At 40.9% G+C, this 70522-nt stretch overlaps 5 protein-coding genes across 10 annotated transcripts; 2 read left to right on the forward strand and 3 right to left on the reverse strand.

Annotated features, from left to right (window-relative positions):
- Window positions 1-1243: 1243 nt before the first annotated feature.
- Window positions 1244-1948, reverse strand: LOC147302332 (general transcription factor II-I repeat domain-containing protein 2A-like). The gene has a single exon (XM_086283575.1). The coding sequence runs from the start codon at window positions 1946-1948 to the stop codon at window positions 1244-1246; it is 705 nt and encodes a 234-aa protein (XP_086139701.1).
- Window positions 1949-4842: 2894 nt separating this feature from the next.
- Window positions 4843-20463, forward strand: gckr (glucokinase (hexokinase 4) regulator). Of its 5 annotated transcripts, none has more exons than XM_086283228.1 (20): window positions 4843-5003; window positions 8429-8578; window positions 8663-8731; window positions 8823-8891; window positions 9121-9194; window positions 9309-9375; window positions 9449-9502; window positions 9673-9767; window positions 9867-9972; window positions 10083-10201; window positions 12539-12637; window positions 12946-13043; window positions 13205-13281; window positions 15237-15333; window positions 15406-15515; window positions 16741-16824; window positions 17140-17283; window positions 17569-17703; window positions 18505-18614; window positions 18920-20463. In XM_086283228.1, the coding sequence occupies exons 1-20, from the start codon at window positions 4953-4955 to the stop codon at window positions 18921-18923; spliced, it is 1812 nt and encodes a 603-aa protein (XP_086139354.1). In that variant the 5' UTR covers window positions 4843-4952; the 3' UTR covers window positions 18924-20463. The 5 variants fall into 5 exon arrangements, with proteins under 5 accessions (XP_086139354.1, XP_086139353.1, XP_086139357.1 ...); XM_086283227.1 differs by having other exon boundaries at window positions 18505-18626; window positions 18920-20462; XM_086283231.1 differs by lacking the exon at window positions 18920-20463 and having other exon boundaries at window positions 17572-17703; window positions 18505-18910.
- A 1299-nt stretch (window positions 20464-21762) lies between these two features.
- Window positions 21763-43203, reverse strand: rp1l1a (rp1 like 1a). The gene is made up of 8 exons (XM_086281710.1): window positions 43047-43203; window positions 35796-36048; window positions 34602-35000; window positions 34264-34507; window positions 29626-34154; window positions 26162-27130; window positions 25053-26066; window positions 21763-24308 (listed from the first exon to the last, which is right to left on the reverse strand). The coding sequence occupies exons 2-8, from the start codon at window positions 36027-36029 to the stop codon at window positions 23883-23885; spliced, it is 7815 nt and encodes a 2604-aa protein (XP_086137836.1). The 5' UTR covers window positions 36030-36048; window positions 43047-43203; the 3' UTR covers window positions 21763-23882.
- Window positions 43204-44465: 1262 nt separating this feature from the next.
- On the forward strand, window positions 44466-47094 carry lg23h8orf74 (linkage group 23 C8orf74 homolog). The gene is made up of 5 exons (XM_086282987.1): window positions 44466-44854; window positions 45224-45407; window positions 45733-45956; window positions 46103-46258; window positions 46483-47094. Exons 1-5 carry the CDS (start codon window positions 44774-44776, stop codon window positions 46744-46746), a joined length of 909 nt encoding a protein of 302 aa, XP_086139113.1. The 5' UTR covers window positions 44466-44773; the 3' UTR covers window positions 46747-47094.
- Window positions 47095-50313: 3219 nt separating this feature from the next.
- Window positions 50314-56681, reverse strand: LOC147302336 (L-threonine 3-dehydrogenase, mitochondrial-like). 2 transcript variants are annotated; one of them, XM_086283622.1, is made up of 10 exons: window positions 56544-56681; window positions 54167-54328; window positions 53574-53616; window positions 52376-52446; window positions 52034-52183; window positions 51788-51960; window positions 51558-51648; window positions 51141-51233; window positions 50875-51051; window positions 50314-50784 (listed from the first exon to the last, which is right to left on the reverse strand). In XM_086283622.1, exons 2-10 carry the CDS (start codon window positions 54318-54320, stop codon window positions 50645-50647), a joined length of 1092 nt encoding a protein of 363 aa, XP_086139748.1. In that variant the 5' UTR covers window positions 54321-54328; window positions 56544-56681; the 3' UTR covers window positions 50314-50644. The 2 variants fall into 2 exon arrangements, with proteins under 2 accessions (XP_086139748.1, XP_086139749.1); XM_086283623.1 differs by lacking the exon at window positions 56544-56681 and having other exon boundaries at window positions 52034-52226; window positions 54167-54261.
- Window positions 56682-70522: the final 13841 nt, after the last annotated feature.

Below are 70522 nucleotides of genomic sequence, written 5' to 3' on the forward strand. Positions count from 1 at the left end.
TAATTCATTTCATGTGGGAGAGAGAGAGAAAAGAGGCGACATGATTTATGAAGTGCGAGGAGAAATAACATTAGTCTTTTCTTTGTTGATGGAACATGATGTGAAAAATGTCCTCTCTGCAGTGTCGCTGACAGCAATTAGCCGGCAGCCACGAGAGACTGGTGGGAGTTTGGAGGAGTGATGAAATATATTAGACTCCACAATCTGCTGTGGTGTAAATATTTTCACTGCTGAGAATCAGTTGGGTCTTTTGGTACGTTGTAGGGTTGAAAAGCATGTTGGATAATGATGGAAGAAGAGGTTCTTATTTAAACTGCGCCAGCACTCTCGGAGCTGAGATCAAAGACTTTCTAATGCTGAGCTTTCAGTTTGATCTCCATGTTAACTGCTACTGTGGCAGCATGATTTAAAACCAGGGATCGGAAATGTTTGATCGTTGGTTCCGTTAAAGAGAGACGGCTACACTTTATTTTCAGGAATGACATTTGCCAGATAAACACACAGGTGCTCATAGTGGTGATTGTGTGTGTGTTTGTGTTTCCCTTTTCCCGGTCTCAAAGGTCAAGTAGGTGAACTTTGCTACTACAGACAGAGCGGTGCCCTTTGTGGTTTTTATTCTGAGATGCTGTAAACAAACAGACAGGCTGGAGCGTTTGTTAGGACTGTAGCTGCCTCCACGCACGAAGCGATTCGTTCCTCACGTATCGTTTTGAAGCTGACGGCGGACTTTCCAAGCTGCTGTTGCCTGGGTGACCCTCTATTACAGGGGTATTAAACTAAAATTTGAGGAGGTCCAGTTGGAGAAAATCTTCTCAAGCAGAGGTCCGGGACATCATAATGTCTAACTTACGTTATGATTGTGATAGAGAAGGAACCTTTTTTTTTTTTTTTTTTTTTTAATTTATATCTGAACGTATGAACAATAGACTGTCAAATCAATGAAAATACAAGTTAAAACATTTCAACAAAATTTATTGTTAACACTGAAACACACAGTAGGCCTACATTAGAAATAGGGCTGCTGTTTAAAATGAATTAGAGAAAATAAATAAAATGGCTAAATTGTGCATCTTAAAACAAAGTGCTTAATTTCAGAAAAAAAAGTTTCCCTTTTTCTTTACATTTTACATCTCGACTAAACAGTCTCAATACATTTTCAACAGATAACATCAAAACATTTTAACAATTTTACAGTTTCTCTTTCTTTCACCCCCTTATATTCCACGTCCCAACTTTCTGTTGTTCAGTGAGAGAACTGAGCTTTAGTTCGCTCTACTAGGATTTTAAATCTGGGCTGGAATGGTGTCAGGGCCATTCTCATACACATGTGTAGGTGCTCATTGGTGATCCTGGAACGATATTTAGTTTTTATTATGTTCATTGTGGAGAAAGCTGCCTCACAGCTGTATGTGGAGCCAAACATGGTCAAGATGTACAGGGCTACTTTCCTCAGATTTGGGAAAGCTGTCTCAGAGACCAATTGGGGCCAGAAAGTGGCAGGTTCAGTTCTTCCAAACTGCTCTTTCAGGGCCACATCTGCTTGGAGATCAATTAGTTGCATTTGAAGAGGCCCAGCATTTGCCCACTTGAAGTGCTGTGTGACTTCCTTTGAGAACCCTCTGACATCAGTGATGGCAAATGGGTTCTTTATGAACATGGTGAGCTGCTGTCCAAAGCTGAAGCTATCAAAACGTTTGCTGAAGTTTTCAATCAGCTTATCAACAAAGTCAACAAAAGAGGACACATCTCTCTGTCCCTGAACCTGTTCCTTCACTGTTGGGAAGTGTGCATAGTCTCCTTGCAGGTCTTCTTTGAACACTTCAAGTTTCCTCTGAAAGCAGCGGACAGCTGTCATCAGTTCACAAATTGAATTGTCCTTGCCCTGCAGCTTCAAATTCAGTTCATTCAGGTGTGAAGTGATATCAACCAAAAAGGCCACAATATCCATGTTTTTCCCATCATTTAAAAAGAGAGAAAAGTTTGTTGCTTTTTGACTTTCCAGCTCTTCCAAGAAAGCTGCTACTTCACTTCTGATGGACCAAAATCGCTCCAATGCCCTGCCTTTGCTAAGCCATCTCACATTGTTGTGAAGCAGAAGATCATCAGCGTGTGCATCAACTTCTCTGAGAAATTCCCTGAGCATGCGATGCTGACAAGAAGAAGATGCCCTGAGAAAATTTATCATTTTCATCATTGTTTTCATCACCTCAGCATACTCGTCTGACAGGGTGGAGCATAACACTGACTGATGAATAATGCAATGATAAGAGATTAGCTCGGGATTGTCCTCTTTCATTCTTGCTACAGCTCCTTTCTCTCTCCCCATCATAGCAGGGGCTCCATCTGTGGTTATTGAAACCACTTGGTTTGGCTCTATTCCTCGCTTTGTTAACATTTCCTTAATGGCCAGGTAAATATCCTCTCCTCTTGTAGTGCTGTGAAGGGAAGTTACACCTAGCAGGTCTTCACAGAACTCTTTCTTATCGTTGTTGAAGAACCTTACATAAACTAACAGCTGAGCATTGTCAGACACATCAGTGGACTCATCTACAGCCAAGCCTACACGTGGTGTCTTATGAATAGCTTCTTCCAGCTGGGATAGCACATCCTGAGCTAATAATTCACTTCTCTTTGTGGCTGTTGATGCTGACATAGGTATTTGCTTTATTTTGTCATGAAGCTCTTCTTTTTGTTTACCCTCAAGTAATGTTTCTGCTACTGCACTCATGCACTCTTTGACAACACCTGCAAAGGGCTTTTTGTGTTGACCTAAAATCCAAGCAACTCTGAGGGAACATTCATGAGCACGTTGTTGGGTGGTGAAAGAACTGGTTAAGATCCTTGTGGACTGATCATATTGGGCTCTGAGACTGCTAATTTTCTGGGACCTGAGTTCAGACTTGGGTGGGTATGATTGTTCAAAAGCTTTGTGCTTTGTCTCATAGTGGCGTTTGACATTGCCACTTTTAATCAGTGCCACGGTTTCTGAACATATGAGACACACTGGTTTGCTGCTTGCGGCCGGAAGAATGAACATATATGCGTCAGTCCATTCAGTCTTGAAAGTTCTATTTTCGGTGTCTACTTTTCTCTTTTTTGAAAGCGCCATAGTTGTTTTACCTCTTGTGACTCCCGCTCACGTCTTGTCTCACTGTATCGTTAATCGTCTCGCTTGTCATTCACCTCTCACCATGTCTTTCCTCTGTCTGTTAGTGATGGGTCGTTCGCGAACGAAATGGCTCTTAGAGCCGAATCTTTGACGTGAACGACGCGAGCCGACTCCTTATCGCGAGCCGTCACGTGGTTTTTTTTTTTTTTCTTTCTCTCAGCCTCTCTCTCGCACTTTTTTTCCGCTTCACTCTGCACGCGAGCCTTGTGCTTTACGCTGGGCAGAGGGGGGAGGGGCGGTAGTTACACTCAGTAGCACAGGAACAGAGCCAGAGAGAGAGAAAGAGAGGCAGGGACAACAACATTAGAAAGGTATAGTAATCATCCACAACTATTTTCGGTTGCAGATGATAAAGGATTGAGAAAGTTTATTCATGCAGGTCCATATGACAGAGAATATGCATGTTCTTTTAGTTTTCATATTATAATTTATATTTAATTGTGTTGTGGTTTGCAGTGTTTTGTGTTCTTTTCACTTTAAATTTGTGAAAGGAAAAAGCTGAAAATGTAAATAGTTAAAACTTGAAATGTGAATAGTTGATTTTTGTATTAGATGATTTATTTATTACATTTTATGTGGAGTGAATAAATAAAAGTATATTTACGGTGGCCCCTAGAGACAAAGCACATACAAACTTCAAATCACGTACGAACTCTGAAGCATGTACAAACTCCAAAACACGTAAAAACACGTACAAACTCCAAAACACGTAAAAACTCCAAAACACGTAAAAACACGTACAAACTCCGAAGCACGTAAAAACTCAGAGGCATATAAAAACTCAGAAGCACATAAAAACTCAAAACACGTACAAAAGAACAACAGAAGTGCTCCAGGATGCTGGGCGCAGTGTTGAGCCTTTGTTATCTTGTGGCTACACAAGCCAGCAAGTACCAATGACCGGATTTGGTGTGTGGTAATAACAGGTAAATGAACTTTTTTAAAAATTATTTGAATATATATATGAGTGCCTGTGTATAAATACACAAACAATACACACATGCTTTCAATTGTGTAATTTAAGTGATCTAGTAGCTCTGCTTTGGAAGTTCAGTTCATGCTAGAAATGTGTTTTGGAGTTTGTACGTGTTTTGTCTCTAGGGGCCACCGCATATATTTATATATAAACATATATAAATAAAACCACTTGTTTTTACGTTAGTAATTCCTTTTGTGCATAATTTTATATTATTGTTAATAATAAATTAATTAAAGCAACAAAACAACCTGAAGAGCCGGTTCGGAGCCGAAAGAGCCGGCTCTTTTTAGTGAGTCGAACCGAAAGAGTCGGATCTCTAAAAAGAGCCGGAAATCCCATCACTACTGTCTGTCTGTGTCTGCACTCAGAGTTGCGATCGCCTTGAATGCGCAGATGTGATTGGCTAAGTAGTGTCACGTGGGTGGCTTAACTCGCACACAATTGGTTTGTATGTTCCCTGGTCTAATACAATGTAAGGTTACCGCTTAAAATTGAATCGCCCCGTCAAAATTAAATATAATTTAATATTTTGTTAACTATAGGTCCGGGTCCATATAGGATGGCGACTGGGTCCGGACTCGGACCCCGGTCCGCCTGTTAGTGACCCCTGCTCTATTATATTTACTACCAGGTCATGTGTCAATCAACGGCATTCTTCATTCTCATTCGTTGTCACTTTTCAGTTGCCGACCTGGAAGTTGAGCAAAGTTAAATCGGGTCCCGCCCACTTCCCCCTTTCGCTCGCAGTTTCTGTTTTCTCTGCAAATCGTTACCAGTGACCATTTTTGCCAGATAAAGTGGACAATGGCAGGATTAGACTGGACTTATGGTGTTTCCACTTTACGTCAATGGGAAGTAAGTTTATAGAAATCGGCGGACTATTTAGGGAAGTGATTTCTTTTCCTGCAAAGAGTTAGATGAGAAGGTTAACACCGCTTTTGACAGTAAATATAGTGGTAAATATTTTGTATAGCTACAGACAGGATTTGGTTTGATACATTATTGTGAAAAAGTCTTGATTAGGGTTGCTAACTTTTAAACTATCAAATAATGGAGACTCTGGCGTGCACAGCCAGCTGGGCATAGTGTAAATATGCACTGTGTGTTCATATTCTTACAGTAAAAATACAGTAACACTTTGGCATTCGGTTAATCAATACCTCATCTAAATCAATAAAGAAAAATGCAGTAAATGATGACAGAAATCACAAACAAGCAAAAAATAAAAAAAATATTCAAATCAAATACTGCAAATACAGGCATCAATTAGCCAGGTTTCTATGCTACGGAGACCAAACGGAGTCGTAATTTTACGAATCACGCATTACTCCTCATACATGTTGTTCGTCAGGGACCGTCGCTAACTGGGCACAAACACTATAAAACACTCGCCTGATACAATTGCAGTCAAATCAGATTTAATATTCGTAAGGTCAATATATTATATTTTGCTCATTATACGGGATGTTCCGGCTAAAACGGGACAGTTGGCAACTATAATCGTGATCCACAAATCATTTCTTTATGCAGTGCTGTAAAAAAGTTTTTCTTTTTTGTCCATATTTGTTACACTTAGTTCAGATCATCAAACAAATTTCAATATCAGACAACAGGGTTGTGGCCAAGCAACTCACAGTTGTTCTAGATGAACATAACATTCTTGATAAATTTCAATCTGGCTTTCGTAAGGCTCACTCTACCGAAACTGCACTTCTTAGAGTGTCTAATGGTATTTTGATGAATTGTGATGCTGGAGAGTGCACTGTTTTGATGTTGCTGGATCTGACCTCTGCTTTTGACACTGTTTATCATCTTATTTTGTTAGATAGATTAAACCACTGGGTGGGTGTATCGGGTACCGCATTGGAATGGTTTAAATCCTATTTGTCAAATCGATCTTTCTCTGTGGCTACCTCTAAGTTCAGATCCTCCGTCAGCTCTCTTGCCTATGGGGTGCCTCAGGGCTCTGTCTTGGGACCGTTATTGTTTTTGTTGTATTTACTCCCTCTTCTGCAACTTCTTAGCTCTTTCTCTGATATTTCATATAATTGTTATGCAGATGATATTCAGCTATATATCTCTTTTAGGCCACCTGATGTTTCTAAGCTCCAAATCTTGCAGTCCTGCTTAGATTCCGTTAGAGAGTGGATGGCTGGTAATTACCTTCAACTAAATGCTGATAAAACGGAAGTCATTGTCTTTGCTCCTGAGAAATTTGTTCCCCACGTGGTTAATAATATAGGCCCTTTTGCTTTTTATATTAAATCCTCCATTAGGAACCTTGGTGTTACATTTGATCCAGCTCTGACGCTGGACACACACGTTAAATCTTTGGTTCGCTCTTGTTTTTACCATTTAAGAAATATCGCTAAGCTGAGTCCCATTGTGTCACGTTCCGAATTGGAAATGATTATTCATGTTTTTGTTTCATCTCGCTTAGACTATTGTAATTCCTTGTTTACTTGCTTAAGCAATGCCTCCCTGGAACGACTGCAGGGTGTTCAAAGTGCTGCTGCTAGGCTTCTGATAAAGCATCACAAATACTCCCATGCCACTCTCCTGCTGATTCAGCTGCATTGGCTCCCTGTCAAGTTCAGGGTCCATTTTAAGATCATAATCATGACCTATAGGGCCCTGCACGGTGTAGCTCCAACTTACATAAGTGATCTTCTTCTTCCTTATCACCCCAGCAGGTCCCTGAGGTCTTGTGACCAGGGGTTGCTTGTTGTCCAGCATACAAGGTTAAAAACAAAAGGTGACAGAGCGTTTGTATCAGCGGCTCCCAGACTCTGGAACTCGCTCCCTTTGAGTTTGAGATCTGTGGACTTAATGTCTGTTTTCTGCCTTTGTAAAGCACTTTGTGATTTTATCTTGAAAGGTGCTATATCAGGGGTAGTGCCATTTAAAATTTCCTCAGAGGTCAGTGTGCCATATGATTGCATTAGCAATAAATTTAATAACGCTCTATATGAACAGTTACACACTATCTATAGAACCACTTTATAGAATTATATTTGTTTGCAGATGTTGGCAGCTATCAGCAAATAGTTATCAGCTATTTTGAAACAAAAAAAGACTTTTTATCCATAACATCAAATGAACTGTACAACAGAAAATACAAATGCTATTTATGGCCTCCTCACAACAATGATAAGAAAAATAAACTAAGCCAATATGGCATGTTTGTTAATACAGAGACACACATGTTATGTGATCTCTGGTCTCCCACTCAGAGACCCAGGTCTCCGAGTGTCCAGCATTCAGACGGCTACCTGAGGACTCATGTGAGAGAAAATCTGCTCACACAGATATTTAGTAGAGCCAAATACTGTCAATAAGGCCTCTGCAGTGTTCTGAAGACAGTTAAACTTGTCAGGTGTAGTGATGTCCAGCAGGTGAAAATGCAAGCTCCATGAACACACACAGCTGTGGATTACAGCTGCTTCGATGTCACATTAACTGGCATTAACTCAGCCAGTTAATGCGAGACAAATCTAGCTGCTCATTAAAGATTTCTGGTTTGTTCAGAAAATAAAACATTGGTCCATACACCTGAAAGTCCCAAAAATGCATTGTGTCTCGAGCCTACGGATGTATCCGTGTATTTCCGTGGTGCTGACACTGTGCTGTACAGTATTTATTCTAGCTAAGGTAACCAACCTTACGTTTTCCCCATTTGGCTCATCCTTGCTTCATGTTAGCTACTTTATGCTAGCTAAAGTAGTTGACTGCTGGATCTTACTTGCTTCATTCATTTTATGCTAGCTCAGGTAAACGTAGTTTGCTTCATGCCATCTATTTATTCTAGGTACGTAATAAACCTTATAAAAGATGGACCTAACTACTTGGCCACCTTTTTTAAAGTTATAACAGTTATAAAAGTCCTGTTTTGAAGCTTAGTGCTGAGAACTTTTACCGCCGCCATCTTGCTGTTTGAAAACTGGATGTGACCAGCATGAGGCAGAAGTGATTGTGAAACTGCTAACAACTTATTAATCACAGGTCTTTAGTCAATGAGGATACCGTGACACTGAGACTGACCGGCATGTATAAAATGAACATGTTTTATACACCATGAGGTGAAATGATTGATTTGAACTCATAAACTCATCAGGAAGGTCAAGGCAGAGGGCCATTTTTCTCATTGTTATATAAGCCTGAGGTCAGTCACAGCGATCGGGCTTTGATGGTCCTTCAAAATGATGCAATTGTTTTCATGTTGGATTCACTTTTCAAAGATAGAAGTCAGTTAGTCGTCAGTCTAATTTGTTGTTTCTTAGTCCGCAGATTATGAGCCTTCACTTCCTGTTTCAGAGAAGTCTAACCCCCTGACATGTGACATCGACCGAGCTTCGGCCTATAGCATTGTGAAGATGTTACAAGTTTGTGATTCCCAGATGTTCCAGAAAGAGGCAGGAACGACCTACCAGGTATATCAGTACTAGCCTTCATGATGGGAAAATGTATTCTCAAAATTTCCTTTTGAGAATTTCTTTCTTTAAATCTCATTTCAGAGGCTTTTGAGTGACCAAGTGTTGAAAACCTTAATGGAGGTTGCTAAAAGGGTCGAGGTCATAATAAAGGTGCCTTTTTTTTCTCCTCCCTCAATATTTGGATCTGTATTTGCGTCGGTCAGTCGGGCATAGGCTATTGTGCCTTCTGTGTCTTTAACAGGATCCTCAGGAGAGCTGTGTTGTGATGAGCGGTTGTGGCACTTCTGGTCGGCTGGCTTTCCTGATCTCGGTAAAAGTTGTCCTGAAATACTCTCTGCGCTGTTCAGGCTTCTGGAAAGCGTATCAGTTACTTTCATAATGGAAAATCAAGTGCACAGTGAGCCAGAGCAGAACGAAACAGACCCTGCCAGTAATATGAGGAAAATGGCTCTTAATGAAATTATGTGATCAGATCTCTCTTGCTCATGGAAAAAAAATGCTTCCTGTATTGTGTGTTTATTGTCTGTTTGTGTTGTTAGTCAGGCTTCAACAAAGCACTGAGTCAGCTGAACCAAAGTGAAGTGTATTCATACATCATTGCAGGAGGAGACAGGTGAGTTGGGGTTGTGTAAACAGAATATAACCAGCAGCAATTTTTTTGCTTGATTAAAATCCTGTAATTAACCTGACATATGCACACATACATGTTCTGGTATCATGTCCTCAGAGCTCTGCTTTCCTCTCAAGAGGCTCCTGAAGACGACCCCAGACTGGGCGTGCTCAGTCTGAAGAAGGTCTGGGACATCCTGGAGTGTGTGTCTTGTGTTTTCTGAGAGCATTTTGACCACAGCATGTTGTTCTCTGCAGGTGTGTGAGGGAAAGAAGCGAGTCTTGTTCATTGGCATTTCCTGTGGACTGTCTGTAAGTCAGCCTCAGCTCTGAGGTCAGAGTTTGAATAGTGTATAGCAAATAAGGTTTACCTTGCTCATACCTGAGAAACAATTCAATCTGCAGGTAACTCGAGATCAACCTTTTGAGTTTTGGCGTTCACAACTCTTAACTTCTCGTGTGTGCGATTTCTGCCCCCATAGGCTCCATTTGTGGCAGGGCAGCTGGATTTCTGCTTGCAGCACCCTGAAGTCTACACACCTGTGCTGGTTGGCTTCAACCCTGCACATCAGGCCAGGTACAGGACTTTAAATATTTGCAATGAATGTATGATATGTGATAAGTTGTGAATAAATATCCATTTTGTCTTTGAAACAAACTGTCTTTATGTATGTAGAGATGAGCCCATACAAGACTGCACCTTCACGTTTCACAGTGTGGTACAAAGGATGCAAGAACTTGCAAAAAGCCAGAAGGCCTTCCTCATTAACCCAGCAGTTGGGGTACTTTTGAACTTGATGCCCTACACATTACGGTCGATGTGCATTTATATTCAAAAAAGTAAGTGAGCGGTGTGTTTATGATTGGCTGGTGACTGTGTGTGTCTGTTCAGCCCGAAGCCATCAGTGGGTCCTCCAGGATGAAGGGAGGCAGTGCAACTAAGATTCTCCTGGAAGTTGCCTTCTCTGCTGCTCATGCTGCCACTTCCTCCAACACACCTATCACACATAAGTAAGCTGGAAGACATATGTCATGTGTCATATGCCATGTAATGTCATGAACATGCTAACTCTTGGCATGTTGCTGTTGCAAGTGTGCCACAAGATTAGCTAAAGGGACAGAAAACTTACAAACATACAGTGCAGCACTTCAGAGTCACACTGCTAGTGACCAATGATTTATGTAAATTTGACAAGCTGAACACATTCTGTACTGCACTGGAAGCACGGCACGGAGGAGATTGATTGACAATGGTCTACAGCCAATCAGGACGCAGAACACAACGTGCTGTCAAAAAACCCCAAAAAGCAGCATGCAAAATTGCCCCCAAAAAATCTGCGAGACAGCGAGGCTGCGAAAAGTGAACCGCGTTACAGCGAGGGACCACTGTATACCTACTTCAAAGTGGCCTACAAGTAAGGATTTAGATGATGGTGCCACTGGTTCATATATTACCAGTTACATATTAAAGCCTTCCTTAGGCCTGGGGGATGAACTGCCGTGTTTCTCATCTGCTAGAAATTCCTCAGTCTGTGTCATTTGTTTGACAGTTTATGTTTATGGAAGTTTCCTGTGTTGCAAAGAAATTCTACTAAGTGAAACAATAGATTTCGATCAAATACACAGACCACATAAATAACCACATAAATAACACAAGCTTTAAGTGAGCATACATTTTGGACTAGGCCTAGTCCATCTAGTGCAGCGTTTCAGAACCGCACCACCAAACAAAAATGTCACAAAAAGCATATTGATAATTTTTCCCCTCACACCAGGCATAGCGGAATTGGCTCAGTTTCTCCCCAGTATACCTTTTTTGCTTTCTTCTGATCAGCACTCATGCTAGGGCCTTCATCTGGGTCGGAGTTTTCTCCAGGACCCAGGTCAGACTGGCTACTTTTTCTTTTCAAATATTTATCTATTGCTATTATGCGCTGCATTGTCTCACTATTATGTAATTTCTTCTTCATCTTCTTCTATTTTACTGGCAGTTGGCAACCCATTCAATTAGAGCAGGTAGTTGTACTGCCCTCTAGTAGAGGAGAATGTAATTGTTCTGCCCGTTATTCACGCCAGTCGCTTAGAGTAGCGGTCCCCAACCCCCAGGCAGAGACTGGTCCGTGAGTCGTTTGGTACCGGGCCGTCTGATACCAGGCTGTGAGAGTCGAGACTCGGGTGTGAAATTTATGGTTTTCAGGGTTTTTATAGGTTTTTATCATTTTTGATTGATTGATACTGATTGGAAGACTATACAAGAACAGCTGAACCAAAATAGTTTCATGTGTATTTAAGAAAATAATAAAAAGACAGAATGTACAGTTACTTCTGGGTCTCCATAATAACCCAACTTTACTCACAATAACTCACATTGTGTGCTTGTCAGTTGCATGTATCAATTTAGTATCTGCTCATGTTCTCATAACCCACAGAAAATTTACTGAAATGTCCTTGAAGCTGACATCACCAGCAAGTTGAGATTAAGCAGAAAAGTATGGGCTCAAAATGTGGTCATAAATATTTTGTACTTGTAAATCGGTTTTGTATGTGTAAAAAAAATTTGTGTGTGTGTATAAAAAAGATTTGTATGTGTAAAACTTGTGTGTAAAAAAGATTTGTATGTGTAAAACTTGTGTGTACGTAAAAAAGATTTGTGTGTGGACTTAGCTAAAAAACCCCCCTGCAAATTACAAGTACAAATTTTGACCCTATTTTTCTTCCTTTCATCTTATTGGTCAATGTCATGTCAATCACAAATGTAACAATCCAATCAGAGAACAGATGGGTTTGGCTGTCGGAGGGGCGCTTTTTTTGAAAAATCTTTTTTACGCGCGCACACATACAAATCCTGATTTACAAGTACAAAATATTTATGGCCTGTATTTTATATAGCACTTTTACTAGTCCCTAAGGACCCCAAAGCACTTTACATATCCAGTCATCCACCCATTCATTCACACACTGGTGATGGCAAGCTACATTGTAGCCACAGCCACCCTGGGGCGCACTGACAGAGGCGAGGCTGCCGGACACTGGCGCCACCGGGCCCTCTGACCACCACCAGTAGGCAACGGGTGAAGTGTCTTGCCCAAGGACACAACGACCGAGACTGTCCGAGCCCGGGCTCGAACCGGCAACCTTCCGATTACAAGGCGAACTCCCAACTCTTGAGCCACGATGACCACATTTTGAGCCTATAGAAAAGCTGTTATGTGTATTGGAGGACACCACAGCGTATTTTATTGGGTTTTGCTGACCTCTAGAGGTCATTACAGAAAAGAGAATCTGTTTGGCATGATGATAGACACAAAAATCTGCACTCTGTGCTTTGTTTTTGTGTCTGTTCAATAGTGGTGTTCTGCAGCACATGATGGAATATGAGAGAACTCTGGCTGTCACGTACTCTCAGCCTGATGGCATCACTACTCTGGTGGAGGCAGCAGGAGAAAGGTAGAACATCTCATCCGACATCTTTAACTGACGCCTCGAAACTCACTGAAAAAGAAAACGAAGTATGTTGATTTATAGCAGCACACTGGTTCTAGCAGTTAGTGCAGGTTACAACTGAATTAGTTAATGAATCAGCACAAAAAGCATAGAAGCAAAAATGACTACAGATACTTAACATGTTGCCATACTCACAGCTTCCTTTGGCAATCTGTTTGCTGTGAGTAGAGAAAGCTTCTGAACTTCCCCCCGTGACATTTTTCATGTCGGGTCGGCAGTTTCAGTCTGATGTGCGTCTGGCTGTGTTTCAGTTTGCGGTGCAGCAGGCACGTGTATTACCTGGGCTGGGGTTCGCTGGCTTTGCTGGGCCTCATTGATGCCAGTGAGTGTAGCCCCACATTTGGTGCAGGTAAGCGCAGTGCGATGTCCTCATTAGGAGCCAAACTACACTGCCATAAAGAAAATGTCTTTTCTTTTTGTTTCGCATCACAACTAGTGATGGAAACTCTGTGTGTGTGTGTGTGTGTGTGTGTGTGTGTGTGTGTGTGTGTGTGTGTGTGTGGGGCACAGACTATGAAGACGTTCGAGGCTTCATCAGAGGAGGATACAGAGAGCTGAATAACAATGACGGTCCCTTAGCTTCACTGGTGTGTGAAAGAAAACAATGTAATAACATCTATTTAGACAAAAGATAAACGATTAAGTAATTACTGCATCAAATCTTTCATTTCACACAATGCTCAATCAATTCACAGTGAAGTGCACAGATTCTTCTTCTACAGAAATCCTGCCACTACCAGCTGACTGCAAGCATGGAGATTTCTATTCTAACATGTCTGTGGGTTTGAAACAAGGCCACACAAAGTAATAACATGTCTGAAATCCTGTAAAATCCAATTAACATTAACATCCAGGTCTTGTTGTGTACCTTGCAATGACACATCTGTCTCTGCAGAGCAGAGACTAGAGCAGGATTAGAGTAAAATACACACTGCTGTATCTGCTCAATGTTCCTTAATCTTTTTTTTTAAATTATACCGCTTGTTGGTGTTAATTAGATTTTCATATCAGTGTCGGTAGGACTTACAGGGCACTCTATCAGTCATTTAGACATAAAATTACATGTTTGCTCCAGCATTCACCTGTTTCAGGGTAGGGATTATATGAATGGGCTAATATGAATGTTGAACAGAGAACCACATCTAGGTCCCCAGTTAGGAAACATAAAGAATTCATTCTACACAGATTAGCTGACTAAAATACAACCACTTCTTTGTGTCCCCCTCGGAATAATGTAAAAAAAAAATGAGCAAGATTAATGTAGAAAACAGAGAAAAATAACATATTTATAAAGCATTACAGCTAGCAAGTGCATGCTGAGGTGCCTGTTGCCACAAATTTAGCTAGCAGGTAGTACAAGGGGTTATTGTCTCTGACTAGTTCTGACTTACACTTGATTTCCTAGCATCCCAGCCTCAGTGGATCCCCAGGATCTTACAAGACCGAACTTATGGCTCCAGATGTTTTTCTACTAACATTTATGACCAGATCACCACCAAGTCATAAATGTGTATTAGCAAAATAATCTGAATGCAAGGAACAGAGCCAAACTTAGCCTGCATCATCTGACATCCTTCTACACATTCAACTGGAAAATGTGATATAGCCATACTGCTACAGTTTTGCAAACTGTGTGAATCATTAAGTCTTATTAAAGGACCCAAAATCCAAGATACAGGAGGCAAGGAGGCAGTCCAAGAGAACAAACGTTGAATTCAATTTATTTTATTTCAGTTTAAAGGGCCAAATCACAAAAACAGTCACCTCAAGGCGGTTTATATTGTAAGGTAAAGACGCTACACTAATACAGAGAAAAACCCAACAATCTGATGTCCCTCTTTGCACAAGCACTTGGTGACAGTGGGAAGGAAAAAGTCCCTTTTAAGAGGAAGAAACTTCCAGAAGAATCACAAGAATATCACAATGGAAAAAAAGGGGAAACATACTATTAGTAGACACCCCGTCAAAGAGAGGCGTGTCCTATTACACTAATTAGGGCAACAGGACACAGGGTGGAAACTATCAGGGAAGAGTGAAAGTTGGAAATGAGGGAAAAGGGAGGAAGTCGAACTGACTTAAATAGATAAAGATTAACCTTGAACAAATAAATACTAAGACATGACAGTGACAGACATGGATAACACACAGAGAACCAAAAACTAGAATACATACTAAAATAAAAAAGATTCAAAGCCTCTACAAACAAAACACCCCAAAGTTCTCTGAAGTGTAAAAACAGTAAAACTGAAACTCAAATATTGACTAAGAATACAACCCCCCCCCCCAAAACAGTTGAACCATGGCACGCCTCGGTGAACAGCTTTCCACAGCTGTTATTGCTGCACGCCACCTTCCAACCCACCTCCAGCTCAGCTCCACATCTTCTGTCATCGTTGCCGTTCTGTTCTGTGCTGAGGCCACGCTGCCCTTTGCTTTCATTATAAACATGTGACAGGGCAGAGAGATGCTAATACCAGTCTTCTTCTTCTTCAGTGGTCCTGGCTATACCATAGTTTTCTCTGAAACTATGTCTTTCCTGTAGGGCCCCAAGTTCTCCATAGCACATGAGGACTTCCTACATCTGATCCTGCCGTGTCTTACTGATAAGGACACTGTGCTGCTAATCTACACGCACTCCGGTGAGACGGCGCTTTGTTTGTAACTTGGATTTTTTCCAGAGCAGCAAGTGTTTTGACAGCCTCTCTCCACAGATGACGCCACTGAAGTGGGTAACATGGCCCGCAGAGTGAGAGAAAAGACGCCCAACCTCCATGCTGTTTATCACCAGGCTGATGGAGACACAGCAGCTTCTTTACAACAAGTAGATGTCTGAAGTTTTGGAGCTGCAATATTATTGTCTGATCTTTATGGAGTCACAATTAGAGACAGAGAGGATCTAGCTAAACTAATAACACACAAACTGCACTGTTATTCACATGTCCAGCCCAAACTAAGTGTCATTTTAAAAAATAAGCTGTATTTTTCATTTTGGCAGTGACTTGACAATCACTCAGCCTACAGCGAGGTCTGTGTTCACACGTTAATCTTGAATCGTGTTTCACGCACAGTGCTGACTGATGGATTTTACAAACATGCACACTGCTGTGCGCACTGCATGTATGAACACCTGTTCAAGGTTTAACTGCATTGCTTTGACATTAGCATGAGCCAAGATGTTGTAAGACCTTGGGGGTCTTAGCATAACAATCTCCATCAGCTACAAAACTATTTCAGTTCATCAGTATTTTGGCATTTAAAAATATGAATTTCATTTCATTAGCCATTTTGTTTCAGGTTATGTACTGCTGCACTCAAAGCCCTCTTTAAAATATGTTTATAGACTGTTAAATCAGTTGTTCCCTCAGTAATTACAGGTTTTCCATGCCCTGAGGTATCACAACAAATTCTTTCTCATCTGTCAACAGAACAACATCCCGAAGTGCTCTGTTGCAAACTTGGGATGTGCCAGTGACAGCTGTTGCTAGAGGCATTATGTGTTCAGGTTCTCTTTTCTTTCCATTTCCAATTTGGGAACATCTGAGGAACACCTGGATGAAATTTCAGTACATCTTTGATCTCAAACCTGTACTTTAACCTTGAATGTCTCAGGAGTTCCTTGAGGGAATGTTTTGGATGGACTACAACTGGTAGTTTCTCTTTCCCAGTGTAAAAAAGATTAGTTTAAAGTCAGGTCTGTGGTAGTAAATCTACCAATTTAAATGAACTCTATGAATTCTGCCAGGAAGACTGATCAAATATTAAGCCAGAAGCTGATGGTTACCAAAAGGGCCTGGTCGTGGTTCAGCTTACTGTGGGACATTAGTGGGTTTGTATTGTATACAAACGTCTGACTAAGTTCTTCCAGCCTGAACCATGAGTGATCATGAATGTGTCTGGGTATAGTGTAGTCAGATGGTGTCTGGCTACAATTGTGTCTTATATGAAAATCAGATAACATATTAGCATTAACTGATACAAAAATCAAGGTTCACAACCTTTTATAACAACTGTACTTGGGTATTAATGTGGGTATCTTTTCTTTGCAGGACGACATCAAAAAACTGTGTTTATCTACACTAAAGATAACTTGGCCTCAAGAAGCACTTGTTTCAGGGACCTTGCAGCATATGGTACAGTATACACACACACTTTGACACACATTAGCCCAACAACTCACTGAAGCATGAGAAATAATATAATATTAAATGCTCTGCCTCTGCCATTATATTTCTGCCACCTTCTTTCCTTAGAGACGTTTGCACCCATATAAAGAGATAAATACAGTGTAAGGAGGGAGTGTCAAAAAAAGTAGTCTTTATTGATTCTCAATTTTTCTTGCTTCTGTAGATCTTATTTTGGATGGCAGGTTATTTTCTTTAATGTTTCCTCTCAGTGTGGTTTTTATAAATGCAGGGGAAGGAAAATCAATAACTTTTCTGTGTGAGCAGCGGGAGCTGTCCACCAAGCTGGTGCTGAACGCTGTGAGCACTGGAGGTCATGTCTTAAAGGGGAAGATATACCAGAACCACATGATTGACCTGCAGGTCACCAACACTAAACTGTACCGCAGGGCCACGCGTTTACTCCAGGTACTGTGATGTAAAACGCTAACAAAGCTTAAACACTGCATTACAGGGTGTACTGTTTGTGCTCCGTCCTTTTCATGATTACTGACTACAATTTTCACACTATGCCCTTTTTTTTAGTAACCAATAAACAACATGATGGGAACCCACAGGGCAAAGTGTTTTTGTTTTTTTAAATAAGTCCATCTTCTTACTTTTCTTTCTGTTTACGTGCAGCACATTCAGCAAAGAAGACTATAACTTACTAGAACTTAGAGGTAAATTAAGGCTTAATCATTCTATTTTCAGAAGCTTTCTACATGTCCAGAGGAAAAATGTGAGGAAGCTCTTTTAAAGGCAATCTACCGAGTAGACATGCTGACACTGGAGATGACATCCTCTGACATCACCACACACACGTGCTTTGCCAGAAACAGCACCAAGGTAAAGAGGTGATGTGCATGTTGCTGACAGATCCATACCAGAAACCCGATTTTAAAAACGGTTTCTTCTTGTCATTACCTCTTTCAGTTATACGTAAGTGCTTTAAAAAGCTTTACAAACATATGTTGAAACACATTTTAGAATTTAAAAACAACCGCTTTTTAAAATAATATTATTTTGACACATTAGCCTATAGCTGTGAAAACTACTATATTGCTGTTCATTGGTTCTGTGTAAGAGGTTGGAGGTTTTTATCAAAGTTCTTATAATCAAGAGGGTCTCAGGCTGTGATAGTTTTCTCTTGGGATTACATCACATTCACTTTTACTCATTTTACTCCATTTCAGAGGGGAAGTGCCAACTGCTGTGGCACTCCTCATCTCTTTGCTTGATTTTGCTCGTCGTCAGATTGTCCATTGATCCAAAGATGCTTGTGACATAGAAAGAATCATGTTTAGAAGTTAACTTTGGTCTTCTTCCCCTCACCCCCAACCAGTCACAGCTGATTGCCGCCCTTTCCTGTGTCTGGTTCTGCTGGAAGCTTCTTCCTGTTAAAAGGGAGTTTTTCCTTCCCACTGTCGCTGAGCGCTTGCTAGTAGGGGTTTGTCTCACTGTTGTTGTTTTGTTGTGATTTTGCAGTATATAAATAAAAGTGAATTAAATTGAATAAATTACTTTATGTAGAATGACCCACATGGTTGAAGAAAAATCTGGTTTCTGGTACGGAAATCACATAAAGAGCTGAATAACTGAAGAGAGAGGAACTAAACGGCTGTATCATGTTGTCTCCCTCTTTTTAAGGTGGTCCCTCTGGCTTTGGTCATTTTACTTACCGGTTGGTCACTGGTGGAGGCGGAGTCACATTTGAAGCAGCAGCCAATTGTTAGGGAAGCCGTGGCTCAGTGGATGTGGTAACGGAGGCCGTTAAGTTAAAATCTTACATACAAAACACAAATTTGAGCACTTTTATCTCACTCTTAAATGAACATACTTCTGTTTTAATTTAATGTGATTGAAATAAAATAAGTAAATTAAAAAAAGTGTGTTTTCTAAGATAATGAAAGTTTTAGCCTTTTTGACTCAAATTCACTAAACTATGTTAGAAAGCCTGACACTCTATGTTCTGTAAGTGTTTTCTGGAATTTAAAGGCTCAGCAGGATCTGTCCGTGTGATGTAAGTCAATCTCAATCCCTCTTTTGCTCAACTTACTCACAGGTAGGGGATTAGCGTGGTTTATGTGTGAGTATCTTGAGAGAGAGGTTGAACAGCTTTGGAACTCCACTGGAGGAGAGCCAAACACAGCGGCGAAGCCGAGAGAGAAGGAGGTCCCAAGAAGATGAAGTGCACATCAGGTCTGGATCAGAAAGCGTTAGGACACAATTCTCAGCATTTCTGTTTGCCACCTATAAAATCACAGTGATTTTACTTCATAAACCATTTATTACTTACACTACTGGCTGTTTGATTTTGTAGCATGATGTTAACAAGTGCAGGAAAAAATGGAAGTAAAGGGCCTGAGATCATTGCACTTTATTATGTGTAAGACTAAAGCCGGGAAGTGATTAGCGTAGCTTAATAACCTGAAAGTAGAAGGACACATCTTGCTCTCTCTCATTTCTTGGGTTTCGATCTATACACAGAAACAAATTTGTTACACAATCAAAGTGTCTAATTGTCTCTAAACCGCTACTAGTGGAAGTTCCTTTCACCTGTAGCTTTTGAGTTTATAGGCGTTTAGCCATGCTAGCTGTTTCTTTCTGGTTAGATGCCATGCTAACCTAAGCTAATCACCATGTAACTAGACTTATTAATGTAAGTTTGCGTTTCAGTACTCTAAAGCTGGGCATTTTAACATGGTGGTCTGTGGGTATAACTCACTTTTGGAGCAACCTCAAGTGGCCATTAGAGGAACTGACATTTTTAGACATTTCACTGCATTTAACAATCATTTACAGATGAGGACAGAATTATTAAACAAATCAGGGCCTTGTGCTGGCCAGTCAGTCACATTCACTTAGGTCTTCTGGGGCAGTTTTTCACACACACCGCAAGATCTGATATCTCCGTGTTGGCGTTGTCCCAACATCATAATAACAATAGTCCCAGATCAACATCGCAACTAACCAATATGTCTGAGCATTCAATTATCTTTAGTCAAGAAGTTAACTAATGCTATTAAAAAGTATCATTAGCAAACCAACTTTAGTAACCTAAATTTGGCTAAGAGGAAACCAAACTTGATAATATATTCATTATATCAATAAAATTAATAAAGAAAACACTTCAAATTCTTACCATTTGTCTGACAAGAAAGTTTTATATAAAGAAGGGTATTTTTCTTCTTTTTTTATCCACATTGCGAAGCTATGACAACATGATTGCTTAGTTGCAATGTTGATCCTGGAACGAGGTTAACACACCAAAACAGGCATGTTAGATACACTGTTCTTCACCAGAAGCAACATATGTTTTGGGTTATGGTCATGTTGGAAAATAAAGTGATGACCCAAACACAGTTTTGCTGCTGACTGCTTGAGGTTTTCTTTAAAAATCTTCACATATCCTTTCTCCTTCATGATTCTTTCCACCTTGACAAGATTCCCAGTTCCAGACACACTGAAGGATCCCAACATCATAATACTCTCACCACCGTGTTTCACTGTGGGGATTGCGGTGTTATTGGGTTATACAGCACGAAACTAATAAGTGCCTGCCGGACACGTGGGGATTGGTTGATCAAATGAACGCTGGTATTTTCTGTTGAGAAGAGCGGAAACTTGTCAGTGTGGACATCGCACTCCTACACAGCAAAATCTCCAGTGTTAAATTAACACTGGAGAGTGTCTATATGGGTCCACACCTCTGAGTGTTAAATACAACACTGTTGAGTGTTAAATTAACACTTTTGACAGTGTTATATGCTTAAAAGTAACCTAGTCAGTTTTGAAGATTAACAAAGACTAACACTGAGCAGTGCTGATTTTCTAACACTGGAATATTTCTAACATTTTGAGTTATTTTCCAGTGTTAGAAAATTAAGCACTGCTCAGTGTTAGCCATTGTTAATCTTCAAAACTGACTAGGTTACTTTTAAACATATAACACTGTCAAAAGTGTTAATTTAACACTCAACAGTGTTGTATTTAACACTCAGAGGTGTGGACCCATATAGACACTCTCCAGTGTTAATTTAACACTGGAGATTTTGCTGTGTAGGCTCCACTCAACAAGAACTTACGAGAGGCAGCGAAGACCGGATTATGAATAAGCGCCAAGAAGACAGGTACTTCGTGTGGGTTATGCTTACATTTGAGTACCAGTCATGATCAGACAGCAACAAGTTGACGAAGTTGAGAATTTCTGCTACCTAGGTAGCATTATCTCAAACGACGATGTCTCCGATCGAGATGTCTGTTCCAGGATTGGCATGGTGTCTGGAGTTACAGCACATCTGGAACTCAACTTTACTGAACACGCCGATCAAGATTCATCTGTTCAACTCCATTGCTATCCCAATCACCCTCTACGTTAGCGAGACATGGCAATCAAGAAATGCAACAATCCGTCAGCTGAACGTGCTCCAACAACGTGGCCTCCGGCAAATTCTGGGACCGGATAATGAACAAAGAGGTGCTACAAAGAGCAGACATGCTTCCCCTAGCCGATATTGTTGCTCAACGTTGATTTCGGTTTGCAGCAAAATTCCTTTGCCTACTCCTTCACCGGCCAGCCAAAGTCGCCATGACATGGTTTCCACATAGAGGGAAACGCAAAAGAGGAGGTCCTAAGACCACCTGGTGCCGGACCATAATAGATGATCTGGAGCATGCCAGCATTAACTTGGATGAAGCCGAAGCAATAGCAGCTGATCAACAACAATGGACATCAATAGCTGGCCGATGCGCTGCATGGTGTAGGAGAAACTAAAGACTAAAGAAAAGACCACTCTCCAATCTTTCTTTAAACATAATCAATGTTTCTATGACCAAAGAGCTCTAGTTTCATTTCATCTGACTAATAGACGTACTTCCACGATACATGCTTGCATAACTGACTTGGAGTTTCAGCTCCATCAAACACTGCTGAGTTACAGAAATGTGTCCAGATTATTATAGAACATTTGGAGAATTACCATTCAGTGCATTTATTTTATTTCTGTCAGTATCATTACATTCATATAATCATTTGCTCTAAGTACATGATGTTCACTTTGTGATGCTTAAGATTAGTGGACGGACAGACAGACCAGTAACAGCATAGGCACACACACCTTCTTGGTGCCACAAAATAGGAGGCTTTTGTCAAACTAAGCAGTAAGAGATAAGCGCCTCATTCTCACTGTCCTGAGCACACACTGACCGTGTGCAGTGTCCCTGCTCTAATATACAGTTGAAGAGTAAGCCTGAAGCCTTTACCAGCAGCTTTGACTCATTCCAGCTTGTTTAACAGGCTTTGTGAGTCTAATGGAGAGCCACTAACTTAAGTGTGATCTCCTCCTCTGTTTGTGTCGATCATCCTCTATGTAACCATGGATACAATAAGGCATCAGTAACACGCTTCACGCTGTTGTTCCACATGGCTGGTGTGCAAACTCCGCCAGTATCTACAGCATGTAACACACACCTAAGGAGACTCCTTTACCAAAGCAGCAGAGAAAGGTTTACATCAACCTTAAAGTCAGGCTGCCGTCTCCTAAAATTTCCTGCAGCTACATGCTGCACACTGTTTCTCCTGGGACAAAAAGCATTTATGGTATGATCACAGTAATAGGATTACATAAATACAGTGAGGTACAGCACAGTTAAAACACATTCTAACTGTCAAGAATTCAAAGATAATACATTGTTATTAAAGTACAGTATGTATTATTTGAAGGTACCTGAAAATAGAATACTTTGACATTTTGAAAAATACAGCTGTTTACTTTCTTGCTAAGAATTGACTAAGAAAACATTTATATATGCAAGCTAAATGCTAAATGAATACAAAGTTGGGAGTTAATGAGCTTTGTTTAACTTAACACTGGAAGAAAAAGGAAACTGTGAGCTAGCTTTGTTTAGAGGACAATAAAAATGACATTAGTTTATTAGACACTCTAAAGGTCAGTAATTAGCTATGCTAAGCTAATTCTAGCTTTTAAGTGTGTACGCTTGATAGTGCTGATAAGTCTTCATACTAGCTCAGCAAGAAAGCAAACAAGCCTATTTTTCAAAAAAAAGATTCTAATGTAATCACATTACAGACTTGTATAGGTTTAAACAATTGATTTAACAGGTTAAAGATTTAAACAAGTAGTTAAATAATAGGTAAGCTAGGAAATAACCTTTTTTTAAATCTCCACGACAATGACATTTTATGACTTCCTTTGTACAATTAATGACAAGTTTTGACAACTAAATATATATATAATGAAGACATGGTTTGAAGAGCAGTAGAGTAGAATAGTTTGGGGTTTTTCCGTAGCTGCAGCGGCAGAGACCACCCTCACTAACTTCTGATGCACACCCAGTCACTTTGTTTTATAAGCAGGGTGAAATATGACAAAAAACCCACAAGTTATAAAAGACCTTCAAGGATTACTTCTAGTATGTTTTTCAGGGTAAAAAAATCAAAGCAAGCTGGGTGACCAAAACCCTGAGAATCCAGCACTGACTCAATGATACAGCTCCAAGAAATAATCGCAGAACTGAACCGATAACCCAAGTAAATACAACTGCCACGGCTGAGCAAACGTGTAGTAAATATAAAAAGCTATTCCATTCAATACAGCAATAAATCTGTCCACTGAGCACAAAACTGAGTTCTGATAAGTCACCCATAGATACCAAGTGTTAGTTTTTCAAAAATATATTCTCATATGCCTTCTTACATACAGTTAACTTCAAAAATATACACAGATCCATTATAAACACAATAAATGTACGATAGACTGGTTTCAAGTTTCATTTTGCTTTTGTAACATAAATCAGTTTTGTTCCTCCTAAACAAGATCTGGATTAATAAAGTGCTTCAAGTTTTTAAGTGAGTCTTTAAACCTATAAAAATGCCTATGTTGATCCAGTGTAGTCCCAGGAAGAGCAAATTATGTTTTTAAAACTATGTCACTAAGTTGGGGATTCACCTGGCGAATAGTCTTTGAAAGTGTCCTGAGGTGTATCCAAAAACTGTCCAGTTTGTCTTAACCCTCTTTCGGTTTGAGTTGCTTGACCTTGGCTGGTGACCGGCTCCTTCTCTGGCCATTGCTACCACCTGTGGATATGCTGTCAGCCGTTTTGGACACTTCAGTGGAGTCCACAGGATTTTGTGGGGACTCAGCGTCGATGTCCTCCAATGAGCCAGGCTGGGACTCCACTGAGGTTCTGGTGAACTGATGCAGAAGAGCACCATCCTCTCCTTTGCTTCCATTTGCCTTATCCTCTTCCTCTAGCTTGAACTCTTTAACAGCATCTTCCTCCTCATCTTTGTCTTCTCCACTCTCTTCCTTCTCCTCCGATCCCGATTTGTCAGCAGTGGTGTCGCTTGAACGTTTGCTATCTATGTCCGAGTCTTCCGCGTCTGCCTCCTCTCCCTCGGTCATGCAGGCAGCTGGAATCGCGTCCTGCCCCTGTAGGGTTAAATGAGATAACAATAAATGATTTCTGAGCAGTTTTAATTAGATGAATTGGGCATTAGAGTGCTGTAATTACATCTACAAGATGCTTACATAGTACCACCAAATTAATGTGTGAGATTAAAATGAGTTAATCAGTGCAGGGAGGTGCCAGTAAATAATATCACCAAACTGATCCTTAACTGGTTTCAGCTTCCGATGGAGGCAAAAATACACAGTTTAAAAGTATTTTTAACATGTTGAAGCTTTTTTGTAACTGGCAAAAGCAGCATACGTCCATCAGCGGAAGCTTCATGTTGGTGCCAAACAAAACAGATTTGTTCAGGCTCTCTAATTGGATGGCGAGATTATCTTTTCCCACAGGCTTAGAATTAGTGGTGAGGATGCAATAGGTCAGATTCCTCTTTAAGGAACAGCGCAGTTTGTTGTTCAGGGACTCAGTGGTGTTTTGTATTCACTTTGTATTCTGTATTCACTTGTATTGGATTGATACAATAATTTGCGGTACTGCACGGCACTAAAGGGGAGTCAAAATTAAGCTGGAGAGTCAGTCTGATCATGTTTGTTGGCCTATTTGACATCTTTAATCAATGCGGTTAAACTTCCATGAGTGCAGTGCTGTTTTACTAACATGAAAGTGACTGTCCTTTAAAAGAAAAAAAAGAAAACAATGCTATCCTTTGTGTTATACATAATAATTACTGAATAAACTTCAGTAAAAACATGGTTCACATTTACCTGTGGCGAGGTTCTTTCCTTTTCAGATGCCTCCCCTTCCTGTTCCTCACTCGATTCACCCTCTCCTGTGTTGTCTTCCTCGTCATCTTCACCCTCTGCTGACGCACTGTCCCTCTCTGCAACCTCCTTTGACAATGTCGACTTTTCATTTTCTGTCGTTTCTGCGGCACTATCCTCCCCCTCTTCCACACTTTCACCCTCGGTGGGTTTTTCTTTATCGTCTACTCTCTCATCACTCTCTTCATTTTCTGGGGTTTCTCCTTTGCCCACTGACGCCTCTTTTACTGTGTCTTGGTCGCTTGTCTCCTCTTCTTCGCCAGTTCCTGTGTCTCCCTCATTTTCCTCTGTTTCATCTTCTCCCATCTCTTCTTCATCCTCTCCTGTTTGCTCCTCTCCCTCCTCCTCTTGGTCACTCTCATCCTCGTTTCTGGTACACTTACACTGATGTTCTTCATCCTCCCCTCCAGTTTCTGATGTCTCATCTTCTCTCACTTCTTCACCACTTGTTCCTTCTTCTTCCTCCTCCTCTTTGCTTGCATCACTTTCCTCATTTTCCTCCTGTTCATCTTCTGTCTCCTCTTCTTCCCTTGCTTTACCGTCATCGTTTTCTTTTTCAGCCTCTTCATCTTCCTCTGCAATCGTCTCCTCTAAAACAACAACAGCTCTGATGTCCTCTTTGGTTTCCTCGTCTTCCTCTTCCTCCTGGACTACGTCTAAATTCCTCCCATCGTCGTCTACAGCCGCCTGGCTTTCGTCTTCCACTGCCGCAGGCTGCGGCACGGTTGCAGGGGCTGGGCTTTTCTTCAGCTGAAGTATCTTAAGTAGGTCAAAGTCCTTCATCACCGGTGCTTCAGCCGCTAGCGGGTTGATTTTGAAAGGCCGTGCAGCCATTTTCTTGCGAACACAAGCTTCGCATGGACAGTATTCGTCGTCACTTCGCTGGTCGCTGAACTCCCCCGTCATCTCTCCGTCGCTGAGGGACTCGCTGGTCTTCACCGACTGTTTCTTCATAATCTAAAAAGACAAACAAACAAACAAAAATTAAATCCAACAATTTATGTCATCCAAGCAGTATCCTCTGCTATGAAGACAGTTTGTGGTAGATTTACCTTCAACATCTGACGTCTCTTCTCTGTTGTAGTGGACTCTCTGGAGAGATGTGTTCCTTGTGGCGGCCGAGGTGACCTACCACCTCTCCCCGCTCGACCCTGAATCTTCCTCATTTCACGTTCAATACTGCCCTGGATGCGTCGGCTCACCTCATCCCTCAGCTCGCATATCATGGTGTCCAGGATGTGACTGTCATCTAGATCCCATCGAACTTTGAACTCTGCCACTGCATTAATGTAGTGGACCATAAACTGTTTTTCAAGCTTCTTCAGAAGGTGAAGTACCCACACTGGGTCAGGGTCTTGGGATGGTCTTTTGGCCAAAGATGCTCGAAGAACAGTTGGGGGTGTGCCTGTACTAGAGTCTTCCAATGTCTCGTGCTCATTATCGGTGGGAGATTTGGAACTGTCTTTGGCAGAGGTCTTGTCTGATGACTCTGAGGGTTTGGAGCTTTCGCTTTTTTGAGGAGCTTCTTCACTTTGCACTGGTTCCTCTGCTGTGTCTGCCTTAGCTTGGTCTGTGAATGTTTCCTTGTGTTCTGTCTCAATATCTGTATCTCCTGCCATTTCATTTCCCTCTTCCTCCTCTTCTACAATGTTCTCTGCTACCTCGTGTGCTTGTAGAGATTCTCTCTCTTTTGGAGGTGTCTCATCTCCTCCTTGATTGCCATTTTCCTTCCCTGAACCTGCAGAGCCACTGCTCATATCCACCCCAGATGAGGACCTTGGTGGTGTCACCTGCTCTGGGCTACTGTTCTTGTTCTCCTTTGTCTCCTTGGCTTGGATGTTCCCAGGCTCAGTGAGCCACAGGGAATGAAGGATAGCCATTATGTCTTCATACTGCTGGCTGCGACCCTTCTGTACATCACAGCCAGGGCCCAATGAAGGCTCAATGAGCTGGAGCTGGGCCAAACAGTCCAAAAGACCCCTGGCTGATGTGCTTAGTCGGCGTCCATAAACCGGAGACACCTAAGATCAAAAAGAAAACATTCAGAGAATGTAGAATATGTTCAATGCAGGAATTATAGTCAAATTCAAATAATTACAACTGGTTAAAAAGGAATTTCAAAATCCTGAAATTAACTGAGCAGAATTTTAGGATTTCTAGATTTAACATCTAAGATCTGCAGGGACACAGGTTGCCTGTTTAGGACTGAAGGTAGTTTATGTTAACATCCACCTCTTTTCATGTCATTTTCACATATTCGTCATCAGACGATCGTGGCTCAAGAGTTGGGAGCTCGCCTTGTAATCGGAAGGTTGCCGGTTCGAGCCCCGGCTTGGACAGTCTTGGTCGTTGTGTCCTTGGGCAAGACACTTCACCCGTTGCCTACTGGTGGCGCCAGTGTCCGGCAGCCTCGCCTCTGTCAGTGCGCCCCAGGGTGGCTGTGGCTACAATGTAGCTTGCCATCACCAGTGTGTGAATGTGTGTGTGAATGGGTGGATGACTGGATATGTAAAGCGCTTTGGGGTCCTTAGGGACTAGTAAAGCGCTATATAAATACAGGCCATTTACCATTTATTTGGCATATCTAACCCAAAACGTATAACTTCTAAATTTGAAAATTTGCATGTTAATTATGTAGGGTCAAATGGATCATGAACATGGTACATTTCCTAGCAAGTCAAGTACTTTTGGTTGCTCACTTGCTCACAAGTGATTGCCACAAACTTGGCAGTTTTATTCCAGATGCCTCTGGTGATGCAACTTTCAGAGGTGGGACCAAGTCATTGTTTTGCAAGTCTCAAGTAAGTCTCAAGTCTTTATCCTCAAGTCTCAAGTCAAGTCTCAAGTAATGTCAGGCAAGTCAGAGTCGAGTCTCAAGTCACTGGTGTAAAAGTCCGAGTCAAGTCACAAGTCTGAAACTTTGAATTTCAAGTCCTTTCGAGTCTTTAAAAAAAAAAAAAAACGAAAAAATAATGTTGCAGTTATATGCTAAATGTAAATATTAGACCATGTAATTTTAAATCTGTGTTTTTCTCAACACATGACAAAATAGTGAACTTAGAAAATATACACAAATTGTGAAATTGCACCTCTTTAAAATGCAGCTCAATTAAACTTAGCTCCAAGAATAATTTTCACCGACAGTTCTGAGATAAGCTGCATGTTATTCTTGGATGCGCTTGTAGGACCGGCTTTAAAATCGCATGACAAAAATATCATACACATTAAAAAAAAACTGTATCACCAACGTAGCCTGGACAACATTTGCTAGTTAGATGAAGTCAGCTATCTCATTGTAGCATATTTATATGCATATTTATAATCATACGGTTCTTGGAGTGAGTGCATACACTCATGAAGTTTAGTAACTTCAGGTCACTGCAACAAGCCCAGGTACAGTTTACCGCCAGATGGGTGCAGGACCTTGAAATGCACCGTGTAGAACGAAAGACCATCGTACGTATCATAAGTTTACCAGTCTCACAAATTGTCGTCATAAATACACATTCCTTAACCGTTTATTAATATAACCTTTGAGCTCAACGGTAATTAATTAGCAGTGGAAATAATTTCTGGTACCCATCACAGAAATGTAGCAGTGACAATAATACTGTATGCTGTAATCGTACTGGGCAATTAGTGATACAAAAAACCTGTTTTATCCTGTGAATAAAAGTATATGTTTTTGTCAATGTACCATAATAACAGAAGCGAAACGCAATATTGTGTCAGGACAATTCACTATTTATGCACAATAAATAAAGGAGCATAGCGCGACAATTTCTGTTCAGCGCCAGACTTGCTTGTAACCTATATCACTAATTATGTTATGAAAATGACGTATTAACTACTAAAAAACACTGACCTTCGTGTAAATGCTTGGAGCAGACTAACCTGTGAGCTGGAGTGTTCTGGGACGTTATATTTGGTCTTAGAATGGCTGCAATCCAGGCCATCCGTCGCCTCTTTGTTACTTTGGAAACATGGCTGAACAATTTCTCTTCAACGACGTAATCCGATAACAACCGATCTCTTTACCCGTCGGCTTCCCGTGGCTGTCATGCGACCGGCTATTGCAGTTAATGATACAACAGCTTCTTGCCATTTTTGTGTTTCTTTTTATCGCTGTGTAACTGATTTTAATTGAAAGCCTGCGTGCGCTAGTACCGCTTGCCACGAGTTCCCAGAATCCTTTGCGGTTCTACCCGTGAATGACGTCACATTTTCAATCTCTATATAATATGCATGTTAAATTTTATATTTGGGGTAAAATATCAAGTCTTTTCAAGTAAACCGGTTCAAGTCCAATTCAAGTCCCAAGTCATTGGTGTAAAAGTCCAAGTCAAGTCACAAGTCTTAGAACATTTTTTCAAGTCAAGTCTAAAGTCATAAAATTAATGACTCGAGTCTGACTCGAGTCCAAGTCATGTGACTCGAGTCCACACCTCTGGCAACTTTTTATCTATAGCTCTGTATAGCAGAATAATTTTCTGTCACAAAAAAGTAACTGGCTTACCTCGGGCATACTCCTACATCGACCCAGAGAAGAACTTAGAAGAACTTTCATCACAGCTGCAGAAGACTGCCAGCTTCTAGGCAGAGCCTCACTTTGTAATAGTAGAGCACTAGGGCGACCAGAAGTCCCCTCTGCATCTCCTGAAGTTGGATCTGAGCCCTTCTCCTCCTGTGCTATCTCACATTTAGCTTCATCTTCTTTCTCTTCATCCTCTTCAGGGTCACCTTTTTCCTCCAATTCTAACTTCTCACCTTCAGGACTCTCCTGTGCTAACTCTCCTCCAGGCATCTCTTCCATTTCCTTTGGCGTCAGCTCTTCCTCATTAAACTCATCGCCAAGTGCTAGCATGCTGCTGTTAGCAGGAATACTTCGCAGCCAGTCACTAACAACCTCACTGGGGGATGTGTTGGGCAAACAGGCAGGTGTCAGTTCCTCTCTTTTATCCATCTGATTGCTGCGTCTTTGACACATTCCACTTTTCTTGCTCTTGGACTTGTCACTGGACTTACTGGCTTTAGATTGTCGGCTGCATGGGCGTGCTGCAGCCATTGTTTCCTTTAGCAAGTCAGCAGCAGACAGAGATTGAGACAAAGTGCTTTCACTGCATGTCTCTACTTTGCTGTGTAAGGGACAGGGGCTTGAGGACTTGATAGGGGTTCCTTTCTTCAGAGAGCTGGCCATTTTGACACTACCACAATCGCTCCCTGTGCTAAATCTGGACTTACATTCGACCTGATCTTTTTCTTTACTCTGATCTGAAGCTAAATCTGCCGACTCAGCCCTGAGGCAACAGGGACTTTGGGAGGAGATTACTTTACTGTATGCAGTGTCTTCTTCCTGTTTGGCCTCACTAGCTGCTCTAGGGTTTCTTTGATTTTCCGTGCCATTATTTTCTGAGTTTCCAGGAACTGTTTTTGCTGTTGTGTTTGCAGAGGATTTTATCTGGACTTTCGCACCTGCTAATGACATTGCAGATGAGTTCCTGCTGTTGCTACCATTTGTCACCGGAGCAGACTTCACATTTTCTGTTTCACTGCCATTTCCAAGTTTGGTCGAGCTAGCATTAGCATGTTTTTCTTTAGACTTACAGTTGCAAGAAGACTTGTTAGACCTGCTGCTTCTGACTGAAATTGTACTTGCTGCTTTTTCTGTCTTTTGCAATCCATTTTCTTCACCTGATGGAGTTTCAATAGTTGGGATATCCACTGCTGAACCCCTCCTCCTGCCAGTACTGTTGGATTTTTGAGAAACGGTGGACCCCGTTATCTCCACATCCTCCTTCATGGTGGAAACCTCTGGGCTTTTTGGGAGACTGGGAGTTGAGGTCTTTTCCGTTTTTGCCTCATCAAATTCTGAAGTGGCTCCACAGCAGCATCTGGATTTGCCAGATTTAGCAGAGCCCGCGGAGTGAACTGACAAGACACTGGGCCCTCTTGTGTCTCCAGCATCAGAGCCATTCAACAACTGCTGCACAGGAGACTTACAACTTTTGGTGGATGCGGCTGAAGCATCAGGAGAGCGCATCCGCGGCGAACGTGTTCGCTTAGGTGAGAGAGTTTGGACATTAGATTTAATTTTTGGTGCACTCTCATTTGTTACCTTTTTGTCTCCATCCGCTGTTTCAATAATAGAAATATCAGTTTTTCCATTACAATTTGACTTTTGAGACACTGTAGATGAAACATTTGATCTTCCTGATGCAGCACTTGGTGCTCTCTCATTCGTCACATTTTCCTCGTCATCAACTGTAGGCGTTTTAATGGTGACAACATTTGCACTTGAATTAGATTTATGAGAAATGTTGGACCTTACTGAAGATTTTGACTTGGCAGACATGACACTTTCCACCCTCTCCTGATTCTCTTTAGCTTCACTTGGAACTGGAGATGCAGTTGTGTGATTTGACTTCTGGGACTTGGAGGACTTGGCACTAGGGGCTCTGTCCACCATGTCATCTCCCTCTATCTTTGTACTGTGAGACTTTGCAGAGGAAGCTGACTTATGGGATAAAATACTAGCAGTTCGCTTCTCAGCTTTTTCTGTTTTGTGTACTATTTCGGAGTCTGATTCTGTGTTTTGATTACTGTCAGATTCATGAGATTTGGAGGACTCTGCACTGGGTGTCCTCTCATTATTTACCAGTTTAAGATTGTTCTTTTTTTCTTCAGCTTCATCTGCTGTCTTTGAGCTTGAACATGTCACCATTTCATTGCCATCACATTTAGACCTGAACGACTTTGTAGACTTAGCAGACTTGTTCGATTTAACTGACGTGCCAGACATTTGACTTGGTGCCCTTTCTTCTCCCTCTCCCCCAGGCTCTGAGGCTTTAGTGGACTTATGGGATTTAATAGACTTTGCAGACAGGTTGGACTTTGATGACATTGCACTTGTTGGTCTTTCCTCTACCTCTGTTTCTGTTCCTTTTCCAGTTACCTTTATGGTAGCTTCAACTGCTGTCGCTTTTACACAGTTACTGCAAGTCGACCTCTGAGATATGCTGGACTTTACAGAAATATTTGAGTTTTTTGATCTAGCACTATCAGGTCTTTCAGCCTTTTCAGCCTTTGCAGACACATTTGACTTCACAGAGAGGCTACTGGGAGCTCTGTTGTTTGGGTCATGCTCTTCTACAGCTGGATTGTCACTTTGGGATGTGCCTTTAGCTCCTGACTGACAGGTGGAGTTACGAGACTTGACTGATGCATCAGTCTGAGCTGAAACACAAGATTTGGCTGACAAGGAGCTGACTGCTCTTTCTACAGTGTTCTCGCTGACTGCTGTCTCCCTTGAACTGATATCAGGAGCTTCACTTGTGTGTTCAGACTTGCTGGACTTTGCAGACTGATTTGACACTACGCTGAAGCTTCTCTTGTCCTCTTTTTTTGCACGAATATCAGTGCTGCCCTTACAGCCAGAGTTGTGTGATCTATTGGACCTGTGGCTTGTAGCTGAAGTAGCACTGGGAGCCCTTTCTTTCTCTTTTTGTGTTGCCTGAGGACTGGATGTTCTAGACATGGCACTGGATACTTTGCCCTCCAAGATATTTGGTGTGGCAGAGAGGCGTCCATTATTGGTGAGGTTGGTTTTGTTGGATTGGGTAGAAACATCTGAGGCAGCATCATCACTGTTAGGAAGGGGAGAGGCTTGGTTGGAACGATTGGTTCTCTGTGATTCCCTGCCACCGGAAACAGAATCGACCTTGCGTTTGCAGCCCCCGCAATTCGGACACACGCTGGAAGTCGCTGACTTTTGAGAGCTTGCTGAGAGTCCTGTGTGATTTGACAAGTCACTTACAGCCCTCTTTATCCCTTCATCATCATCACAGGCCCCTCCTTCCTCTGATTCTGACATCCTGGTTACGCTTATTTTAGATGTGTTGCAAGGGACTTGATCTACCTCATCTGGGCCAGCTGAGCAAGCGGCAGCTCCTCCACAGAGACAGGAAGAGGCTGCAGACACTGCCCTGCTTCCTAGCTCTTCCTGCTCCTTGTGTTTGGTAGAGTGGAAAGAATTGGCTGAGACGTCATTTATTGGCTTTTCGTGCAGTTGAGTTTCAGGGGTTGGGGACGGTTCATTGCTATGGTAACACCGTGAGATGCTTGGTGGCAGATCATCGTCCTCATCATCTTCATCTTCTTTCAACGACTGAAGGACATGTGAGGAGCTGCTGACTGCTGATGGCGGGCGATCTTCTTCGTCTTCAGCTGACTTTCTTCTGAGTGGTTGAAGGTTACTGTCCGCGACAACCACTTCACTTCGACTGCAACACCGGCTCACCTTGTGTACCTCAATATGGGTGTCCCCATCCTGCTCTACCTCTAATCTGTGCTCAACCTGCTCGGTTACACACATTTCCTCCTGGACCAGTTTGCTCTGCTCTGAACCTGAGCCACCCCCGCAGCTGGAGAGCCGTGCTCTGCAGCGCACCACCCTTCTTGAATTGCACGATGAGGAAGAGCTAGAAGAGTGCGTATGTCTCATCATACTGTGGGTGTGGCTGGGTGCATGTGGGGGTGGAACAGGAGCTGATTTATGGCTGTGTGCAGGGTTTTCCCATAAGTCGTAATGCTGTTCATGCCTCTGATGGCAACACGGGCAGTGGTTCCCTTCCAACTCGCACTGCAGCGGCTGGCTGGAATAGTCCACACCGTACTGATCAAAGGATGTTGAATCAGGGTCAGAACAACTTTCTGACTGGCCCTGCTGGAGATAATGAGGCTGAGCCTGACTTAGAGGGCAACATTCATTGCTCAGAGATGGAGATTTTTTAATTTGAGTGGACCACTGGAGGGTCTCGTCATTCTGGAGGTGAAAACGCACCCTCATCTCCACCGAGAGGCTGCCATCTTTATTTACCAGAACACGCTTTTCAATGTCATCATTCATAATGGCTGGCTTTCCCTGGGGGCATGCAGTGACACCATTGCCATATGACTTTTCAGAGGAAAAAGAGAAACGTGCCGAGCGGTTTGAGGAATCAGAACGAGGGTGAATGATGCTCTTTTTGGTTTCCAGACCAAAGTTAACTGAAGGAAAAGAGAAAAGTACAATATTTAACAAAATGTATTCCCTCTTTTTCTTGTACCTTTTAAAACTTGTCTGTTGTTAACTTGCCCAGTTGTCTAAAAAACTCACCATTTTTCTTGCTTTCATGTCCTTCGCTGTACTCACTGGCTCTGGATTGAGCTCCATGAGGTGGGGACCTTATTCCTTGAGTAGCAGGGGATCGTGCCCCATTTCCAGGAGTCCGGGGACCCAGACCAGGGAGTTTCTCTTCTGAAGTTTTCCTAATAAAGTTTATCAGCAAGGGGCTGAAGGCTTCCCGGCCAACACATACCAGAACACCTGGACAAGTCATCAGGCTTTGAACGCTGTCAATCTGGAAACAATTCACTAGAGTCAACAGTTTTCACTAAAATGAGCAACCTTTGCAAAGTTTTACTATGCAAATTCAAATAAATATAACTTTTTACCCTGCGTCCCTCTACAGTGTAGATCTTGCGGACATGAAACTGCATCACTTCGGACACCTCATCTAAAAAAGCTCTCAGGCTCCTGGCTGTCCTTCTGCTCAGGACCACGCTCCTCCTCATCCCCGGTTCGCTGTTCTTCACGAGCAAGATCCGTCGCTGTCTGTAAGGCATATGCAAATGGCCAGGTGGTGTTGCGGATGACGTTTCAGGCCTCTGGGGCCTCCGGTTGTGATGGTACCAGATGCCTGAGTGTTTGTTGACCAGCTCCATGTTTACTGGCTTCGCCTGGCGTCGGTCAGAGCAGAGGTAGCAGCCACCATCCTGGAGCTGCTCCAGGTGTTTGATGGTGTGAGTGCCACGAGGGGTGGTCACAGTCCGCACACCAAATGGCAGCGGCACCTGTGGACAAATTGTACATAAATATCAAATGTGACTGTTAATCTGTCTCTATCTCGTATCCATGTATTGCTCTCCCTACATTGTATAAAGCACTGCTGATCAGGACAAGCGCCGTTTTAGCCACTTAACATCCACCCTAGATGACCCATCTAGGGTTTGTTAAATATCCACCCCATTTTGTAGGATTTTCAGTTGTTTCGAACATGTAATGACAAAATAATTGGGATTTAATTTGAAATCAACAGTTCCTGAAAAATTGCTTATTTATCATGTGGCTAAAGCAAAACCCAACCATAACCTTTGATTAGCGTGGATGTTAAGAGGTGAAAAGACCTGCATCAGTAAAGTCAAAGCCACATACAGCATGCCGCACCTTATATCTTAGTGGGCCAGATGAGTGAAAGTATTTGATAAATGTATAAAATGAAAGAAAATGTTGTGGTAGTTCATTGCTCAGACTGTCCTGTAATTATAAAGCATAACATTTTTGTTAATTGACAGAAAATGTCTGTTCTTGTGTTTTTGTTTTGTTTTTTACACTTTGATATTACTTTTGTGTCATATGGATGGCCACGAGAGAGGTCTTTATCAGTAGGAAATGCTTAAATACAGTTAAAAGTCTAAAATTTATACATTTATATCCTACTTCACATTTTGCAAAGCTGTCCAAGGGTCATATTGGAGTCTTTTACTCTTCAGTTCTAGTCCCCAGGCCTAATGTTTGACACCCCTGACCTATATGCATGCATCTAAGCATTCAGCTTCAAAAGAAGTCTCTACTACAGTTCATCTAACCTTTTGAGAAAGGTCGTCCAGCAGGGCGTCAAAGCATTTGAAGCTGCGCTTGTGGATGGCCATCCTGACGCCCCCAAACTGGCTGTCACCACTTTTGTAGAATGTGATCCGTTTGGCTGGGGTGGTTGAGCTCACGTGAGCGGGGCGCGAGTTGGAAGGGGGCGGGGCAGGGATGGGGAAGACATGTTTAAATGGGGGCCGGGGGTTCCACAGCCCTGTCTGGACCGAATGCATGCTGTGGTCTCACATACACCTGGGAAACACACAAAGATAAGAACATGTTTATTTTTTTCTGCAGGTTTCTGTTTATTTTTCTGATCCCGTGCGTGCTAATCACACTCACAAGAAGAACAAGTCTTAATCAGGATGATTAATGGAGGATTTAGGACAGGACATCCGCTGAAAGGACTAGCTGACATTGGTGGGAAAAACCTTCTGTATCGTTTACAACTAAATTCTAATAATAAGCTGTCACTTTTCCAGCTGCTGAGGTGAATGTCTTGTTTCTGTAATGATTTTCTAGAAAAAGACATTTACCTGGATTCCCTCAAAATATTCTGTGCAGTCCCCCCCCCGATCATCGATGATCATTGATCAGTTTCAATTTGTTTTTTGAATAAGAACTGCTGCAAATCCTACAAAAGTTCAACAAAAACAAGCCACATACTTTACTGTGAATTAACAAGATAAACTGTAGACAAATGCTAGATTTACATGGATGTTAAAGGCGGAGCTTCGCACAGGGAGCTATTTTTATTAGTGTGGCCTAGGACACGTATAGAAATCCTGTTTGGAACAGACGTAAAAAGTTTCTGCCCTGCTTCTGGAAAGGCAGCATCAATCAGCTTACATAACATATGCTGAGTATTTCAAACATTTAGCTTTTTTCTCTAGTTTTACAACACATGGATGAACATAGATGAACACTGCAAATAACTACTTGTTAGTTTTGAGTTTTGATGGGTTTCAGGTCTGTATCGACACACATATTAGCTTATATAATAGTTATAAAAACCACAAGCTAATTTCACGTGTATGTTGAGAGATCTGCTGTGGTGACCCTTAAATCCTTCAGCATCAAGACAAATATCACTTTTTCTACTCAGTGCATGTGGTCACAATGTGCCTCTTGATTGTTTCCTGTTATGTCTTCTGATGGGCTTAGCAGGCTTTTAAGTCTCACGAGGCCAAATCAGTGTTGACACTGCTTCTTAATGCCTCTTTAGCTCAGTCTTTCCTAATAACATTACATCAAACATATCATTTAAAATTCTATGAAGGGCACAGTTAACCCAACATTTAGGGACATGTTAAACAGGTTTTCAGTGTAGAACAGCATAAATAAAACTGACTGTAACGTTTATTTTACACTTGAAACTAACTCAGTCGATCTCATATAACTTATTCTGGCTTTCTTCTGAAATGGACAACAAAGTTGCTTTTGATGTGCAACATGAAAAGCAACCACTGAAGCTGTGGGAAGGTGATTATGCTGTGGGACTAAAGGAAGGTCTCAGGCTTACAGCTATGCTGATGTCCATGTGCACTAAGCAAGTTTTTCCAGCAAAGAGGCAAGTTAATCCAAGCAAATGTTAGCTTAGAGCTTTCAGACACTTAAACACATTCAGTTAGTGTTTCATTATCACCCTCTGCTTCTTTCTCACTGACATTCAAGATTTAATGGAATCAATATATCAGATTTTAGAAGTGGAATAAAGGAATATTTTCACTTTCTGTTAATCTCATCTAGTTTCTTCAGTGCTATTTTTAGACTTAATGAATTACAAATACTTCTTAAAAACTATTTTTTTAGAAGCACACCAACAGTCCCAGTTTATATATGACAAACAAAGCTTAAAGTTCTCACATTTAAGCAGAATAAATGACTCATCTGTTAAATGAAAAGCTGTGGACGGACTGCTCGATGGACTGATCATTTCATATCTAACACACAGATTTTTCTTTCCAATACAAAACTCTGACTCACATATATTAGCCTTTAACACATTACACTGAAGCAAACCATTAACAGATAACAGCATTGTAGGTTTAAGCCTTTTCAACATGAAGCTCTATTATTTTCCCATGAAAGCATTATTATAGCAGATTTAATGTTTTTGCTCGTTTAGAATCTTTTTCAAATGATTTGAAGATGCTTACCGTTGTCGTAAAAGAACAGGAGAATGACTGCTGCCACTAATTAACAACCACTTTTTCCATGCCATATGTATTAGTTGCACTACTCACATATTCGGGAAGCATGGTCCGAAGAGGTATGGAAAAGCTGAAGAGAAATTTGTGGATATCTAGTCAGACCAGGAGACTGGTTTGCAGTAATTGTGCAAGTGTGTATGGTGGCGATCCCCGAGTGTACATATAAAGCAGAGTCCCTGATTCCACTCTCCAGCTCTCAGGGTAAAATGGCAGATGGACAACAGGAGGGAGGAAGGGAGTGGGGGTGGAGAGAGGAGAACTGAGGAGATAGGAGAAGACAGGAGGGGTGAGGCTAAGGATAGAATGAAAAGCCTGCTTAAGAACCTCTGTGTGTGTGTGGGAGAAGGAGGGGTTGCTATGGTGAGGCCAAGACGTTAATAAGGCAAGTGATGCTCTTATGCATGCCGCACCTGAGCAGCAGAAGACACATATGCTAATTTGTAGTTGTGAGGTTGAATTATTGAGATTGAATAGAAATATTAATAGGCAAGTGGCAAATACATCAAAGATGTTTAGATTGTTAGTGAAATTATAATTTGAATCATGTCAACGTGAAAGTTACAGGACGCCGAAGGACAAAGTTAGGTAGATAAAGTCTTAAAAAAAGTCTGACTTAGATAAAGTCAGATAAAGGCAGTCGGTTTTCACATTCTGGTTGCAGAGTTGGTGCAGAGGCCACAGGTTTTAGCACATATAACGCCCTCTATCTGTGTCTTCCTCACACACAGGGATCTAGTTGGAGGATTGTAATTACACACAGCCTGTCTAACAGCAGGGTTCCTCCTGTCTAGAAACCCCTGAAACCACCAACTGCTGCCCTGGCAAAAAACCCCTCTAATACTACAGACAGAGTAGCAGTAAATCTGTAATGAGCCAATCACGACCAGCTGATTGTCTCAGTCTGGCAAAGCACCATCTCACAAAGCCAGAAGGGGAAAGAGCAGCAGCAAGCCCTAGCACAAAACCAGCACCAGAGACAACAGTTGTGGCATTGATCAGGCTGGACACAGCATGAAAGGAGGAGCTGAAGGGCAAGGTGGGTTGCACAGCAGCTTGCAGAAAGAAAAAAAAAAGTATTTGTCTAGTAGGTATTCTAAATGATAAATATGAATGTTGTGTATTGCTTTCCCAGTGTGGGTAAGCGGATAGCATATTATTTATATCCACAGTTCTTATTCCATTATCTTTTCTTTTAGTGGGATTAACGGTCTATATCTGTACCTAAAGAACACGTCCAAACTTAACAAGCTCTTTAGCTGCTATTGGCTCCGATAATTTCAACAGCCTGTTGCCAGCTTTTTCATATTTTAAGTTTTTTATTATCTGGAAAAGAACTGCCCACTGTGGTCGGGAGATGGTACTGACACGAACGATAAGGGTGAACAAAACAGTGAGCGAAAAGAGGCTCACACAAACATGCATATAAAGCGTGTTAGAGACAGAGTGTTAATTATTTGCGGATTCATAAGTGACGCTGGCCACATTACAGGTCATTTTAGCTGCTGTTTGCATATGAATATGATTGGAGCACATTCAAATATCGCACTGGTGGAAAAGACTTTCACTAAAGACACTTGATGTTCCAGGTTATGGTTGCCTAGGTAATCCTCTAATGTATTTACTATTAGATCACCAAGCTTAATCACCCCCATAGAACCTTATAGCATTGGCATATGTATAAATGTATACACATATTGTTTTCTTCTTGTCATAGGTGGGTATTTGGGTGTTAAAATACTATATGTATACTTATGATGCCAGCATATAGCAGGACAAGGATTATAGTTATTACTTAAAGTATTGTTATAAATACTATTAGCATTTATTTTATCCCATCCTTTAGTTGATCAGTGAGGCAACATGGTTAAGCGTCCTCACACAGTGGGTCTTTGCACCAACACGTTCTCATCCCAAAGTGTAACATACCGACGCTATGTGACAAATCCTCAGTATGTTACGCTTTCAGTCACCACATCCGTTTGTACGTTACGCGTTCGGAAACGTGAGAACCTTTTGGAATGAATCAACACATGTACATTTATTTTACTTTCTCATCATTAATAGCTCTGGAAAACACTATCTAATATGATTAAGACTGTGTTTATCATTAGGATTAAGGTTAGGGTTAGGGCTGGAATACAAGGCTGGAATGTGTGTTACTGCCGGGAGTCTATTGGATTGCATCCACAATCCGGCGCGTATCACAGGGACTCGGAAAGTTACCTTTCGTGTTCCTATGGGACGCCTTGGGACGTGACAAATCGGCGGTATGTTGCACATTGGGAATGAGAATGGCCCCCTTTGCACACTGTTCCTACTAAACTCCTGTTCCGATGATTGTTTTTCTGTTAGTGTTGCTGTTGTAAGTCTGCGATTTCCTTGGTCTGGATATGTCCTATTTAGCTGCTGACCTGATTTGTTTATAATAATAATTTTAAGAAAATATACATGTGGTCAAGCTAACGTCATCAACAACAACCTCAATCTCTTATTCTTTTCAAAACACTCTTCCCCAGCTGACAGTGTGGAGCGTAAGATGTGTATACATGAGCCAACAGGTGCCATGTAAACCCCACGATACCCTTTGAATGGCAGCCACATCACGTTTATACACAAGCAGAAAAGAAATGAAGCAAGAGACAACCCCCCAAAACAAACAAACAAACAAACAAACAAACAAACAAACAAACAAACAAACAAACAAACAAACAAACAAACAAACGGGAAATACAAATGGAATGAATACATGTAAAAATTAATTAAATGGAAAAGTAAATAAATTAAGGAAATAAAAAAAAAACCATCTGAAAACATCAATTTAAATTTCTGTATACATTTTTTAAAATATATATTTTATGTTAAGTGCCATTACAGTTTTTTACAGACGCTAGGACACATTTCTCAATACTTAGGTCACGTTTGCAAAACTCCTCACACAGTGAGCACAACAGAAGTCTATGTGGGCTAAACTGAGGATCAGTTATCATTGTTTTGGCACAAAATGCATTCAATGACTACATCTCTCAAATTTCATGAATTATCTTCTCACTCAGACACAACAACTGCCAAAAATCTTTGTACGTACAGGACATTTTGCATGTGCTTACATACTGTTTTCAAAACTGTTAAACTTATGGCCAAAACAATAACACAATGCAAAACTTGAAAAGACAGCAAAATTCAACAACAATATTTTATTGAAACATATTTTAAATCTAAAAATGCAGTTTAACCAGCCACAGCTGATTCTCATTGTAGATGAACATCTACACAGGTGTTACTCCTTCAATTTTTCAACTCCTTCAATTCTGGCATGCCAGAAGATTCTTTCCTAGGTGTATTGCCCTAGATGACATGAGATGTGATGTGGATGAGAACCTGCGGCCAAATGGAGAAGACCGAGTAGATTAGCATTACTATTGTATGTGTATCAGTGGATGGTGTGTATACAAATTCTTGTATTTTGGGATTACTTAGTGCAAAAAAATAAAAATACATAAACAAATATTAACGAATTCTGCATGATGTCTGATTCATTCCAGTAACATATATTGAAATTATAAACAGAGATGTGTCCTTGTTTTACACAAGAAAACACTGTGTAATGCTACATGTTGTTAGTGTTTTTTAGGTCATTGTTTTGTGGGTGACAAAGTGTGTTTGTCGGCTGTCAACCTTTGCTGGTGTTCTGGAAGAATGAGTTTATTTGAGACCTGAATGAAGTGTTTTGGTAGTTGTAGTGCATTTTGAATGTGAAATGAACTGCTTTGCCAAGCTGACGGTCAGTTAGGAGGATTGTGTGAAGAGTTTTGCAAAAGTGACCTAAGTATTGAGAAATGTGTCCTAGCGTCTGTAAAAAACTGTAACGGTAAACTGTTTAAAATTAATCATCATTTATATCGTTTGGCTGTTCTGGGCCTCCATAGTTTTGAAAAATTCACCAGTATTGCTGCTTTTTGCTGAGGCTTAGCTGCAGATCTTGTAAATACATTGCAAGCAGAAAAAGCTTTTATTTTATTTTTTTTTCTATTTTATTTCATTTTTTAAGTTGACAAATTAAATTATTACTCAACAGGTTGGTTTGTTACAGATGTTTAATCAGAGCAGTGTTTGGTACCGCTGTTCAGGGGCATGCTGTTTTGTGGAGTTAAAAATAATCTCTAGTAAGAGCAGAAGAAGAAAAACAGAATCAAACACGTCTTTTTACACTTTTAAAAACACCAGGGACATTTATTATTTCCATCTACAGGCTCAAAATGTCCTTGAAATATGTCTTGGTTTTATAGAAGTGTCTTATTGCATAAGTAAAACTTATGTAACTCCTCATTTCATCAATCTGTATCTGCTTCACAGCCTTAATGAGAGACAGAGGAGAGGTAGGTGGCCCTCAGGGGGATTCTGGGTAGACAGGAAGTCAAGGATGAGTAGTTCCGGTGCTGACAGGAACCTGAGGCATCACAGTGAGGCGTCAGGATGCTGCTCTCTGAGAAAGTTTTGGTACTAATGTGTATTCCTAGAGGATAAATCAAGCAGTTCATCACCTGTGCGCTTTGCCTGATGATGTTACACATGGGTATAGGCTTCAGTCCTGCAGGAGTACTTTCCTTTGTGATATGAACACAGTGAATCACTGAATTTGAACATGTTCACCTTAAAACTGACTGAAAACGGAGAGAAGTTCTGCTCTTGCTCTTGTGTGATCACTTCAGTCAGCAGAAAAAATGAAAATGAAAACAGAGCAGAGATTATTCCGCATGCGGTGGCCTATTTTTGGAAGTGCGCTCACTCCTTTGCTCAATCCCTTTTGTCTCTTATCCTATAAGCAGGTATGTGATGACCTTATTCCCACAACTGGACCACATACACAAACACAAGCCTTCTGGATATATGAGCACTTGCTCATTGGGGTTTGTATTCTCACTAAAATAAATTAAATTAAATTGAAAACACACAAACACAGAACCTTACCACAGATGTTCAGCTTTGTCTAAGCAGGTGTTCGTAAAGCAACAGGTGAGAAAGAGAGGTTCATCTTACCTGTGAGGAAACATGCTGGAAGGAACCAGTGAAGATCAGTGTCCGAGTGTAGATCCCGATAAAGAAGCAGTTTGATAACAGAGTGATAATAAAGTCAGGTGTGGTCAGCGGCAGACAGCGCCGCGAGCTCGCTATCTGAGATTTGAGAAGTGAGCACAGGTTGCGGGCGCGCGCGTTCACGCACGCTGCAAGTCCGCGGCATGAAAACCCGGAAGTACAGCGATTAAGACTTTCAAAGTAATGACTTGAAAGCCTTTCAGTAAAAACGGTAGGATTGAACGTAAACACACAAACTGCACAGCTCGGAAAATCAAGTCCAATCAGTTTATTTATTGTGAAAGCAATAAAGTAACAAGACTCATTTAGATTGGCTTTTAACTAAATTTGTGTTGAATATTTGATTGTGCTATTTTATGTATATCAGTTTTATATTATTGTGAAGCACTTTGTGGTTCTTATCCTGTGAAGAGTGCTATATAAATAAATAAAGTAAAGTAAAGTAAGGACAATACAGGAAAAAAACATAAACTAAACTAAATAAAAGAAAAACACAAGGGAGGTACGATCTGTCTTCGAGTGAGCTTCAAAGATGTTGAGTACTGGTGAGGTCCTACTTTGAAGAGGAAGACTGTTCCAAATTTTAGGTGCAACTAAAGAAAAAGGCCCGATTTAAACAACCAGAACAACTAGAAGCATCTAGTCAGTTAACCTTAATGATCTAGGAGTGTGCATAGAGTTAAAAGTTCAAAAATGTAAGAAAGTGCTGATCTATTTTTTGCCTTAATAATAAACAAAAGGATCCTAAAATTCTGGAAGGCACTGGCATTACTTTCTCAAAATCAGCAGATGAGAGAATTGTCTTAATCTTTGCAAGGGCCCTCAGCTGGAAGAAACTGGCTTTAACAGCAGAATGTATTTGTTTGTTAAAAGTGGAGCTGCTAGGGTGACAGTTTAGCTTAGTAGACGAGCAGGCGTAGCTCTTGCTTGCACACAGTAATGCACAGTGATGAGTCTACACAATGTTGCCTTGGGTTTAATAACTGAAGGGTCCACCCTAAAACTATTGTAATATATTGAAATCTGTGAATACTGATTATGAATGGTTCTTAATCCTAATTAGGACGCTTATTTTGTATGTAGGTCTTTGCATTACAATATAAAGCACCTTGAGGTGACTGATAAAACTGAATTGAATTAAAGGCAAAATTGTAGTGTGTACGCAACTGAACTGAGCTCTGAAAATGTGAAAAGGGGTAACTACATTTGCACCAAACCCTAAAGGTTTGATGGTAAAAATCGCACCTGAAATAAAGCTTTTATTTTTAAAGACACAACCGGAAATTGGACACTACCGACTATTTTAACAGCCGTTACCTTGACATTATTTGATGGAGAACAGGAGGAGGAGGAGGAGAGGAAAGGCAGAAGAAGAGAGACGGAGAAAAGAAGGGAGAGGGCTGGGGTTGGTGCTAAAGAGGATTAGAGCTTTCCGCCATCTGTGGCCACAGACTGATAATAAGCCCAGTTACATTACCAGCCTGCTCTTTTCTTAACCCTGAAACAGCCCCATAAATGAAGACTGTGTGGTTTAATATCAGACAGTCGCTATTAAACCTACGAACAAACAAGCACTGAGTAATTACGTGTGATATTTACAAGTAACACTGAATTCGCTTCACACGTTCAATCAGCAGCTTTACGTCCCTACGTCATCGCGTCAGTCTCCAATGGCAACCGAGCTCCGCTTTGTGTTTATCAGGATGGATTCCCTAACAGAGAGTGAAATAGGTCAGATAGCGAGGCTACAGGTAGGCGGCCACTGAATTAACACCCAGACATTTAATTTAAGCGATATAAAGACGAAGTTGTGTCCCAGCATTTTTTTAAAAAATGGCGCTAAAATCTATAATTTGACCTAAATCTTAAAGTAAGCGACTGGTTAGAGAGTTAGCTTGAAGTCATGCACGCACATTATTTTATTATTGGTCACTGGTTTATTTAAATTTAATAATTTAAATAGTTTAGTTTTAGTTAATGTAATAACCTTGGAGCAGAACTGCAAAAATAAAGACATAACCACACCGTTTATGAATAAATAACTAAAACAACTTGTAAAATTGGTTCTACGTGTTGCTCAACATTTCTCACTTTTGTGTCTGTGTGATTGTGTTTGTCAGAGAGATGCTGGTGTGCAGAGGCTCAGCCGTTACTTCTCGTGGCCCGAGTTCAGTGACGAGCGACGATGCTTCCATCAAGAGTTTGTGTACGACGTGGTCGTGTTCGCTGCAGACTGTGGCTTCTCCTGGCCGAACGTTATCCGGGCAGCTGTGATCGCCAGAGACATCTTTCCACGGCTGGACGGTCAGAGTCAAACAGCAGTGTACTATAAAGTGGCCTGTTAGAGGACACACTGCTTAACCGAGAGGTCGTGGCCCTTTACATGGCCAGCAGAGAATTACTATCAGATGTAAAGCTCTCATTTCGCATAAAGCAATACAGACACCCTAGCATACCACACTGAGTGATTCATTGACTCTGAGTCATTCCCTGTGTGCCCTATTAAAACATTACTCATGCAGTGTTAGTAATGCAGGCCCACCTGTTCACAGTGTGCAGGATCATGTGCTGCTGGGGTTTGGTTCAGTAAACCTCGTTTAAAACTTCTGGACTGTTTTCTATCCATCAGATCCTGATGTACTCAACTTGCTGTCACTACTGAGAGAGGTGCTGTGTGAGGGATTACCGAACCTCACCCCCGTCCATCGACATGACTTCACCAGGTATCTCACAGACACCTGCATCACACGGCGGAAGCTTTTCCAGGCGGTGGTCGATGGAGCTGCTAACGTGTCTGTCACTCAGCTACACTTGGAGGTGCAACTGCCACCCACACCCCCTCCCTTAGCACAGGTAAGGAGGCCTCTTTAAGTGGCGGCTAGTGAACGTGCACTGCATAACCATCATGCAGATTCAGGGCTGCTATCTGATGGTACTGGAATCCATTTAATATGTTCCAATTTGTTTCAAACTTAGAAAATGACTCCTTTTTACTGCAGGGCGTCGATCTGCAAGAGTGGGAAAGTCAGCAGCATGAAGCAAGTCTCACTTCAACCTTGGAGCAGAAGGAAAATGAGCTGAGGTGTTTGAGACAGGGGTCACGGGTCACTGTGGAGGACATAACTCTTCTAGAGGATAAGCATCTGGATAAACAGGTTCATGTTCCCTAACCCTAATATCTAATCATGCAGTGTGCTACGAGAATATGTGGTTTTTGTGTTTTAAATGTTTTTCTCCTTGACGAAAAATATTTTTTTCTAAACCAGCCCTTTTTTTTAATACTCTCCAAAACATTATTATGGTTACTCCATCTGAGGTACTTCCCTTAGTGAAATTATTTGGACTGACTGACTGTCACTGTTTTTGGCTCCCCAAGTAGGGCATTGTGGAGTTGGTTCGTGCAGCAGTGAGGGCTACCGAGAGCCAGATAGTGGCAAGCCTAGTCCAAGAGGTCGATCTGCTCAGTGAGATCCTGCAGCTGAAACTGCAGCAGGAGGCTCTGGCCACTGGGAGGCACAACAATACTTCTCCTACCAATACAGAGACAAATGCAAAGGTACAAACTGCCAAAACTAAAACAGGATGGACGGCGTCTGGAAAAGCAGAGGGCAGGAAGTCAATGAATAAACCTGTTCAGAAGTAAGAATGTTGAACCATTTAGTAACAGTCACAGTTTCGGCTAACTGTGTTACTTTTGGATGCTCAAGCTTGTATTATCATTATTATTATTATTATTTTATTGCACATCTTATATTTATAATTTGAAGATTTCTGTATTTGAAATGTATCCCGTAACACTTGTTATGTCATATTTGATACATGAATTTTTGTGAGTTTTTAAACTTCTACATGATCGGTGTAATCCCACTCTCCTCGAAAAAACTGAATAAACTGCACATTTTTTAGCAACAAATTGCAAAAAAGAAACCTGGATGTAATGAATACACATTAAACAAATTAAAACTCATATGTGCAAATATATGAGCCCATATATATGTGGAGTTTTTTTGTTCTTCCCATGTACTGTGGCTTCCTCCCACAGTTTAGAGATGTGCAATTAGTGGGGTTATTTGGTGATTTTAATTTGCCAATAGGTGGAAATGTTAGTGTGAATAATTGTCTGTCTCTAAGCAGAAGAGAATGGATGGATATGCAAATTAATATTTCATTGTAGAAATGACCAGAAGGTTCAATAAAGACCTTCTGGTTATAAAATTTCAAAGAAATTACAATTTTCTACTAATTATCTCATGATTTAGGCTTTAAAGGGTAAAAAGCAAGTTTCACAGCCACAGCAACATGGTTACCATGAACTGTATATAAAAAATGGACATAGCCAATGTGACGCCACTGGTTGGTTTCTAGACTCCACATTTTGAAGCCAGGGATAGCTTTTTTGCTGCTGCAAGGTTGCTTTTCTCCAGACAGACATGACCATAACTGGGTGGAATGCTAAGATGTCAGCTAGCATTAGCAAGCTTAGTTAGCAACACAGACACCTAATGCTAACACCTAAAAAAACTTTTAACTTGGTAACTTTTACTCTCAATTTCTAGTTGTTGTTTTAAGAGTTACATTTGGTTATTTTTCCTTTTATGTTGTGATGCTCATTTTTTCTGAATGTGATTTTTTTAATAATTTAAAATCTGCTGAACTTAGCTTACCTTCAGTGAATGGCATTAGTGGAGGTGAGGCCTAGAACAAAGCTTTCAAGAAAGCTAAAATTCACCCTCTGTAGCTGTAATGGCTCATCAGCATTGGGTCAGTTTTCAGTACTGCGTAGTTACAAAGAAAATTCAGAAAAACTTGTTGTTTTTAAAAAAAAAGGATTTATTAAAAAACAGCAATAATTCTGAAATAATAGCTTTATAAAAAACAAACATTAACAGAACATCCAGTCCTTTCTTTTTGTACCTCCACACAGAAGAGCCCTGCTTATCTAATGCTGACATGTTAATCCATTCAGTCAATCCCAAAACATATAAATAAATAAATAAATAAAATGCCCAAAACACACCAGTGCAAAGATCAAGCAGCATCTATAAGCTAATTTCCTTTGCTGCACATAATTTAAGGCCTCAAGCACTGCTAGGTTTCCTTTTCTGTTTACCCATCTTGTGCAGTCCCTGCAGCAGTACTGTGTAGGGTCACTATTTCCACAGTTATCTGCACCACTGTTTCAGGACACAGTTCACACTAGTAAACAGTGGGAGTGAAGCTCTTACTAAAAGCCAGGTTGTTTTCAAGTGTGGCAGACGTGCCCCTTAAGACTAGGGCTGAACGATTATGGAAAATAATCTAATTGCGATTTTTTGCCCCAATATTGCGATTGCGATGCGATTATTTTTTAAGGTCTTTGTCTTCTGTATTATTAAACAAAGACAAGCAATACATCATATAGTATGGCCAATACTATATTACATTAATTTTAAACTGTTCTTTCCTGGAAGACAGACCTCTGTTATGATGACATGAGGTGATGCATGAATTGATGACTGACATTTTTATTTAACTTCTTCAATCACAACAGTATATTTGAACATACACAATAGTTTATTTTTAGCTTACAAACATCTGAGCATAAAGTGCTGACAAGGAACCCTGGTGTAAACATTAAAATGAAAGTCAGTACAATGTGCAGATTGCAGAAATATACATAAACAAAATCAGTGGCTTTACCACACTCAGTTTTTCGACATCTGTGAACTACTAGACAGTCATTCAATTAAAAAATAATATTAAATAAATAAAACTAATAAATAAAAAATACACACATCTTACTGATCTCTGCAGTCAGTAACATTACACATAAAGTGCAAACATAATAGCAATTGTATAAACACACACACAAACACGCCTTTAAAGTTTAAAGGCGTGAAATTGGACGGTCTAGCCAATCAGAAGGCTAGTTCTGATTAGCGTCACCGCTGTCTCGGTGGAGTTTAATAAACTCGGCCGTCTGCTTCTTGCTATCTAAAATATAACCAGACACTGGTGTAAATTCTCGACTGTCTCATACTTCTGTTTAATAAGTTTTCTGTTTGACGTTTAGTCAGCTGTGTGAAAACCAAGGAGGAACCCACCCGGGGGATTAATAAAGTTTTATTTTATCTAATCTAATAACTTTAATCTCAGCCAAACCGATTTACTCATGAACAAACAAAACACTGAAAAAAGCCCAACGATAACATTTTTAGGTTGTCTAAGTGACTTATATATTACGTTTAACCCGAGCAGCGAAACTCCGCGGTGATCTGAAAATGATGTGCCGGGAGTTGTGCCGTTCTCGGCCGCATCAGTAACCCTCGAGCTCCCGGCTAGCTGTCGAGCTGGTGGGTAGCAGACGCCTCTGAAAACGTCGAAGCACTTTTGCAAATATGGGATATCTTGATAAACCGAGCAGATATTTGATGTTTACACAACTACTTTCTCGCCTGAAAATATGTTAAAAGTTTATTTTGTGACCCAGAAAGATTAGTATGAGTAATTTTAAAACTTAGTAGCGGCCGCCATTGCTGGAAACTGGAGTTTGGCTGGGCCGCGCTATGAATTCTGGGATATGGTAGTAATTTGGACAGCCTTATAATCGCAGTATAATCGCAGCCTTTGCGGTTAGAAAATTGCACTTGATCATGTCGCGATATTATCGCAAATGCGATATATCGTTCAGCCCTACTTAAGACACACCGCAACAGACTGGTAGCACACTTAGAGACAGCACATACATACTGTGTACACTCAGAAAGAGACCATAACTCTTAAAAGTTCAGCATCTTGCTTTGGTGAAAACATCCAGCGCTCTCTAGCAGCAAACTAATCACAAATTCTGGACGGATTCACAGAGAGGAAAAGAAAGGCATCAGGTTGATGGTTCAGTAGGAAAGCCTTTTGTTTTGCTTCTTAACAAACATATTGTGTAAATCTCAATTTCAGTCTCCTTTTTAGACTTTCTGCCTATCATCTTCAAAGTCTTTGTTGGGTCTGTGGCCTGTTCTCTGTACACTGCTAGAAAGATCCAAGGTCATCTGGGAGGGGAATTTGAAAAAAGAAATCATCCTCACAAGAGTTTCTGCAGGGAAGAGTCACAAGTACCCATGACATGTTGAACTTCTCTTTTGAGATAACATGACATTCAAAATGGATGAAACGCTAGTAAAACGTGTACCTGTGAATCCTCCTGTGAGGAAATATCAGATCATTTGTTGATTTCATTCATAATTCTTTACAGCCAATTGCAGGAAATCCCACATAATATTACTTATTACCGGTGCTAACAATGCGCTCCCTTCTAACTGAAGCAATGATCAGGGCACCCATCCTGTTGAGGGTTGAATTTGTGGCTATTGGTAACTTATCAAGGGCTAAAAGATGTGGGAGGATGCTAAAGTGCCAGGGATTTCTCCCAACTAAAACATCAACCCACATACGAACAGCAGGCTCTAGATTATTAAAAAAGAAAAAAAAAAACAGTTTTAAGATTTTGCCACTGAAGACTGTCACATTCAGTTTTTAAATAAAGCTACAAAAATGCTGCAAATGTTTCAGAAGGCGCTCGCTAGCTTGTTTCCCAGAGTAATGTGAGTCAGCATGGTCTGCACCAGCTCCGGCAGGTTGTACTCGTGCCTCCAGCCCCAGTCCTGTCTCGCTGCGCTGTCCTCCAGTGCTTTTGGCCAGCCGTCGGCTGAAAAGATGTAGCAGAGAAGAAGATTATAGTAGCCAGTGAACACTCTGAAAGGATAAAACTATGACACTGGTATCCCAGCAGTCTCACCGATCGCCTGCCTGACAGGATCCACATTATAGGTAACCTTGAAGTCAGACAGGACTTTCTGGATCTCTTGGGTGAGGTCCTGTGGCGTGAAGCTCATGGCATTGATGTTGTAGGTGCGGCTGACGAGCGCGTCTTCTGGAGCCTCCAGGAATTCCATAGTGGCCCTGATACAGTCATCTGGGTAGGAGAGGTGGACGGAGGAAGAGATGAGCGAAACGGGAGTGCTTCAGTGCCGCCAAAACAAAACGCATCAAAGTTTGCTTTACCGATGTACATCATAGGCAGCCGTGTGTCGCTGCGCAGGTTGCACTCAAACTGACCGCTCTTCACAGCAGCATGAAAGATCTGGACAGCGTAGTCTAGAAAACAGTGAAAAGAGACCATCAGAATCAGACTGCATCAAAGACATGGAGCAAAAAAAACAAACATTTCCAAACGGTGCGCCATCTTCCTTACATTGTCAGTTAGCCTGCACCTTTAGTATTTCCAGAGACATTATACAAGATAAGTGGTGGAGGTGATGATGGTGATATTATCACCATCAAAATTATTGTTGAGCCTCTATACCCGTTCATTTAAAAAGGAAGTGAACCACAACTTTAACCATATTGCAAATGTGATTGTTGAGGGCCAACACTTATTCCTGAAAGGTCTTTGGGTATATGTATCTCAGGTCTACTCACCTGTGGTTCCTCCTCCAGGATGGGAGTCAGCCGAGATGATGCCTGGATACCTGAGACAGCGGAAATCCAGCCCATACCTTTGGTGGTAGTACTGATAATGGGAGGAAAAGACTCAAAAACACCAGAAATAAGATGAATAGAGGTCAGAATGAGGACTGGAGCTACAACAGCTGTAAGTGCGGAGAAGAAATACGGGTATGCGTTTTTAAAGTCTCTACAGAGTGTCTCACCTCACCCATCAGCTCCGCATGGACCTTGGATACACCGTAAATAGTGCGTGGCCTCTGCACACACAGATCAGGAGTGGGGTCTTTAGGGGAGGATGGACCCAAGGCACTGATTGTGCTGGGGACAAACACACGCAGACCATGTTCGGTGGCTATATCTAATATGTTATGGAAACCTAGAGAGAAAGAGAGGCTGTGCATAAGTCTGCTATGTTAATGCTATGGTACACGCGTTACAGAGGTGTCTACCTGTGATGTTGACCTCTTTAGCCAGGGCCACGTTGTGCTCCCCCACAGCGGACAGCACAGCTGAGTAGTGAACCAGCCAGCTGATGTTATTGTTGACCACAATCTGCCTGAGGTTCTTATAGTCCAGAATGTCAGAGAAGATGAATGGACCTGTGCAGGACACACAATAGACTGTGTGTGTCGACCCACTCATCTTTGGAAAGTGGAGTGCAGTTTTATGGACATGTGGTTTGCATTTACACTGAGCAAGAATGGAGCTCCTAAACAGAAAGACCGCATGGCCTTTGTAGGGTTTTTACTAACTTGTAGAATATGTGGAGAAGGTAAAAACAATGCACACACCGTTTTTGTAGACATGGTTGGGGGGTTTCCGGATGTCAGACAGGATCACATTGAATTTTCCAAATCTCCTCCTGAAAAAGAAACATTAGTTTTGGTAACTCTACTAAAAAAGCTGGTCTGCGGTACAAATGACATGATCGCATGACGTCTTTAAGCTTTCTTTCATTATATATCATTTTAACAGTTGTTTCAACAGCTCACACATTACACCCCATATAGGTTTGGCTCACAGGTATCACCTTTTGGAAGTTTTTCTAATTTTTCTTGTAAATAAAATTGCTGGATTTAGGACTGGCATCACCACAGTTCACCACAGCAGTTTAAAAGAGGTCTGCAACGATTCATTGAGTAATTTGAATAACTCGACTATAAAAAAAACTATTTCCTTGCTTTGATGCTTTGTCTAATGCGTGACCCTGTGGTGCTCACCCACATTTGTGATCAAAAATAGACCTGCAATAGGAGAGCGCGTGTGAATTAAAAGTATGACAACATTAAGCTCACACAGCCTCCAGTGTTTCAACAAAAAGACTGATAACACAACAGCAGCAGTAAAGAGGATGGTTTAATGTCATAGTTTAATGTTGAGCCGGGGTCTGTCTAAACGCGGAGTCATTACTGAGACGGTGTGCTCAGGTGGAGCGAAAGAAAAAAATTTTTAGCGTCCAAAACAGCAGCTCTGTGCCCGTAAATCACCATTATAACCTTTACTGGGATAAAGCTAGCGGGAATCCTTCGTCACACAACCTGATGCATCCATCGCTGTTTGTTTTACACATCAAAAAAATCTACAGTATAGCTACAGAAGTTAGGTGACCCCTTACAAGCAAGCACTTGGCAAAAGTAGGAAGGAAAAACTTTTAACTTTTAACAGGAAGAATCCTCCAGCAGAACCAGGCTCAGGGAGGGGAAGCCATCTGCCACGACCAAGCTTCAACCACCTGGTATACCCAGGCGGTCTCCCAGACAAATACTGACCAAGCACAACCCTGTTTAGTTTCTGGGATCAGATTGGAGCAGGAATGTACAAAATGGTGTGGCCACAACTAATACAGTGACTGGTATGTTTATATTGACAGATTTTTTTACTGGTATCAGTCTGAAAACCCAGTATCAGTATCACGTATACGCAAAGAAAACTACTCTACATATGGAAATAGCTAAACAACGGAAATCAGAGGTTATTTAAACTTCTTACCTTAATGACTTAGCAAGCCCCACCCCCAGCTGTCCAAGTCCTCCTACAAGGATAAATTAGAGAAAAAGAAGCAAATTACCAAGCAGTTTAAGCACTTTTAAGAACTGTCGTGGAATTTTTGTAAATAAAGTCTGCAACACAGAAAGAGCTGTGGTCACACTATTTATTACTACGCGCAGGAGAATGGAAACATACATCAAAACATCACAGGTTCATAGTAATAAGCTTATGACATCGTCAAACTCTGTGTATCTTTCAGTTACAACAGTCTTTTGTCCACCCTGGGCTGTTGCTGAACAGAGAAGACTCCTACTATCTTTTCCCAGGCCAGCACCTGGCGCTGGCCCTGACCTTCATCCTTCTGAGCCAAACACTTAGCAGATAACATAGTGAAACATTGTAAGGCCTAGCTAAGCAGTTTTTTTATTTCACGAGGTCATACTGACACATACACATACTTCATCTACGCATGCAAAGGTTACACAAAAATCATACAGTGAAGTTCTAACCACCTATATCTAAATGTGAGGGTTAACTAGAAACTTCCCATTACAGAGCTTAAGTAACACAAGAGGTATGAGACAAAAACTAACCAGTAATGAGGACTTTGGGTTTGTCACTATCAGTGCAGGATGAAGCATGTGTTCTGACGCCATGTGCTGCAGAGGTCGTCTGCACAACACAGCGTGGGGGCCTGTTCCCAGCATGCCTCGATGCAGCTCTCAGCAACTGAACCACCGGCATCATAACACCTCCTATTAACAAAAGCACATATTAACATAAAACACTGAGTGCATCCACAGCCTTAGTATAACCAAGTGGGGTTACATTATTATTACTGTGGACACACATATTATCAGGCTTAACACCATCATCCTGTGATAATGTTGGCTTAGTTAAACTGACCTTAAATCAGCTCATCTGAAAAACCATCCAACACTTAGCTCGACAAAGCTACTTCCTCAGAGCCATCTAATGGCTCAGTCACATGAGTAAAAATAGGACAGCAGGCTCCTTAAATAAAAAAAAAAGTAAAAATTGGTGATGCCTCGTAATTGTAATTTCACATCTGTTTTGAACTTGTAGTCACTAAATGGTTGGCCAGAATTTGAGGGTGTTTCCCACTTGACCATTTTTGATGGCAAGCTTGCACAGGTTAGCTGACAAGAGGCGACTTTCCTGCAAATAGTTAAACTACAGGTCTCAGAGACATAAATACCTGAATGACCTCTAGTATCAGAATGATGCTGAAAAAGTAGACCATCATTCATACCTTACTGCTTCTTCTGCATCTAGGCTGGACAACTGTAATTCAATATTATCAGGACATCCTAAAAACTCCTTGAAAAGCCTTCAGCTGATCCAAAATGCAAGAGTACTGACAGGGAAATTGAAAATCCTTCTCCTCACATTCAGCGTCTTGACTAATAAGGTCCTATTTTATCCTGAAGACCTCATAGAACCATATCACCCCAATAGAGAACTTCACTCTCAGGCTGCTGGATTACTTGTGGTTCCTAAAGTTTCTAAAAGTAAAATGGGAGGCAGTGCCTTTAGCTTCCAGGGCCCTCTTCTGTGGAACTGGCTCCCAGTTTGGATTTGGGAGAAAGACATCCTCTCTACTTATAAGATTAGACCTAAAACTCCTTTTTATAATGTATATAGTTGGGGTGACCCAAATCCTTCCTTATTTAGACTGCAATAGGAATAGGGCTGCTAAGGGTGGGTTTCCCATGATGCACTGATTGTTTCCTCTTCACTCACCTCTTTTCACTCTCTGCATGTTTATAACAACACTCTGCATTCAATCATTAGTTATTATTTAACATCGGCTCTCTTCCACAGCGAGTATTTTGCCACGTCTCCCTCCGATCACCCCCAAACGCTTGCAGCAAATGGCTACACCGCCATCCTGGAGGTTTCTTTTCTTCCTGTTTAAAGACAGTTTTTCTTTCCCACTGTCGCTGAGTACTTGCTTATACAGGTTTATATGATTGTTGGTGTTTTCTCTATTATTGTAGGGTCTTTACCTTACAATATAAAGCACTTTGAAGTGAGTGCTGTTTTGATTTTGCACTTTATAATTAAAACTGAACTGAATTGAGGACAGTTGCAGTCTGATTTGAACTGACTGCAACCACTGGAAAGTGGCAAATTACTGCAGTCTAATTTCTAAATGTAGACATTTTGTGGCATGTTATGCTTTTCTACCTGCTCTACTTTAAGAAAGATGAGTTTATAAGGGGCATTTTGTGCATATATCAACTTGAAACTGTCAAAATAAACCTAACATGTGAAAGCCTTGCCCGACCCCCAACACCCATCTCAGATTAGCTTCTTAACAGCCTCCTGCTGACTTGGTCTAAATATAGACCTCTTTATCTATATTCCAGACCACCATTAAGCTTATGGGGGAGCACAGGTTAATGTGGACAAACCCTTTCAGAGCAATGGAGTCTAGCAGCCTTGCAGTAAATACTTTGTGTGTTAAACTATATAAATAAACGTATTTATTTATTCGAGGTAAAACAACTAGTAACGGCACAACTGAATCAGTGCTTTTCAAAAAAACGAGAAAAACAAGTTTAAAGACATTTTTTTCTTTTGTTAGTACCACTGGACACAATAAAAGTGCATAAAGGGAAATTTCGTATCAATTCCCAAAGCTGCCCAATTATTTCGGTCTTATCTGGGGTATAAGTTATATACTTTGTTTAACGGATGTGTTTCTTTAAATCAAGATAGTGTCCCCTCAAGCAGGATCCTAACCACCGAGGATAACTAGCTTTACCTAGATAATGGTTACATATGTTGAGATTCAGACCATCTTATTCAGTTAACTTAAAAAGTGAAACGTGCAGTAAAAATAACGTAATGTAATGCGAGCTTTTACAGATGACATGAAATGTAGCCAACTGAAGCTCCTGTGCAGGGAGCATAGAAAACAAGCTAAACTCATGTTCTCCTTACTTTAATGCGACCTGGAGAAGCAGGTTCAGAAAACGACTCCGAAGCCCTCCGCTGTTTGCGATCAAAACGTGGAAATAGTCGCGCGTATATACGGCAAAGCTTATTCTGCTCTGTGATTGGCTTACAGTACGGGAGGCTCGCGACAGAACCAGTCTTAGGAAAATCTAAACTTCCGGCTGTAACTTTCAAAATAAAATCTCATAAGCCTGCTGGCGACAACAACAACAACAACAACAACAACAACAACAATAATAATAATAATAATAATAATAATAATACATATCTCTCATATCTAATACATATATCTCGTGGTTGGCCTGGGAAGGGGCGTTCCCCTTGGCGAGCTGGGCCCTGTTTCAGGAAGCCGGTTTGGAAAACTCAGAGTGAAAAACGACACTCACGGTTGAGTAACCCCGAACTGTCCAACTCGGAATATTCCGTTTCAGAAAGGCTGATAACAATTAGTTCAATCAAGGCGGAGTTGCTTTAACCCCAAGTGAAGCGCGCGGACGAGGATACATAAAGCCCTGATAAGCGGAGCACAGATTAAGCGAGTCACCATGGAGACGGAGGGAAAGAAGGCGCGGTCAATGTATTTCACAGCGCTTGAGGCCGAAATGCTGATGGCAGCATATGCCGATAACATGCAAATTCCGCGGAAAAAAGTAACACAGCGACAGCTGCAAAAGAAAGTGAGCATGCACGGCAAAACATAGCCGACAGAGTCAATGCGTGAGTGTTAATTTAAACATTGATCTAGGGATTTCCACCCATTTAACACGTTATTTTATCATATGTTATTTTATTTGTTATTTTATACATTTTATTTTGTGACGTGATGTGAGCGCAGGTGCAACCCAACAGGCCCCAAACGTGCCTGGCAGCAAGTAAAAATGAAATATAAAAATATAGTCCAAACAGGTAAGGTGTAATTGTATTATGAGCCATAGTGCTTGGTCTGTTTGTCCCATGTAAATCAATTGCAGTTAGAGGTTACATTAATTTTCTGTCTGTAAGCACTTATTGAAATTATCTGAGCACATTACAAGTACATATTTGCTTACTCTGTATGCTCAAATGTGACCCGTTATAGCCAACAGAAAAAAAGCGGAGGCCCGAAAAACAGGTGGGGGTCCTCCTCCACCACCACTCACAGAGGCTGAGCAGTTGGCCCTCAGCCAAAACAGTGGGCGCCCTGTGGCCGAAGGCATCTCTGCGGGGACATCCTCTGAGTCAATAACCCCGCAAGACACAAGTGCCTACATAGGGGGTAAATTCAAAATAATACATGATGTGCATACATCCTTTCTTCACAGTCACCTTCGCAGTGCTGCTCATTCATTTGATAAACTCTTTACCATAATGGATTATTTTGTAGTGAAGTTATTTTCCTACTGATTTTGCCTTCCCTCAGCCTTGGTTGTCTTTGAGAGCATAATGACAATGAAGTGTAAGGTGCTTGGTATGTTTGTTAATTGCCATTTGGTCCCTTGTAAGTTATAAGTGACCTGTATAAACCTCATATTCTATCAGTTGATGGTGATGGTGTACTGCATCTGGTGCAGCCTCCTGTTGAGCCAGACCAACATGCAGTTGTGAGTAATACTCCACAGATTATATGAGTTTACAGTAGAACAGCAATGTTGTCTATTTCTTTACTACAGGAAAATAATGAAGAAACATTGACAGCTGTTACAGAGGAGGAAGCAACAGAGACACTTTATGAGGTTTACATCTTTTAATACTTTGTGTACAGGAAACACAGGCGACCAATAAAGCCAGTTGAACAAAAAATCTGTTTATTCTTCTTTCAACATGTTGAGGTGATGGGTCAAAGGAAATGATTGTGACATATGGTGTCTCTGACTGCTCTTCCATCTTGTATGTCCGTGGGAGGGTCAGGATGTTCATGGTTTGGATCACTGCTGATGTTTGGTTCAGAAGGACAGTGTTCTCCTCTAATTGTGGCAATGTTGTGAAGAATCACACATGCCACAATAATGTCACATGCCCTTTCTGGGGTGACCCTGAGTCTTTGCAGGCACTGGAACCGGGCCTTAAGCATTCCGATAGTCATTTCAATTCTGGCTCTTGTCCTGCAATTAGCCAGATTATATCGCTGCTGTGGGCCCGGTTCAGGGTCAGGGTAAGGGGCAAGCAAATAGGGTAAACATGGATACCCCCTATCACCAAGCAAGTAGCCAGTGAACTCTCCTAAGACAGAAGGATACACTTCAGTTCAAATGTCCCTGAAGCAATTGGTCTTTATATATTTTAAAGTATTTTCAACTCACCATGTCCAAATTTTGTGCTCAGTGTACATTCACGGAATATTTGTGAGTCATGGACAGAGCCTGGCCACTTGGCTTCCACATTTGTGATAATGTTGGCAGCATCATATATGATCTTCACAGTGCAGAGAACACAAATTAGCATCCATTACTATGATGAAATAATTTGTTAGTTTGAAATGCTACAGGGAACTATGTACCTGTACATTAATGCTGTGGAAAGACTTCCTGTTCACATAGTCTCCTTCATTTACTGAAGGAGCAATAATTGGAATGTGAGTACCATCTATACAGCCAATCACGCCTGGGAACCGTGAAAATAAATGTAAAATTTAAGTAGTAGTTCAAGTATCACCACATCATAAATTAAGTTTTGTTCATCCTGATACCTGCAATTTTGTGGCATCCCTCTTTGATGAATCTTGTGGGTCTGTGACCGGGGAACACCACAGACGAGTACAGGAGACGTTTCAGTGCAACTGTAACATTCCTGACTGCCCGACAGACGGTAGCCTTGGAAACGTGCTCAGCGTCACCAATATTATACAGAAAGCTCCCGTTTGCAAAAAACCGAAGTGCAATACAAATAATATGTACAGAACTGAGAGCATGTCCGCGATGTGTCACATGCGTAATATATGGCCTGAGGATGTTATTCAAATAAATTATAGATTGTGCTGAGAAACGGTAACGTTCGCACAGGAAATCATCAGGTAATGATAAGATGTCCATACGCGCTCTGATCACTCTCTCCCGGCGGAGAGCTCTGCGGAGAATTTGGGCTTCGATATCTACCGGCTCTTCAAGGAAGGGACACGCCATGTCTGAGACTTCCTACTGTCAGGTTTCCGACAAAGGGGCGGAGACAGTCAGGGTTAGTTGTGGTAAACCTGCTAGGGGGCAGGTTAGCTTCACGGCGTGTGTCGTCATAGTGACTCACTCAGGCTGCAGCTGAACTCGCTTTGTGAAACCGAAAACCCAGAGTTTTCGTTAACTCAGGGTATACTTACTCAGTTTTTCCACTAAACCGGCTTCCTGAAACAGGGCCCTGGAGGATACCTCAAGAACACCCTAACATTATATAAAATGGCTGAAACTAATATGGAAAGCAACAGCAAATAAACTAAAATAAAAACATTTAGAAACCTAAGCAGAAAACAGCAAGACAGGATTATGTTGGAATTGCCAGAAAGTTTTTGCGCTAATATTACTGACAAATTTGAATAATACATTTCATTTATTGATTTAATCAATTTCATATACAATACTGTGCAAAAAACCTGAGCCACTACTTATTATATTGCTTCCAAAGACTCAGACTTACTAGTATTTTTTTTAAGTGGTCTTGAGGAACAGTTCTCCAGGTTCTCTGAAGGTCAAAGCCAGTGTCTAAGGTTTTCTTTGGACACCTTTTTTTTTTGTTTGTTAAGCCGCCTAACACTGATCTATCATCAGGTATAGAAAAAATGCCTAACTCAAGGGATTAAGTGTGGTGTCTACATACCAACACACTGGCAAAGAACCAATTTTACGGCACTTTGTTACTAGTGGGTCACATTGTTCCCATTTCCCAGACATAAAATAGTATTTTTCTACTTTGGCTAATTCCCATAGAGCTATTAGCCAAAAACCTGGCAGCATGGCGTGCAGTTTCTAATCAGAAATAGTCTCAGTAGAAGAGTGACTGCCAAGAAGCCAGACTGACTGAACTACACTGAAAATCAGTGGAAGCTTTTTGGACTAATGAATCCAAATTTGAAGTTTTTGGTTCAAACCATCATCAATACATGGAGGAAGTCAAGAGAGTGGATTGCCTTAGATGTTTTTGCTGGCTTTTTTGTATATCTGTGTGTGTGTTTTGCTTTTAGGGTACTCTGTATCATATTTAGCATTACAAATGAACAGCCCCACAAATATGAATTTTCTTTGTTATAAATTTTGGTGACTCATCAGATCAGTGGCCAACATTGCACTTTCCTACTAACATATGTAACTCCACATGAATTTTATACAAACTAAAACATGATTATTAGTAAAAGCTCCCATAAGAATAAATTATCAAGCTGTGGTGAGAACAGTGGCAGGTGTGATTAAGTTGAGACGTGTTCATGCAACCACTTCTGTAATTAAGATGAAACCTAGTGTCAGTTATAACCTTGCCCCTGCTAATTATGTGCAATTGATTTATCCTCTGTTGCATGCAAAGAGATTAATCTGTGTCTTCAACCGTTAATAAACGGTGGACACATGCGCACACATACACTCCTAGATGTACGTGAACATGAATCTACATTCCTTAGAGCTTTTTGTCATAATATCAGTCTTTTTTGATCAATTTGAAGATTCTGTAAGGGGACAGTACATTTTTCTCCTGGCCTGTACGTCTGTTTGTATTTTTTGGGGTAGGCGGCCCAGTTTGTGGTGAATAGACTGTATATAAAAGATGGATATGGCATTAAGCTTTAAAAGGAGAAGTCAAACTGTATTAAGCCTGCATTCTTTTAATAGTGACTCGGGTGGCTATAAAAATTTCCAGTGTCGTTCTTGCCCTGTGGCCTCAGCAAATCCTTGTCGTGCTGAGTTTATGGTTTCTGATTTCAAGTCATAATCAATGCAACAGAACATGATATGGAATTAAAGCGCTACAATACAATACTGTCCAAGGTAGGGATAGATTTGCATTTGTCACAGATCTGGACAATATCCTGAACAATGTGATCTGGAGCTTTGATTTGTTTTTGAGATTTTTACAAATTGGTGAGATCTTTTGGACATGACTGGATACCCATCTGTCGAATATATGTGTAATAGAGCGATATTTATTCTGCTAAAGATCTCGTCTCTGATCTCTTTGCAAATTAACCTCATCTTTTATGTAGCTGGTTTTCAGATATTGTAGATACAATGCATGGGTGTTTGATGGATATGTGTTTGCAATATCTTAGTAAACGCGAAAGATTGGACCCTGAAAAATCCCAAATCCAGACACACATCTGTAAAATATACATGTAACATGCTCATATTTAATCTTTATGCACACACAAGATATTTAGGTAACGTACTGCCATAATTGATTAGAAATCTGAGATTTGTTTCCCCCCGTTTTTAAAGTGTCTTGAGGCAACTGTTGTTGTGATTTGGCACTCTATAAATAAAACTGAATAGAAATGAACTTTTGCCACATACTATTGTAAAGAAGATTTAATGTATTGCAATCTTTCATTTTAACATTTTGGTAGCCCCTACTTACGAAACCATGAATACAAAATAACACATGGCACAATAACACATGAAACGATTTCATTCTTAAAAATTAAGAAAGTAATTAAGCAAGTTTAGTATTTTGGTTTGCAGCGGAAAAAGAAAAGTAAAAATTAAGCAGAAAGTTTGGTAGTTTTTGGACAGTTAAAATGTAAAATTCGTTTTACATTTTCAAAAGCATGCTAATTTTACCCTTTGAGCTTTTCACCGTTTCCTAGAGGGAGACCAATATTTATAGAGCTGGTTTGGCTCACACTGTAATTGACCTCACTGACGCCTAATATAAATAAATAAAGTATTTTTTGTTTGTTTGTCTAGAAATACTATATTTAATGTAGCATTTAATATCAAAACTGTAGAATTTTCCCGTATTGCACACGCTTTAATCATGCCTGTCGGCTTGTAGCCACCAGGTGGCGGTAGATACCCAGAAATGTGCTTTCCACTCTGCACAGAAAAAGAAGAATCAGTTGTATACTTCTCTTTTGATAATTACATGCTGAAAATATAATAAACTACGTGTGTATTTCCATTTTTATATTAGGTTGTATTTTATTTTTAATTTTAAATTTTTTAATATTTCTATTTTATAATCTAATCTTCATCTTTGCTACTTAGACAACATAATAACAAACAAAAATATGCACAAAAAAGCTTTACTGTGACTGTTGAATTGAACTTGACAGGATTTATCCATCAGGAGTGCTTCAGTGCCCCGTCTACTTCCACACTCATACGTTTGGAAATGAACCAATTCTTCATGTGGATTCAGTTCCAACCCTGCAGAGCGGGCCACAATAGATGATTCATGTCTTATTGTTCTTTTGCTTAAAAAGGCTCTGTTGTTTTTGCCACTTTTGGAGGCCTGCCAAATGTAATACATTCACATACTCCTAGCTTGTTTTGCTCATTGTTGCTTTGTGTGAATGCTCAAAATGATGGAGTGTAAAAAAAACAAAGCTTTGTAAAAAGATTTTTTATTGCTGTGGTCGCCGTGGGTCTCCACATGAAGAAGAAGATATTCTTTATTTAATGGGAAGTGGAAATAATTATTGCTCACACAGGCAAACATGAATGCGATTACTCATAAACAAAGGATTTTAGCCATAATACACAATGAAGTGATGTCCTGCAGTATAGTCATGTACACCATTAAGACAATACAATTTGCTGTAAATGATTAACATTACTATATGCTGGAAAACAGCTTTTTATTTTATTCAAACTTCATTAAAGAAAATCTTTATAAACATCTACAGGCTTCTTTTAAATTATTGCTCACATTTGTAGCATTACATGCTCAAAATTAATTAGTAAAAATGCTGTACATAACACACGTATTCTACAATAATAATATTACTGGTGCATTTGATTGTAAGCAGCATTTTTTGTTAAATTCAAGCTTGAGACAGTTTTAATGACTACATATGATGCTGGATATTTTAAGGATACACCGATGTGTTGACAGAACATTGACAGATATCGGCCGATATCAGTGAGTCGATACAAACAGAAAAAATTTGTTTCTTAAAAAAATGAAAATCTGTTTTGGCAGAAAAATCTAGAATGAATGGCAACAAATCAAACTAAGCGAAAGCATTTTTAGTGGGACTCTCGGCCAAATGCAAGTCATTTATACAGTGACATTTGTACTCACTCACAGCTTCAAGATTGGTGCATTCCTATTTAATCCAGGACAAAGCATCATATTTTTTAAGGTGATGAAATAATACTGGTAATGAAACAGACAAAATGCACAATGTTGTAAAATGAAAATAATCATCTAAAACTGTATTTGAGTTTAGTAAAAGCCTATCAGCTAAAAACATCCATGTTACTTAATATCTGAGCTTTTTTCAACATCAGAAACCACTAAGTTATTAAGTTAGCCTGTGTCAACCACAGTCCCCGCTGGCTTCAGAATAAAAGCAGTCCTGTCTGATATAACACAGCTCTATTAATTTGGAGCTGTATTTTCATTTTGCCTCTGCCTCATTTAACCACCCACAACTGACTTCAGCCCAACCTGAACTACTTGTCATAAACACTGCTCTGTCAACACGTATTATTTCCACAGATACAGTATACACAAACGCAATTAACTCAGAATAAGCTGTATTTAAACTGGAGTGTTTTAACAAAAGAAATGTGTTTCGAACAAATAGATATTTCAATAAATGAACAATAAAAAGGACAATTCGTGTAAATGAGCTTTTGTGGAAAATAAAGGGACACGGTGTCAGCTCAAGTAACGACGCTCATATTCAATTTCAGCCCAGCGTTTAGTCAGTGTCCCCCCTAATTCACCATCATGACTCAGTCGGCTAATGGGATTGTAGTCAGGCCTATTTATTGCCATTAGGGAATTGAGGCAACATACAGTGGGTGAGGGGTTAATTACAAACAACTGAAGGGGTCAGAGGTGTCCGTGTGCGTGCTTGTGTGTGTAGCTCATGTGATCATGAGAGGGCCGGACCTTTGGTAATAGGGGGCGGATTTAAACAAGAATCCTTGGGAGAAGATTTATCCGCAGGCTGTGACACGGCAACAAATAGTGCTGCTAGGTGAAGGCCTCTCGATGTAGAGTCCAGTCTGGATGACAAATGGCTTGCATGTGTGTGTGTGTGTGTGTGTGTGTGTGTGTGTGTGTGTGTGTGTGTGTGTGTGTGTGTAAAATAGGAAGCCAGACCATATTCACTTATCACTGAGTCAGGTCCTCCATCGGATCCACTCCTGACATCCACAGGGACCCATTTGCTTCTTCCACTCGCTTCTCTTGTTTTGTCCCTGCCTCTCTCTTTCCTATCTCTCTCTCTCTCTTTAATACTCACTTTCACCCCCCACCCCACCTCCCCTCACCTCCTCTCCTCCAGCGCTCTCAGCAGTATCTCCCAAGCCTCTCAGCTTCCCATATTACACTTCCAGATAAGAGAGGAGAAGGGCCCGACTGACAGGAACCCCAAATTAATTTACAAGCAATGATGCCGTTCGTGGGCTGATAGAACAGTCTTTATACAATATGAAGGGACGGGGAGTGACGCCTCGGAGACTCCACTGGGGAGAGTGGAGACCGTGCTATCTTTGTAATTATACGGAGAGACCTTGATCCTTCGCTCACTTTCTGTCTCCCTCGGTCTCTCTCTCTCTCTCTCGCTCCTGTTTTTTTTTCTTTTTTTTTTATCCTCGATAAATGTTGCAGAAGGAACCCAGGAGACAAATCCGAGCTTACCGCTCTGGATGTAAGCGATGAAGAAATCAGTTTGGTTTCTTTCTTTCTGCGGCTTATATTAAGCACGATTCGATCAAATGTTTCATACGGTATTCTTCGGGGTGTTACTTTAAGGAGACTATTGTGCCACAGTTGTTCCTTCCTCCTCAGCCTCCCACTGCTGTTACTTTCAACACTTATTGCATGATTCTCCACAGCTCTGTGGCCTAATAGGCTTACCACACCATAGAATCTAAAGAAACGTAAGTGGATTAAGGAAATCAGTTTTCCAGTTTATATACCATTCATTAGCCACTGCCAACAGTTGATGTTGGACCAAAGCTTCCACTATGAGAGCTATTCCACCCTGAGTTTCTGGCATAAATGCTTCAAGGTCCCCTGACAAACCCTGCAAAATGAGGAAATAATGTCTGGTGCTCATGGTTTGCTCTCACACAGTCGAGGGCTGGTCCTTCAGTCTTTGACTGGCTCGCTGAATGGCCGGGCAACATTTTCTGCTGATGAACAGGAGCTGTGTCAGATCAGGTGACAGTTAATTTCTTTTGTAAGGTCTAGAGCCTCACTGAGATAGGATTCATAAGCTTAATGCCAATATTTAGTGATTTAAAAATGTAATGTTCCTATATATTGACTCGTTAATTTTTTAGACACATTATTAGGGAAATTACAGATTTCCTAACATTTGTTATGCTCAGCTATTTATTTTCTCATTAAACTCTGTCTGACTCTGCCCAGATCAGATGGTTATTGTATTTGTGGAGTTTTGAGGGTGTGTTGCTGAAAGGAAAGTAGCAGAGTGCCCTCTAGTGGACAAACTATGCAATGTCAGCACTGATAACACGGTTGAAGGGTGTCTCTACCGTCTCTTCTTTAGTTTTTAATATTGGCTGTTTTAAATGGTGAGATCAATACATCATCAAATGCCTAGAATCAGCTAATAATATTGACCTGATGATAGGTCAAGCAATACATAAATCTGTACAATTCATTTCTCTTACTGACAGCAAGAAACCTCTGACAACTAGCTGGTTGGGACAAAATTGTCTCTAACGACCAGTGATTACTGGTAAGTGACCAGTTCCTAGGCCTTAAAATAAAGACAACCCAGTGCTAATCTTATTGATCAGCATCATCTACTATAGGGATGCACTGATATATCAACCAGACATTGGCTTGGTATTGACTTTGTTGACCGATGTCAGCTAATGGGCAATTCAAAGCACAATAACTGATGAGGATTGCCAATACTTGCATATACTCTGTTGTATCATATCAATTTTGGCTTAAAGATTGAGACTTTAGAATGTATGCAAAATGGTTGGATTAAATGGCAACAGAAACAGAACAAAGACAGAATGATCTTAGCACAGAACTTGTTAAATTATTGTAAATGGCAATGGTGGGATTTGTGGGTGGAGCCAATCTGATGGCAGGAGGAAGCTATTCTGTAGTGATGTGTCTTAATCAAATCTTGAGGGGTACTGAATTTATTTCCATTTTTTTAATGTAGTGGAACAATGCACTACCTGTAGGGGTTGTGCATTTCTTCACTAATGTTTCCTAAAGCTCAAGCTAACAAACTCTCTATTCTTTTCAACACCCATAGCATTTAGGCTCAGTAGTGATGATGACCATGGGATAGCCATGAACAAAAAAATAATTATATTGTCATTGTGGCTGATTAAAATCAGTTATTTCATTTTCAATCCTTTGTTTTCTGAGATGCTAGCACTGACACCTGGATGTGCATTTTTCAGCTACTGATATTGGGTCAATCAGGTAGATGTGATAACGCCATATTTATTAACATGGCGTTTACAGTCTTGGCGTGCCCACTACATCACGATCACTGATCAAAAATATTGGGTGGCTTTCCTTCTAAAAGCACGGGAATGGATTAGTTCACATAGTTTGAAGGCTAAATGCTTTGTGAGCTGTGAAATAGATAATTTGTTAAGGCCGGTATTCAGGGGCAGCTGCTGGCAGTTACGCAGTCCTGCCCTGATGGCAGTCCAGCAATCCGACACAGACCAAACTGGTTTAGGTCCACTTAACACGTTAATGTTGAATTCCCACATCATCGGCTCCGGCTCACAGCGCTTTGTTCATTTTTGATGGCTTTTTGGACACTTCAGAACCTCCGACCTTCATCCTTCTTTTTATTGTCAGGCACTCTAGTTTGACCTCAAAGTGACTTGTTCTTTATATTAGCATGACGTGTATCGAGTGAAGCCAGTGTTGCTAAGCTAGCATTAATGAACACTGACAGTAAATGTGCTAACACGCTGGACTGAAAATTGTAAAGAGGCTTTGATGACACTTTCCTGTGCACGTGATATATGAAGTAAGTGCGTGCATATGCTTAAATGTCTTTTTATTCAGTAAATTTTTATGGCTGCAGGAAGCTTGAAGTGGGGTTGATGATGAAGCAAACTTGGATGCGGGACGAGATCAGTGAGCTAACATAGCTTCCAGGGAGCCGTGAAGCAGCCGGGCTGTGCTCCTCGCACAGAGATGGAGAAGTGTAAATCCAGGGCTGAAAACTCCATTAGGCAGAGTCAGTCATGCATCCGTGTGCTCCAGTGCCAGACAGCTCTGTAAATCAGCTTCCTTTTTTCTAGCTCCACTGAAGAAAACAATATGGGTAGTGTCTGGGTACTGAGCATCGGGTCCTTGGGTTTTACACACACACACACACACACACACACACACACACACACACACACACACACACACACACACACACACACACACACACACACACACACACACACCCTAGAGGCCTGGCTGCGACAGAGTGAGACCAAATGCTCTGATCCAGGTTGAACTAACCACTGACATGTGCACCTGTCAGACATGGCCTGCTGAAGGTGTGTGCGCATTTATATGGACATACTGTATACTGTGTGTGTGTGTGTGTGTGTGTGTGTGTGTGTGAAGTCTTGTCTGGGTGAGGCTTTAATACTGAAATGCCAAAATCTACAGTATAATTCACCTCACATTTTAATTTTGCAGAATGATTTCTCTCTTGAACCCCCCCCCCCCCCCCCCCCCCCCCCACACACACACACGCAAATACACAGACTGTAAAGTAAATGGATTTGGAGTGTGTCCGCCCGTCCTAATCTGTTGGCCAGTAAAGGCTGACTGAGGCCTAGCAGGTGCTAGACACTTGTCTGTGGAATGTGGAGGGCCAGACCTCAGACCTCCCACCAGGACTGAGCTTCCTCTGTGCTGCATATGTATGTGTGTATGTGTGTCTGTCGGGTGGAGGGTGTGTGGGTGGCAGTCACCACCTGCTCTAAACCTAATTTCAGTTTTTCTCAGGACCAAAACATTGCAACGCACCCAGCATGGCGTTAAAACGAAAATATGATGGATTAAAGAGCAAAATTGAAATAAACAAATTCATATTGAGTCTTAGTATTGTAAATGTTGAGTGGGTGCATGTCCATGTACAGTATTGTGCGGTTTGTTTGTGGTGTTATGATATCAGATTGAGAAAAGTTAAAAATAATAGAGTTGGTGTATGTTGTTTATAGAAATAAATAGAAGATAAAAATTGAACTAAAAAATATAAAAACTATATAATAATATAATGTAAAAATTCAAAACTAAATGAATGTTATTGCTGGGTAATTTCTAGGTAAATGTGATGGCCTCATGAAGTATCATATATATATATATATATAACAGTAGATTTTGTGGGTATAAATTTGTTGTTGTGAAATTTAAATGATGGAATGTTTTTATTAGGTATTAGGTGCATAAATGCTAAAAATAGATCATTTTAGCCCAGTGGAACGTGGCTGCAAGGCAATATGGTGACAGCACAACATCTGATATAGATGAGAACCTTCAGGAGCCTCAAATGTACCCGTGTAGAAAGTTTTGTTGCTCATCTCCTGATCACATAGGAGGAGTTTAGGGATAAACATACAGACAGACAGATGGACAGACAGAGATTTGATGTATTATAGTAAGAAGCCAAGAATTTTGTGACTTGCAAAGTTTTCTAATTATCACATATTTATATGTTACTATGTAAACAAGTATAAAGTCAGATAGTTCAGGGATAAATAATATTTATTGCAACGTTAGCTAACTTCAGCCAAAGTTTCCTCCAACTTTGGGCCACAGGTGGGCTGTAACCCTTTCTAAAGTCAAACTTATGGCTGCTGAAGGGTCTAATGAATCAAAGAAGAAGCAGAAGAATGAATTAAAATAGAAAAGTTGCATGCCAGAAGAAAATCAAATACCAGGTTGAAAGATACTGAGATGTTGGGATGAGCTGAAGGTGATCAAATGCAAAATGACAGATTAACATCCACCCACCTTCCGTCAGGCTGGAGTCAGTCCCAGCTACCATAGGGCGAGAGGTGGAGTAGTCCCTGGACAAGTTGGCAGTCTGTTGCAGGGCTAATACAGAGAAACAAACCACCATTCACAATCACACATATGGACAATTTAGAATTCCCAATTAACACAAAGTATATTTAATCTCATATAGGTTTATAGGATTATGGGCAGTATGTGTGTATCTATTAGAATAGTTACAAAAACTAGTATTGTAACAGTGTATTATTCATCCATCATGCAATGCAAACATGCAAGAATGGCACCTATTTATACAATAAATCAAACATAATAAATTCAGGTGCAGTATTTTCTTTTCTTTTAGGTTGTTCACTCCTGTTGTGCAGTGGTCATCAGAATATCTGTTGGTGTTGTCTGAGACGGAGACCACAGTGCGCTAACTGCAGAACTCAGTAGCTCAGCATTAAAAATGCTATTAATTGAAGCTTATCGGCGGAACAATACGCAGCCTTAAATAAGTGTGAATCGGCAGAAAAGTGCTGTGTGCGCTGTCTCTAATGTCTTTAATGTAGATTAATGCTACCTGCCTGCGTTTTGGCAGCCTCTGCAGATGGCAATTAAGAGCAATAATCACCTTTTCATGGTCTGCTCTCTTAGTAGGTCACTATCCTCATAACAGCCCCCACCCTCCACACAGTCACACCACTTTTTCAAATGCAGGGTAATGAGAAAGGTCTTAAAGGGTGTCGGTGTTATTGTGTGTTGCTTTTTAATGGGCGTTGTTTTGTTTTCCTAAACGCTAGCATGAGTCAACACTTTAGGAAATATGCAGAATATTCAGATGTATTTGTTTGCTTTTCCCGAACCTTTAGCATCCAGGA

The sequence above is a fragment of the Aulonocara sp. 'chitande type north' Nkhata Bay genome, linkage group LG23 (genome assembly GCF_057382095.1).
Source record: "Aulonocara sp. 'chitande type north' Nkhata Bay isolate Kocher_YH1m ecotype deep benthic linkage group LG23, A_spYH_male_GT1.1, whole genome shotgun sequence".
Taxonomy (NCBI): Eukaryota; Metazoa; Chordata; class Actinopteri; order Cichliformes; family Cichlidae; genus Aulonocara; species Aulonocara sp. 'chitande type north' Nkhata Bay.

What these genes read in the sequence shown, in the direction of transcription:
- LOC147302332 (XM_086283575.1), bottom strand. Translation starts at nt 1,948, where the DNA reads ATGGATATTGTGGCCTTTTTGGTTGATATCACTTCACACCTGAATGAA.
- gckr (XM_086283228.1), top strand. Translation starts at nt 4,953, where the DNA reads ATGGCAGGATTAGACTGGACTTATGGTGTTTCCACTTTACGTCAATGG. An exon ending in CCACTTTACGTCAATGGGAA is followed by an intron (nt 5,004 to 8,428) that starts GTAAGTTTATAG and finishes GTTGTTTCTTAG; the next exon opens with TCCGCAGATTATGAGCCTTC. An exon ending in TAGCCCCACATTTGGTGCAG is followed by an intron (nt 13,044 to 13,204) that starts GTAAGCGCAGTG and finishes TGTGGGGCACAG; the next exon opens with ACTATGAAGACGTTCGAGGC.
- rp1l1a (XM_086281710.1), bottom strand. Translation starts at nt 36,029, where the DNA reads ATGCATTCGGTCCAGACAGGGCTGTGGAACCCCCGGCCCCCATTTAAA. An exon ending in ACACTGTAGAGGGACGCAGG is followed by an intron (nt 34,508 to 34,601) that starts GTAAAAAGTTAT and finishes AATTGTTTCCAG; the next exon opens with ATTGACAGCGTTCAAAGCCT. An exon ending in AGGAAAGAACCTCGCCACAG is followed by an intron (nt 24,309 to 25,052) that starts GTAAATGTGAAC and finishes TTAACCCTACAG; the next exon opens with GGGCAGGACGCGATTCCAGC.
- lg23h8orf74 (XM_086282987.1), top strand. Translation starts at nt 44,774, where the DNA reads ATGGCAACCGAGCTCCGCTTTGTGTTTATCAGGATGGATTCCCTAACA. An exon ending in GTCAGATAGCGAGGCTACAG is followed by an intron (nt 44,855 to 45,223) that starts GTAGGCGGCCAC and finishes TGTGTTTGTCAG; the next exon opens with AGAGATGCTGGTGTGCAGAG. An exon ending in CATCTTTCCACGGCTGGACG is followed by an intron (nt 45,408 to 45,732) that starts GTCAGAGTCAAA and finishes TCTATCCATCAG; the next exon opens with ATCCTGATGTACTCAACTTG.
- LOC147302336 (XM_086283622.1), bottom strand. Translation starts at nt 54,320, where the DNA reads ATGATGCCGGTGGTTCAGTTGCTGAGAGCTGCATCGAGGCATGCTGGG. An exon ending in GGGCTTGCTAAGTCATTAAG is followed by an intron (nt 52,447 to 53,573) that starts GTAAGAAGTTTA and finishes TTTCTTTTTCAG; the next exon opens with GAGGAGATTTGGAAAATTCA. An exon ending in TCCTGGAGGAGGAACCACAG is followed by an intron (nt 51,234 to 51,557) that starts GTGAGTAGACCT and finishes ACTGTTTTCTAG; the next exon opens with ACTACGCTGTCCAGATCTTT.